A 72089-nucleotide genomic window follows, 5' to 3' on the forward strand; every position below is an offset into this window, starting at 1 on the left:
TCAAAATGGATTAAAGACTTGAATGGAAGATCTAAACTGTAAAATTTCTAGAAGAAAACATAGGTGATAAGCAACTTATTATTGGTCTTAGTGACTTTTATTTTTTGAACCTGACTCCATCAGCAAGTGTGAAAAAAGCAAAAATGAACTAAACTATTGGAACTAAAAGGCTTTTGCATAGCAAAGGAAGCCATCAACAAAATGAAAAGGCAACCTACTGAATGGGAGAAAATATTTTCACATGCTATATCTGATAAAGATCTAATATCCAAAATATATAAAGAACTCATACAACTCAATAGCAAAAGGAAAGAAAAACAGTCCAATTAAAAAATAGGCAGGATATCTGAAAAGATATTTTTACAAAGAAGACATAGAGATGGCCAAAAGACACATGAAAAGATGCTCGACATCACTAATCCTCAGGGAAATACAAAACAAAATCTCAATGAAACATCACTTCACACCTGTGAGAATGGCTAAAATAAAAAAGATAAAAAGTAAATGTTACCAAGAAATTGGAGAAAAAAGAACACTTATGCACTGTTGGTGGGAATGTAAATGGGTGCAGCCACTATGGAAAACAATATGAAGATTCCTCAAAAATTAAAAATGGAACTACCACAAGATCCAGTAATTCCACTCATGGGTATTCATCTCAAGAAAATGAAAACACTAACTCAAAAAATATACGCACCCCTATGTTCATTGAAGTATTATTTACAATAGCTAAAATATGGAAGCACCCTAAGTAGCCAGCGATAGACGAATGGATAAAGAAGATGTGGTATGTATGTACAATGAAATATTAGCCAGACATAAAAAAAGAATGAAATCTTGCCATTTGCAGTAATATGGATGGATCTTGAGGGTTTTATACTAGGGGAAATAACTCAGAGAAAAACAAATATAATTTCACTCATCTAATAAACAAAATAAACAAAACAAAGCCAGACTCATAGATACAGAGAACAGACTAATGGTTGCCAGAGGAGAAGAGGCTGGGCGGGGGGGCGGGGGGGGGGGAAGGGGGGAGAAATGGGTGAAAAGGTAAAAACTCCCAATTATAAAACAAATAAATCCTGGGGGTGTAGTGTACATCATGGAGAATATAGTCAACAATATTGTGCTAACTTTGTATGGTGACAACCAGTAACTAGATTTATTATGGTAATCATTTCATATTATATATAACCTTCAAATCACTGTGTACTACACATGAAACTTATGTGATACTGTATTCCAATTATACTTCCTTTAAAAAAGTTATTTATATTGTTCTTGCCATATATTCATACATTTGGAATTGTCACAAAATAAAATGTAACTTCGGCATTTAAAAAGGAGAAAATAGCTAAATATTTCTCAAGTTAATGCTGACAATATTGTACAGATGGCAGTTAAAATATAAGGCGGACATGAACTGAAAAAAACCTCCAAAAACAAGTATTTGTCCTGTAAAGTATTCATATAAAATAATATTAACAATAGTTTAGCTTTTAAATAGAATGTTACATTCTTGCTATTTTTTACTGTATGGTTAATAATGTGGCTTTATATTACATAGATTATTTTGTATGTACAAAATATCACATTGAAAAGTTCTCTGATATCTCCCCCTAAAGTATACACTGAATTATGTAAATATAAAAATGCAGAATCCCCAACAAAATTGATTAACAGAATCTTCCCAAAAAACACAATTGCTGAGGGAGGGGCCAAGATGGCAGAGCAGCATGGAAATTCTCTGCCTCTCTCACCTTTGAAATACAGCTAGATCAGCACCAAACCATTTTGCACACCTAGAAAATTGATCTGAGGATTAACACAACAATCTGCATAATCTGAGGCACAGAACTCAGCAGGTACACAATGCAGAGAGGTGAACTGGGGAAGAGAGAAGCCGTGGAGGGAAGGGAGCTGTCTTTGCAGAGAGAGGACAGAGAAATGGGGGAGAATACAGGAAAAGCACTCCCCCAAAAAATAGCTGGAGAGAAAGAGAAAGAGTGGAAACATCCACAAGTGACTGAACAAGAAAGGGAGAAAGGATAAAGGAGAGGGTTTCAATACCATTAGGACTCTATAAACAGGAGAGCACAGAGTCAGAAATTCTGGAATTTAATACCTGGCAGTGCTCTAGTGGGAAAGGCGAATTCCCAGGAGCAGACAGTGAGGTCCGAGGGATCTGTGCTCCACTGGAGGAGAAGCAGTTTCCCTGCTAGGAGGTCATTTGGTAGAGGCCTTACGGCCACCCCATAGGCAAAGGTCCCAGCGGACCCCAGAGAACAGCCACATTTGCTGGTGTTGGAACAAAGACACTAGGGTGCAGTGAAACCTGGTACCAGTTGTGTGTTGTGATTTACTATAATCCTGAACTGCTGCTGCTGTGTGATCACGCAAACTTTTTCTGGGGCAAGCAGGCACCTGGCCACAATCTCTGAGCCTCAACAGCAGGGCAATTGCCTGAATGTTCCCAGATGCAAGCCAGCACCTGCAAGACCCTCCCCCAGAGGGTCAGACTGGATCCAAGCTGCAGAGCCCTCAAAAGTAAGGGGCTTGGAAACACCATCTGAGATAAAATTTGGGATGGAGGTGCTGCCTGGAAGGCTGACGGCTTGGACACAGACAGTGTAGAAGCAGGGACTGGACAGAAGCCAGAGACAAAGGAGGGGTGCTTGATTGCCAGTCGGTGAGAGCGCAGAACTCTGGTGCTAGAGACTGGGAAGCTAGGTGAGGTCATTTTCACCTCTCCCACGCATGCACATGCTTGCGCACGTGAACCACACCTATCAGCCCCAGTAAGCTAAGCAGCGCTAACTAGTGGAGCACAGAGCCATTACACCAAGCCCCTTCCAACTGCACCAACCAAGCACTCCCCGCTTGCTTAGTGTACAGACTAGGAAGTGCTTCATAGTATGACTTCTAGGGGAAAATGGATGTAATTTCATTCAGATTTCATTCTGTTCACTGGTCCATCTATTTTCTTTTCTTTTTTTTTCCTTTTCTTTTCTTTTCTTATTCTTGGATACAGAAGGAGAAAACATTTATTTTTATTTTCTGTTTTTATAAAAATTTTAAAATTTTTATTACTATAATTTTTTAAATTTTTTATTATATTTTACTTTCTTCATTTCATTTTATTCTATTTTCTTATATATATTTTTAACTTTTAAATGTTTTCTTACTTTTTTCTTTTTTTTTTCTGTTCTTTTCTTTCTATTTTTTCTCTATTCTACCAAGCTTATTTCAACAACCAGACCAAAACACGCCTAAGATTGAGCCTCCTTTATTTGATTTTTGTGTTGTTTTAAATTTTTTAACTTTATTTATAATTTTATTAATTTTTTTCTTCCTCCAAATTTTACTTCCTTAATATATAATAAATATTTTATTATAATAATGAGAAGAAAGCATAGTATCCCTTTCTGCAGAGATAAAAGAAGTAAAATCTAGTCAGGATGAAATTAAAAATGCTATAATTGAGATGCAATCTCGAATGGATCCCATGGGGGCAAGAATAGATGAAGCAGAGCAGCAAAACAGCGATATAGAAGAAAAATTTATGGAGAACAATATAGCAGAACAAAAGAGGGAAACTAAGGTAAAAGATCACAATATAAGAATTAGAGAACTCAGTGACTCATTAAAAAGGGATGACATCCAAATTATGGAAGTCCCAGAAGATGAAGAGACAGAAAATGGGTAGAAGTTTTAAGTGAGCAAATCATAGTGGAAAACTTCCTAACGTGGGTAAAGACACAGACATCAAAATCCAGGAAGCACAGAGAACTCCCATTAGATTCAACAAAAACAACCATCAACAAGGCATATCATAGTCAAATTCACAAAATGCCCAGACAAGAAAAGAATTATGAAAGCAGCAAGAGAAAAAAAGTCCTTAACCTACAGGAGAATACAGATTAGGTTCACAGCACACCTATCCACAGAAACTTGGCAGGCCAGAAAGGAGTGGCAGGATATATTCAACGCGCTGAATTGGAAAAATATGCAGTCAAGAATTCTTTATCCAGCAAGGTTGTTACTCAAAATAGAAGGAGAGATAAAGAGTTTCCCAGAAAAACAAAAACTAAAAGAGTTTGTTACCACTAAACCAGCCCTGCAAGAAATTTTAAGGGGGACTCTCTGAGGGCAGAAAATATGAAACAAAACAAAAAAGACCAAAAACAAATACTAGAAAGGACCAGAGAGCACCACCAGAAACTCCAACTGTACAGACAACACAATAGCACTAAACTCAGATCTTTCAGAACTCACTCTAAATGTCAGTGGACTCAATGCTCCAATCAAAATACAGAGAATAACAGAATGGTTAAGAGAATAAGATCCATCTATGTGCTATTTACAAGAAACTCATTTCAGACCTAAAGTCACCTTCAGAATGAAAGTAAGGGGATGGAGAGCCATCTGTCATGCTAAAGGTTGCCAAAGTAAGTCAGAGTAGCCATACTTATATCAGACAATCTAGATTTTAAAATAAATATAACAAGAGATGAAGAAGGGCATGATATTATAATTAAGGGGTCTATCCACCAAGATCCAACAATTGTAAACATTTATGCCCCCAACATGTATACATCCAAATATATTAATCTGTTAATCACAAACATAAAGACACTCATTGATAATAATACCATAATAGTAGGGGACTTTAACACCCCACTTAAAGCAATGGACAGATCATCTAAGCAGAAAATCAACAAGGAAACAATGACTTTGAATGACACACTGGACCAGATGGACTTAACAGATCTATTCAGAACACTTCATTCTAAAGCAGCAGAATACACATTCTTCTCAAATGCACATGGAACATTCTCCAGAATAGATCATATACTGGGACACAAATCAGCCCTCAACAAGCACAAAAAGACTGAGATCATACCGTGCATATTTTTAGAACACAATGCTATGAAAATCAAAATCAACCACAAGAAAAAATTTAGAAAGACAATGAATACTTGGAGATTAATGAACATCTTACCAAAGAATGAATTGGTTAACCAAAAGTTAAAGAGGAAATTAAAAAGTACATGGAAGCCAATGGAAATGATAACACCATAGCCCAAAACTTCTGGGATGCAGCAAAGACGGCCATAAGAGAGAAGTAGATAGCAAACTAGACCTTCCTAAAGAAGGAAGAAAGGTCTCAGATATACCAGCTAACATTACACCTTAAACAGCTAGGAAAAGAACAGCAAATAAAACTAGCAGAAGATAGGAAATAATAAAGATTAGTGCAGTAATCAATGCTGTCGAAATAAAAAACAAAACAACACAGTAGAACAGACCAATGAAACCAGGAGCTTGTTCTTTGAAAGAATTAACAAAATTGATAAACCCCTAGCCAATCTGAGCAAAAAGGAAAAGGAAAGGACCCAAATAAATAAAATCACGAATGAGAAAGAATGAAATCTTGCCATTTGCAACAACGTGGATGGAACTGGAGGGTATTATGCTAAGTGAAATAAGTCAGTCAGAGAAAGACAGATAACATATGTTTTCACTCATATGTGGAATTTGAGAAACTTAACAGAAGATCATAGGGGAAGGGAAGGGGAAAAAATAGTTTCAAACAGGGAGGCAAACCATAAGAGACTCTTAAATACAGAAAACAAACTAAGTGTTGATGGGGGGTGTGGGGAGGGGAAAATAGGCATTGGGCATTGAGGATGGCACTTGTTGGGATGAGCACTGGGTATTGTATATAAGTGATGAATGATGGCAAACTACTCAAGAAGCCAAGAGCATACTTTATACACTGTATTTTAGCTAACTTGACAATAAATTATATTAAAAGAAGAAAAGAAAAGAAAAAGGAAAGGATCCAAATAAATAAAATCAAGAATGAAAGAAAAGAGATCACAACCAACACTGCAGGAATACAAACAATAATCAGAGAATATTATGAGCAATTATATGCCAATAAATTGGGCAATCTGGAAGAAATAAATAAATTCCCAGAAATATATAAACTACCAAAATTGAAACAGAATGAAATAGAAAATTTTAACAGACCCATAACCAGTAAAGAAATTGAATTAGTAATCAAAAATCTCCCAAAAAACAAGAGTCCAGGGCCTGATGGCTTTCTGGGGGAATTCTACCAAACATTTAAAGAAGAGTTAACACCTATTCTTTTGAAACTGTTCCAGAGAATAGAAATGGAAGGAAAGCTTCCAAACTCATTCATGAGGCCACCATTATCTTCATTCCAAAACCAGACAAAGACCCCACTAAAAAGGAGAACTACAGACCAATTTCCCTAATGTACATGGATGCAAAAATCAGCCAAACAGATCCAACAATACATTAAAGGAATTATTCACCACGATCAAGTGGGACTTATTCCTGGGATGCAGGGCTGGTTCAATATTCACAAATCAATCAATGTGATACAACAAATTAATAAAAGAAAGAATAGGAACCACATGATCCTCTCAATAGATACAGAGATAGAAATTGACAAAATACAGCATCCATTCTTGATAAAAACCCTCAATAAAATAGGGATAGAAGGATCATACCTCAAGATCATAAAAGCCATATACAAAGGACCCACCACTAATATCATCCTCAGTGGGGAAAAACTAAGAACTTTCCCCCTAAGGTCAGGAACACGACAAGGATGTCCACTCTCACCACTGTTATTCAACATAATGTTGGAAGTGCTAGCCTCAGCAATCAGACAACACAAAGAAATAAAATGTAACCAAACTGGCAAGGAGGAAGTCAAACTTTGACTCTTTGCAGATGACATGATACTCTATGTGGAAAATCCAAAAGATTCCACCAAAAAACTGATAGAACTGATTCATGAGTTAAGCAAAGTCACAGGATATAAAATCAATGCACAGAAATTTGTTGCATTTCTATACACCAATGATGAAGCAGCAGAAAGAGAATTCAAGGAATCAATGCCATTTACACTTGTACCAAACCCCTAAAATACCTAGGAATAAGTCTAACCAAAGAGGTAAAAAATCTATGCACTGAAAATTATAGAAAGCTTATGAAAGAAATTGAAGAAGATGCAAAAAAATGGAAAAATGATCCATGCTCATGGATTGGAGAAACAAATATTGTTAAAATGTCTATACTACCCAAATCTACATATTCAATGCAATCCTTATCAAAATAGCACCAGCATTCTTCACAGAGCTAGAACAAACAATCCTAAAATTTGTATGGAACCACAAAAGGCCCCAAATAGCCAAAGCAATCCTGAAAAAGAAAACCAAAGCTGGAGGCATCACAATTCCAGACTCCAAGATGTATTACAAAGCTGTAATCATCAAGACAGTATGGTACTGGCATGAAAACAGACACTTAGATCAATGGAACAGAATACATCACCCAGAAATAGACCACAAACGTATGGCGGACTAATATTTGACAAAGCAGGAAAGAATATCCAATGGAACAAAGACAGTCTTTTTCAGCAAATGGTATTGGGAAAATTGGACAGCGACGTGCAGAAGAATGAATCGGACCACTTTCCTCCACCATACACAAAAATAAACTCAAAATGGATGAAAGGCCTAAATGTAAGACAGGAGGCTATCAAAATCCTAGAAGACAAAGCAGGCAAAACCTCTTTGACCTCAGCTGCAGCAACTTCTTACTCAACATGTCTCTGGAGAGAACTATTAGGACCTCATCAAAACTAAAAGGCAACTGATGGAATGGGAGAAGATATTTTCAAGTGACATATCAGATAAAGGGTTCGTATCTAAAATCTTTAAGAACTTATCAAATTCAACACCCAGAAAACAATTAATCCAGTGAAGAAATGGGTGAAAGACATGAATGGACACTTTTCCAAAGAAGACATTCAGATGGCCAACAGACTCATGAAAAAATGTTCTACATCACTCATCCTCGGGGAACAAATCAAAACGACAATGAGATACCACCTCACACCTGACAGAATGGCTAAAATTAACAACTCAGGCAACAACGGACGTTGGCGAGGATGTGGGGAAAGAGGAACCCTTTTGCACTGCTAGTGGGAATGCACACTGGTGCATCCACTCTGGAAAACAATATGGAGGTTCCTCAAAAATAAAAATATAACTACCCTACTACCCAGCAATTGCACTAGTAGGTATTTACCCAAGGGTTACAAGAGTGACGTTTCAAAAGGGCACATGCATTACTGACAATAGCAGTGCTGCTGACAATAGCCAAAGTATGGAAAGAGCCCAAATGTCCGTTGACAGATGAATGGATAAGGACATTACACACACACACACACACACACACACACACACAATGGAGTATTACTCAGCAATCAAAACTCAGCAAATGAAATCTTGCCACTTACAACTATGTGGATGGAACTAGAGGTTATCACACTAAATGAAATTAGTCAGAGAGAGAAAAATATCATATGACTTCACTCATATGTGGAATTTAAGATACAAAACAGATGAACATAAGGGAAGGGAAGCAAAAATAATATAAAAACAGGTACGGTCACAAACATAAGAGACTCTTAAAAATAGAGAACAAAATGAGGGTTGGTAGAGGAGTTGTGGGTGGGGGCATGGACCACATGGGCAAGGTGCATTAAGGAAAACACGTGGGATGAGTTGAGCCGTGGGTGTTATATGTAGGGGATAAATCACTGAATTCTATTCCTGAAATCATTATTGCACTATATGCTAAGTAACTTGGGTATAAATAGAAAAACAAAACAAAACAAAACAAAACAAAAAACCCACAACTGATTATTTCGACTTTTAAAATCACTTCAAGTTTCTCTAGTTTTTTATATGGTCATTTTGGATCTTTTATAAAATGCAATTCCATCCAAAGGGAAAGACAAAAAGATTAGATGAAGAGTTTTTAATAACTACTTTAAAAATAACTAATTATCAATTATTTCTGAAAAATGACAAAACAGTCAGCAAATAATGGTAACAGTGTATAATAGGCAATATGAAATTTATTATATGCACAAAAAACACCATTTATAAGGAACTTTATATTTCCCAAAGGATCATAATAGGTTTCATCAAAAAATACAACTATGTTGAATTGCCCCATACTTGTTTTATGATATAGTATTGATTTTAATCACCAGAATACAAACATAATAAGAACAAGTAATATTATTTTACTGTTTGTCTCCAGCACCTAGAACAATACCTGAGCAGATGTTCAAAATCAGTTTTGAATGAATAAATGAATTGTATCTGGAGATGATGCACTATAATCTTTTTAATGTTTGGGATACCTAAATAGTTTTAAGTCAGCTCCAGTTACCAAAATACACCATGCTGTATTTCAAATATCAATCAAAAAGAATTTGAAAAGTTTCTCCTTTTCATTCACAAAATTAATGGAGTTATGTAGGCGAAAAATAATTCTGTTTTTCATGGCCACTGTTCAATAATATTTCCATCTTTGTTCTTTTTAAAATTAAGTATTAGCCCATATAGAAGCAGAAGCCAGAAAGACATAAATTTGATATGTTCATTCTTGTTATGGATCAGAGCATGAGTGCCTTTGAGGAAAAGAAATTAAGTTACAAGGTGCTGTAGTAGTGGATTGTGGGAAGAGTGGAGAAGGACAAAGAGGCAGATTTTTAATCATAGGCTTTAATTTAAATCAGAAATTTCTGCTGAGAATTCCTTTGATAATTGCTTCTAATTTCTCTATCATTTGTCTTCTATGTTTTTAGCTATGTTCATTATGGGGAAGATTTTAAATTTAAAATAATTGTGCATACTGAATTCTCTATTGCCTCAATTTCCATTTCATTACATTCCTTTAATATTATAACGAACAATGTATTCTCATGCATCCAGTTATTAAGAAACATTTGACTAGTCAAATACAACTTTAGAAACCTTACATTCTATTATTTTGGTATTCCATTTTAATGCATTCTTATAGCTTTTATTGCTTTTATTATACCAGTTTTCAGATCTAATTAATTCTGCCAGCGCAATACCTTGTTAAAATGCTTTGAGACAGTAAACAGTGGAGATGTATGCTCTGTGTGTGTGTGTGTGTGTGTGTGTGTGTGTATACACAAACGGTTTGATTATTTTAAGTGAAGTGATTGGATGTTGATACCTTAAAATGAGTAAATTCATTCAAAACAGTTAAATCTGCTGTGTGCATTAAAAAAAACTACAAGATCAAAATAAAAATATCAGGAGCTCCATACAACACTACTTTTTCCTAATAATATTCAAAAATAAGAAGTACATTTTATTTTGTACTCAGGAAGATTGTAATCCAGCTTCTAGTTACAAGGAAACACCCCTTATTTCTAGATAGTATGTTAATATTGGCTATCTATTGTATTAATATGTAAGTTCAGCCTAGATTAAAACTAGCTTACAAGGCAGACTTAAGTATCTAGGCTGATACATTAAGATCTTCTCTTTAAAGTGTCCAGCTGTCTAGGTTCCTTCTTTCTTGTGTTTACCACCCATCAAATATTATACTTTCCCTTTAAAGTGTAAACTGGAAGTTGCACACATGACTTCCACTCACATCCAAGTCAAAGACCTTTATCAATGACTATATCTAGCTGCAAAGGAGTCTGTTAAGCAGTGTTTATTCTAAGCAACTCTGGCCCATCGAAAACTTGAGAGAAGAAGCAGCAATCTCTGCCATAAGAGGTGAATACAATAAAAGCTCACAAATTCATAAAATTAGTTTACATTTAAAACTTCTGGGGGGGGGGGTGGTGTGCCTGGGTGGCTCAGTTAGTAAAGTGTACAACTCTTAATATCCACTCAGGTAGTGATCTCATGGTTGTGAGATCAAGCCCCATGTCAGACTCTGAGCTGAGCACAGAGCCTGCTTGGGATTCTCTCTCTCCCTCTGTCACTGTCCTTACCCTGACGACTCTGTCTCTCTCTCTCTCTCTCTCTCTCTCATTCTCGAAATAAATAAATAAATAAATAAATAAATAAATAAATAAATAAATATTTTAAAAAAGAATTCTAGGGGTGCCTAGGTGGCTCAGTTAAGCATCGAACTCTTGATTTCAGCTCAGGTCATGATTGATCCCAGGGTCATGGGATCAAGGCCCACAATGGCTTTATGCTGAGCGTGGAGCCTATTTAAGATTCTCTGTCCCTCTCTCTGCCCCTTCCCCACTTTCACACATGCTTATGTACTAAATAAATAAATAAATAAATATTCCAGTTTGCAGCTGTATAATTCAGAATCTAGAGTCTCCATGTTAAGTGATCATAACTGAATTTCAAAAAGGAAGCAAGAATTAGGAAACAGGAATTTTTTTCAACACGGTTTTAAATCTTGCTCGAAGTAATACTAATCTAGTGGAGTCAGACTTTATTAAAATGTGCTATCCAAAAATATTTATCATTATGTTACATTGCTTTCTGTGTTGGACATGGATGATCACCCAGCATCCTTTCTTCCTTTCTCCTCTTTCCTCAATTATCCCAGTTTAATTCACGTATTCACAGAGAAATCCTCTCTGTGTGTGTGTCACATACACACACACATGACAAGAACAAAACACATAGCAGTTACCTCACAATCATAAAGAAAATCAACCTGTGTGTAAAGCTGATGTTGTAGGCAGCAGAGTGGAGAAGCTCAACGAACATGGATCCTTGATGAGAAGACTGAGCTGTTGAAGCAATCCACCTCGATGCCATCCCTGACAAAAAATAAATTTTCTTATTTTAAACCAGCTTAAGCCAATTTTTCAATCACTCGCTCCACAATGCATCCTAACTGATTTATATTCCTAAACAATGCTCTTCACTACTTGCAAAAGCACTGAGCAATATGATTTCTAGAATAAACACAATTCAGAAAGACAAAATTTTAACCAAAAATTGTCAGACTTCCATGGAACAGTTTCATCTACATTCTGAATGAATTTGGATAAGACTAAAATGATACAACTTAAGTTTTAGATGATCAAATCAAAATATTGCAATTTTTCAGAATTTGATTTTAATAATAATACACTAGAATCTGTATAATTTCTCATCTAACCACGTATCATTGTGACCCTGTGAAATTCAGTTGAGTACAGAAACACAGCCGTTAAATCAAACACACATGCCTATTTGTCCAGCACCAAAAAATTGTTTTCCTGCAAAGATATGTCTACCAATGTATTTTTTAAGGCGTTTTTTGGTTTTTGTTTTTGTTTTTTCATGTGACTTATCTTTCCACAAAAAGAATCCTGGAAGCTTATCTATTTTCACAGGCTGGAAGTGCTACATTATTTAAACGGAACTACAAATGTTCTCACTTTGCAACAGGAATTGTTCTTAAAGGGTCTTATAATAGTTAGATTCTATTGCAAACAAGCATTTATTTCCCTGACTAAAGGAAGGAACTATTGCACACTATCTGACTGGGGTTTTTTCTCAGCCTTCTTTCTCTTCTGTGACTACTATCCGTGACTTATTTACAATTTATGCTTTGTATCACAAGATACATCATTATAATTGTCAGTCCCATTTAAGGTTTTGAAAGAGAGTGAAAGAGATAGATGTTTGAGACCTCTGAATAAGAAGTGAAGTAATATTAACATGTGATTGATTGAATGTCGGCTGCTTGACTAAAACAGATGATCGATGATTTCTAGAGGGAACACTCTCTGGGCTGAGATGATGTTAACATAACTAAATAAGGCCTCCTAAAGAATAAAAAGAGACATATATGGGCTACTTATAACTTCACAGAGAACATAGTTCTCGGTTCAGCAATTCATCAGAAATTGGTTCCCTACCTATTAAAAGCAAGAGATAAAAAAAAGCATTGATATATCCTAGCATCCTATATATGCTAGCAAATCATATAACCGAATGATGGTCTCATATTAAAACAAAAGAGAAAGTTGATAGTACATCTTCTTAGTTTTACAAAGGATAAAAAAACAGAAATTGTAAATGTGGATAAAGGAAAAAACGATGCACTTTTTTGAACACATGGAAAGGTCAATTTTATCCTTAGTAAACTTGTAAATAAATGATGTAATGCATTTCACATGATTTAGTAATTCTTTCAGAAATGATCATGACAAAAAACCAATATTACAGTTGGTTAAGAGCATAAAACCAGAATACTGGGGTTTAAATCTTGGCCCTACCACTTACTGATTGTGTGCCTTTACACAAATTAATGAACATCTCTGATCCTCAATTTCCTCACCTGCAAGATGGGGATAATGATAATAATTGTAAAGACCTTATAGGGTTGTTAAAAGGACTAAAGAGCAAATATAGGTAATTATTTAGAGCAGTACATGTATTAAAAATGTAAACTATTATTAGTAATTCATACACACAAAAGTTGTCAATTCATTCTATACATGTAAGACATGTTAACTAAAAGCATACTTTTCTGTTTTTCTATTTCAAATTTTAGTGGTCATACAAATACATGACACGTGATTCTATTAGATAGTCTTATTGACAGAAAAATTTAAACCTGCAGTCTGTTTTCTTATGTAAATATTGATTTCGTCCAGTATATATTTTTAAATAATGAATATACTGGTTGTATTCACAAAGTATAAACACCTCAGATATCTTAAACATTTTCTTTTAAATATATTCATTACATTTAACATATTCCAACCACTTATTTGGCACCTTATCAAAGATAAAAATAAATAATGTTATTTAACATATTTACATTTAACATATTCCAACCACTAGTTGAAAAATATTTTAAACTAGTATACTGAGTATTTTATTTTCCCTTAGTTTACATTATTTTAAAAAAACAACTATTTCTCTTTGACCTAAGTAAACAAAGAATTCATACATTTTAATCGCATTGCTCCCAAAATAATATGTATTGAAGACACCATGGTATTTCCATATAGCATGTGTTTCTCCACATACATAAGTCAAACATTGTTCATAAACATCAAATATTTATTACATACCAGCCAGATTGAGGGCATCACTTGGACTCCAGGTAATTAGCCAAAGAACTTTAGAACTGAAAGGACCTCAGAATATGTTGGACAGCACCCTCTTTTCACTGATGAAGAAACTCATTCCCATAAAATGACTCAAGAACAGAGAGAAGCCAAAGGCCACTGGCTTTGGCCAGGCAGAAATTTCAGATTCCTGTTCACTACATTCCACTGTTTAATATTTGCAGGGTCCCTGTCCTCAGGTTATGGCCAAGTTACTAAAAAACTTGCTTTTCTGTAGAACAGCAAATGGATTTGATTCGAAAGGCATTGTTATGGCCATTTATAAAGTTGTATTGAGACCTACAGAAGGTCCTGTCTTCAATTCTACTAAAGATACAATGCTATTAATAGACCAGAAAAAAAAATTGGTAATATCCATAGTCCTATCTAAAGTTTGTGATAGAATCATTATGTTATCCTGATTAAAGAAATTGCTCTCCTTTGGTCAATCTGCCCCAGCTATTATCTGAGAACATGTAATCAAAAAGTGCTGGATAACATGTTCTAACAAGAAAAGATGTAGTTGTGCGTTATTAGAAGATGGTGGCTGAAAAAAAAACAGTCGGAAAAAAATAAACTGCAATAAGATATTCTTGAATCCTCACGTATTTCTTGGAAGACTCACAATTTTAATCTTTTGGTCAATCAGGATATTTGTATTATCTATCTTCATTTTACTTCACATACAGTGACAATTAGAGAACAATCTTTTCTAAAGAGTAAAGAAAAGGGTTCAGCATCTACCTAATCAATCTTTTCTTTATAAAGACCAAACTGTAGAATTCGGTTGGAAATTTCACTTATTTTTCAACTGCTATTTTTAAGCTGAGCCTTCTGATTAATTGCCTTAATATCCAATTATCTTTGTTAATATAAATTCAACCACAGAAAGGCCAAAAATTAAAGAACACTTAAAATGGGGAGAATTTCCATACTTCCTTGACTCCAACTTGACAAAATGGTTTTTTGCTATTTTTAAGACCCATTTATATCTCTGTAATTATTGAAAGTAATATGCACACTTATATACAAATTTGGCAGAATAAGAATGTTTAAATAATTTTAATATGCACAACTCTTTTGTTACTCTCCTCCTTCTTTGCCATACTAGACATACTGCCCCTTTCTTCATGGAATGTTTTAAACATCATGCCTTTGGTTCAAGGAAAAATAGGTAATACAGTTGTTGGTAATGATTCAGATTCTAGTTTTAATGGTAATCAATGTCAAATATGAAAAAAGATAGGGAAAGTAGAGCTTACGCAAGGAAGTGGATTGGAGATTCCTCTAAATGTGAAATAGGAGAAGTCTGGGGATCCAGAGCAGGGAGGAGACTCACCTGTTAACCCTGGAAAAAAATCTTGAGAGGGAGAGTATGAGACCCAAGAGAGGAATGGCTATGTGGTCTATCTAAAAAGTTTGTGCCAAAGGCACAAATCAGTCAACTGAACTGATGCTAGATTGACCAATGTTCTGTGACCTAAGCAAAACATAGAAGTAGCAAATAGCTGATAGACCAGCTATTTGCCAGACTATCCATTCTTAATGGTAATCAGTACTAATGGATGAATAATAATTGTAATTCCCTTCCTACCTCCAAACCATAGCACAATCCTTATTGAAGCTTGAGATGGAAAACCTTTGTTTCAGCATCCACTGGGTGGACAGGCTGTGCTCGATAGAGTATAACACAAGTGCAGCCAAGCTTAAAAGGCAAATAAGTGACACCCAGGGAAGACACTAGTGCAATATTAAAGGTTGCTGAGAACAGATAATACACACACCAGTCCCAGTGGTACCGTATTTATTTGTAGCAAGAAAAGGAAGAAAGTGTACACAAATTCCAATCCTTTGCAATGCACTAGTTCCCCTCGGCCAACAAATCTATTCCATAGCTATCACAGGCAGCGTGACTGCACGCATCCCAATTTTTGCTGCAGTATAAGGACCCCAATCTTTCCCCCAGAGGATATGAAATACAGAAAATTCGAGGTGTGCCTGAGGGCCATTGAAGCGTGTCTTTCGGCAGAACAAAGGAGTGCACTGAGTTTGACACAGGGAAAGATATTCCCACACAAAGTAATAAGCCCAGCAAGGTAGTGTGGGTTCCCTATCTCTTGGTAAGGGATGTACTCCAGGCCAGAGGCCCCCCAGGGGCCAAGCTGGGACTGAAAGACTGCATGCAAGAGACTGTCTTTCTTAACAAGTTTCAACAAGTATAGCTAGATCATGACATCATCAATTTAAGTGCTTTTTAAATAAAACCTTCTGAACACACATTCAGAGACAGCTAACAACACCAACAACAAAATGGTTCCCTCCTCCATCTTCTGTATTTGCTCTTACTCCTTTTTCTCTATCACCACGGTTTCCCCAGTTACAATTGAAAAAGCCATCCTAGTCTCCTACGCTTCATCAACCTTCTATCCAGGGTTTGTTCAATGTACACGGCTAAACTCTATTACAATGTGATGACCACTGAGCTCAAGCCCTTCATTGGGTGAGCTTGAGCCCCCACTTCAGGTAGGCCCCGCTCTCTCTCTCTTTCCCTCTCTCTCTCTCTCTGCCCCTCATGGGATTCTCTCTCTCTCCCTTTCTCTCTGCCCCTCGCTCACTTGAGCTCCCTATCGCTCAAAATAAGTAATAATGATAAAAAATAAATAAAACACTGATTAGCTTTAAAAAAATAAATATAAATATACTGTGATGACCATCTACCTGTATCTTACTTTTCTCATCATCCTTAACATCCTCACTTCTCATTACTTCTACTTCTCACTACTTCTAGTCACTTCCTCTCACTAAATTCTCATTACTTCTTGACATCTTACAGTCTGCTTCAGTGGATAAGTGGATAGTGAAAAACAATAACCAAAAACTACATACAAGTTTCCCCCACTCTCTGAAAGTAGAGTGCTCCTATGAAACCTGTCATAAGCTGAAATGGCATAAAACGAAGAAGCAATCACCATTGCGTAAAAGTGAAAATTCTCTCTGGCTTTCTTTTGGGTTAGTGAAAGCAGATATTAATGTAGGTCTTTCATAGACGCGAACTCTAGGAAAGCAAGGGAAACCTGTACTTGCGTTTGTGCAAAAATTCCATTGATTATGTATGTCCCCATAGTCTAGTAATGTTTTACTTAATATCAGTGACTCTTTTGGATCGTCTCTGTTTCTTATTCTTTCTTCTTCATCCTGTTCTAATTTTCTAACTTTCCAAACGTACCCACGCACACAGAGCTGTGTACCTACACAAACATACGTGCACACAAACACATACATACACAAACACACAGAACTGGTTCATCCACTCTGACTTAGTGATTTACAATGACTATTTTTATGCACAAAAAAATAAGACTATTATAAATAATAATAGTGTCTTTAAATACATGATATAGGTTCACCATTTGACATAATTATATAGCCAGACAGGACAGATCGCTTAGTTGACTAAATTCAGAAAATAAATGGTTAAAATGCTGGTAGTTTAAAAATAGTTGTTTGCTATTTTATTGTAGGCTATTATAATTATTTGGAGAAACTACTCAAGCTGGTGGCAGTTACTAGTTATCAATAATTAATCCCCTCTGGGCTCTAAGGGATTAACCACTTCTTAACTTCCTCTTAACGGTTTATCTTGAGCTCTTTCGTTCTACATTTCCTTCACACACATGAGTCCTCTTTCTATCAAAGAGCAATATTAATCATACAAGAATAGAAAATATTCTCATTAAAGCCCTGAAGCTCATTAGGGAAGTTTAAGTTATTCTAACACTTCCCTGATATTGTTGGATCCATGTAGTGAAGAGTGCGGACTCTCCTGCCAGTTAATTGTCTTACATGAGCTGACCTAAAGACTGAAATGCATTTTCTGTGCTGAGTAGAAGATGGAGAGTTGTAGCTATTTTTACTAAAACAACTAATTAAAATTTTCTCTGCCAAAACACTATTTTTCCTTTAGTGCTATTATATTAGCACATGCTTGTAAGCATATTATAGATATGCTTCATTTTATACAACTGATGCATTTCTGAAAAGTCAAGGATATTTGGTACCTGTCTGAGGTGCAGAGAAGATTTCAGGCTAAAGGAAGCCTATGCAAAATAATTTGTTAAATAAAATATTCTGAGCTATACAGCTATCCTCAATGGATAAATTTTCTTCTAAAGTCATTGTGGGACACAAAAATAATATTCTGTAAAGCTGAAAGAGCCTTGGCAAGACAAAGACTGCATTGTAAAAAAAAGGTAAGGAAAAAGGCAAAGAGTCAAAAGAAATACGACAGATTTGGCAATGTATGAATGCGGGCAGTGAAAGGAGAAAGTCTCACCTTCAGAATCAACTCACCTAACACTGATTGTCAAGGAATTTCAGAAGTCATCTGAAGTAATAGTGAACAATTAGGGAAGCTGTTTAAGAAAAAGAAAAAAGACGCTTATGTAGTCTACCCAAGTGGAAAGTATACCCATAAAAGATTCCCTCTCTCACTGAGTCAATGCAGTAGAAAAGGCATTCATGAAATTAACTAAAGTGAATATCAATTTTAAAGTTCTAAGTCTTTCAAACTAAAGAATAAATAGCATGATAAATGTGAACTTTTTTTAACTTGCAGGGCAACCACTGGATTAAACAAGCTAAACAAGTATAATTTTCCTGCAAGACTTTACTCCTCAGAATATAAGTATTTTAGAATATATGGTAAATCTTCAACAGAAAGGGTTTTTTCCAAATTTAAGTCACAGAAATTTTTGCTGAAAGTTTTTCTGGGATTAAAGATTAGAGCACCATAAATTATCAAAAAGTTGTACTAAGATACAAATAAAAATTATATTAAAAATGACATTAGCAAAGTTCTGGTTGGTGTGCCAACCAAAAAAAAAAAAACAAACCAACAATTAGCTTTACTAATGCTAAAGCATTAAAAATTTAAAGCATTAAAAAATGTATGGATAATGTCTTCCTCCTGACTGGCCTTGGTGCATTCTGTCTCAGCTGCTGATGACAAGATATCTTCAGGAAAGGCCAAAATTGGTCATCCTGCCTCCAACTTCAAAGCCATGGCTGTTATGCCAGATGGCCAGTTTAAAGACATCAGGGGAGGCACCTCAGTGGTTCAGTCGGTTAAGCATCCGGTTCCTGATTTCGGCTCAGGTCATGATCTCACCGTTCCAGGTTCCAGAGATCGAGTACCGCTGACAGCACAGAGGCTGCTTGGGGTTTTCTCTCTGTCTCTCTCCCAGCCCCTTCCCTGCTCGCACTCTTTCTCTCTCAAAATAAATAAACTTAGAAAAAGACATCAACCTATCTGACTACAAAGGAAAATACGTTGTGTTCTTTTACACTCTTGGCTTCACCTTTGTGTGTCCTGCAGAGATCATTGCTTTCAGTTACAGGGCAGGAGAATTTAAGAAACTCAGCTGCTAAATGATTGGTGCATCTGTGGTTCTCATTTCTATTGCCTGGCGTGGATCATCACACCCAAGAAACAAAGAGAACTGGGACCCAGGAACATTCCCTTGGTATCAGAAGCCAAGCATGCCAGTGTCCAGGACAATGGAATCTTTTTTTTTTTTTGCTTTTCTTTTCATGTTTTTATTTAGATTCTAGTTTGTTAGCATACAAGGTAAGATTGGTTTAAGGTGAAGAATCTAGTTTAATTTAGTAAAAGTGGTTTCAGGTGAAGAATTTAGTGGATCATTACTTACATACAACACCCAGTGATCATCACAAGTGCCTTCCATTTAGCCCATCCCCTGCCAGTACTTGTTCTCTATAGTTAAGAGTCTCTATGGTTTGCTTCCCTCTCTTTTTTTTTCCCTTCCCTTATGTTCATCTGTTTTGCTTGTTAAACTCCACATATGAGTGAAATCATATGGTATTTGTCTTTCTATGACTCTTATTTCACTTAGCATAATACATTCTAGCTCCATCCACATCATTGCAAATGCCAAAGTTTCATTTTTTAATGACTTAGTAATATTCCATTGTGTGTATGTGTATATATACATATATACATATACATATACATATACATATACACATACACATGTACATATACATATACATACATATATATCCCCTCTTCTTCACCCATTCATTGCTCAATGGACATTTGGGATCTTTCTGTAGTTTGGCTATTCTTGATAATCCTGCTATAAACCCTGGGGTGCATATGCCCCTTCAAATCTGTAATTTGTATCCTTTAGGTAAATACCTAGTAATGGAATTGCTGGTTTGTAGGGCGGCTCTATTTTTAATGTTTTGAGGAACCTCCATACTGTTTTTCAGAATGGCTGCACAGTTTGCATTCCCACCAAATCATAAGAGGGTTCCTCTTTTCCCACATCCTTGTCAACATCTCATTTTGTTTGTTGTTAATTTTAGCCATTCTGACAGGTGTGAGGTGGAATCTCATTGCATTTTTGATTTGTTTTTCCCTGATGATGAGTAATATTGAGCATCTTTTCCTGTGTCTGTTGGCCATCTGAATGTCTTCTTTTGAAAAACGTCTATTCATGTCTTCTGCTCATTTCTTAACTGGATTGTTTGGCTGTTGCCTGTTGGGTTTGATAAGTCCTTTATAGACTTGAATACTAACTCTTTTTCAGATATGTCATTTGCAAATACCTTCTCCATTCTGTAGGCTGCTTTTTGGTTTTGTTGTTTCCTTAGCTGTGCTACATTTTCTTTATCCATTTATCCATCAGTGGATATTTAGGTTGATTCTATGTCTTGGCACTCATAAATAATGCTGCAAAGAACAGAAGGGTGCATATATCTTTTTGAATTAGTGTTTCATTTTCTTTGGACACATACCAGAAGGGTAATTGCTGGATGGTATGGAATTTCTATTTTCAATTTTTCGAGAAACTTCCATACTGTTGTCATAGTAGCTACATGAACTTACATTCCTACCAACAGTGCACAAGGGTTCTCTTTTTTCCACATCCTTGCCAAAACCTGCCATTATCTTTTTATTAATAGCCATTCTGACAAGTATGAGGTGATATCTCATTGTGCTTTTGTTTTGCATTTCTCTGATATTCATCAGATATCAGATGATGCTTAGTTCCTTTGCATCTGTCTGTTGGCCATTTGTATGTCTTCTTTGGAAAAATGTCTGTTCATGTCTTCTGTCCATTTCTTCTGTGCAGAAGCTTTTTATCTTGATGAAGTCCCAACAGTTCATTTTGCTTCTGTTTCCCTTGCCTCCGTGTGTCTAGTAAGAAGTTACTGCAGTTAAGGTCAAAGAGGTTGCTTCCTGTGTTCTTTCCTAGGATTTTGATGGTTTCCTGTCTCATAATTAGGTCTCTCATTCACTTTGAATTTATTTTTGTGTATGGTGTAAGAAAGTGGTCGACTTTCATTCTTCTGTATGTTGTCACCCAGTTTTCCCGACACCATTTGTTGAAGAGACTATCTTTTTTTTCTACTGGATATTCTTTCCTGCTTTGTTGAAGATTAGTTGACCATATAGTTGTGAGTCCATTTCTGGCTTTTCTATTCTGTTCTATTGACCTGTGTGTCTATTTTTGTGCCAGTACCATACTGTCTTGATGACTATAACTTTGTAATATAATTGAAGTCCAGAATCATGATGCCTCCAGCTTTGCCTTGCTTTTTCAGGATTACTTTGGCTATTCAGGGTCATTTGTGGCTCCATACAAATTTTAGGATGTGTAGCTCTTTGAAAACTGCTGGTGGTATTTTTATAGGGAATGCATTAAATGTGTAGGCTGCTTTGGGTAGTATAGACATTTTAACAATATTTTTCCATCCAATCCATGAGCATGGAATGTTTTTCCATTTCTTTGTGTTCTCTTCAGTTTCTTTCATAAGTGTTCCATAGTTTTCAGAGTACACATCTTTTACCTCTTTGGTAAGGTTTATTTTTAGGTATCTTATTATTTGTGATCCAATTGTAAATGGGATTGATTCCTTGACTTCTTTTTCTGTTGCTTCATTATTGGTGTATAGAAATGCAACAGATTTCTTTACATTGATTTTATATCCTGTGACTTTGCTGAATTCATGTATTAGTTCTAGCAGTTTTGTGGTAGAGACTTTTGAGTTTTCAACCTACAGTATCATGTCATCTGCAAATAGTGAAAGTTTGACTTCTTCCTTGCTGACTTGGATGTCTTTTATTTCTTTTTTGTTGTCTGATTGCTGAGGCTAGGACTTCCAGTACTATGTTATGTAACAATGTGAGACTGGACATTCCTATCTTGTTCCTGACCCTAGAGGCAAAGTTCTGTTTTTCCCCACCGAGGGTGATACTGGCTGTGGGTCTTTTGTATATGGCCTTTAGGACTATGGAATGTTAAAGCTGATGAATGTAACTTGTTCAGGGCCTCTCTATCATTGATGACAAAGGCATCCTTTGGCAGATCACTGTGAATGACTTCCTTCTGGAACACTCTATGGATAAGATTCTGAGACTAATTCAGGCCTTCAAGTTTACTGACACGCATGGGGAATTGTGCCCAAGGCTGCAAGACTGGCAGTGATATCATCAAGCCTGTTGTCCAGAAGAGCAAAGAATATTTCTCCAAGCAGAAGTGAGTGCTGGGCCATTTTATGGCCAGGCTGCAGTGGGTAACCATGAAGACAAGATTTCATTTGTACAATTGTCATGCTTAAAACATAAGACTTTAGGCTCAGTGCGTATGTGGTGTGGAACAGAACAGGCCTTTCCTGCAGGGGTTGGGAAGGCTGCCCCTTCTTCCTCTAGAGAGAGTGGCCTGAGCTGTGCTATGGGGCAGGACAACTGATGTGTATAGTAGTGGGGCATCACTTTAGGTTATTTGTTGTTTCTATTAAACTTGAACTGAGGGGAAAAAAGAAATATATAGACAAATGAATTCTATATGGCTATTTGACATCCTTCAGATTAAAATTTGGATGAATGTATATAGTCACAAGCTTCTGTAGGCTTGAGCATGAAAAAGAAACAATAGAAAAGGTCTACATCCCAAGTATCTTTGTAGCTTCCTTAGCATATCCAAAATATCAGATACTTTGGACAGTGTTCTTTACTATTTATATACATTGCTGCTTCATACAACATAGAAATTCCTATATCATAGTACGTGAACTACATTATAAAAGCTTCAAACTTTGCAATTACCACCTATAGCCAGGATCCTATTTTAATAAACATATATAACCAATATGAATTGTGGTCTTAGGCCAGATTTTTTCCTTAAAACCCATATTTTGATGTAAACACCTGAGTGGGTGATGAACAATGGAAATTTGAGGAGAGAGGATGAGGAGCTGATGAGTTCAGTTTTGCCACATGGTACATTTAGGTGAAGATTTTCAGTAAGCAACTGAACTTTCATGTCTGACGTTCAAAAATAAGTTGAACTAAAGGTAAAGATTTGGGATTAACAAATGATAGAAACTGAAGCCAACAAAGTAGTGAAGATCATTCAGATGGACAATATATAGTAATATGAGAAAACATCTAAGGGGAAAAAACACCTTAAAGAAAAAAAACTCACGGGGCGCCTGAATGGCTTAGTTGGTTGAGTGTCCGACTTCAGCTCAGGTCATGATCTCATGGCTTGTGAGTTCCAGCCCTGTGGCAGGCTCTGTACTGAGCTGGGAGCCTGGAACCTGCTTTGGATTCTGAGTCTCCCTCTCTCTCTCTCTCTTGTGCTCTCTACTTGTGCTCTCTCTCAAAAATAAATAAACTTTAAAATAATTTTTTTAAAAATTCATTATTTAATGCTTAGCCAGACAAAAACAAGAATTCCTTATAGAATGACAATTTAACAAAGACTATTTTGTATGAAAGTGCATCACATTGTTGCCTTTCATCTTGAGTTTATTTTCTCAGTACTTGCAAATCACACACACACACACACACACACACACACACAAATGCAGATTTCATAATTGTGGTTATGGTGCAATAATACCATAATAGAAAAAAATGTTTATGAAATATTTACTCTGTGCCAGACACTGTGCTAAGTGTTTTATATACATTAAATCACTTAATCTTCATAATAGCCTGTTCTAGTTATTTGTTGCCATTAATAAACTAAACCAAAACTTGGTGTTTTAAAACAGCCATTTATTATATTTCATGATGAATGAAATCTGTTTAAAAAATCACATACGGTAAGAATTGGTGATACTGTTACTCCACAATGAGTCAGCTGATGTCACTATATGTTATTCAGCTGGTGGATGGGCTGTTCAGAAGAGTCCCAGAGGTTTAACACACATGTCAGGTGCCTTGGCTGGAATGGCTGGAAAGCTGAGTTCAGCTAGCATTGGTAACCCAAGCACCTACATGTGGTGTCTCCAGCATGGTTGTCTAAGGGTAGTCAAATTTCTTATATGATTGGCTAAGGACTCTGAGAGACAGTTTTTCAAGAGCAAGAATTCAAAAAGGGATGAGCAAACACTGCAGAGCTTCAGATCTCACTCCAAAAGTCCCAGAATCCCACTCCCATTGCAATCGATTCATTAAGGGCATCACAAAGGCCAACTTAGACTCAAAGAGATGAAAATTGAACATCACCCTCAAAGAGAAGGGTAGCAAAGTATTTATAGACATCTTTAATCTATCACAGAGCTCTATACGATAAATATGATTATCATTCCCTTTCATAGATGACAAAACTGAGTCCTCTGTGGTTGATAAATTGCCAGGATCCCATTGTTGGTAAGTAGTTAAGCCAGTAATTAAAACATGGCAGTCCTAACTCCAGTGCCTTAGCCCTTAGCTGCTGTTCTAGAAATGGTTGATTATGTATCACATTTGAGGAGCTATTTTGGCTGTCAATCAGTAGATATAACATAAATAGTAACACTGTAAAATCTTTGGTAATCTGAAAGGTGCCAAGTAAATTTTTAAAATATTTTTACATACAGAGCATTCATAGATGTAGCAGAGGACACAAAATGTACCAACCTATAACCCATAAAAAGTTTACGTTTTAGTGGAGAGAATGAGGATAACAACCTTGGGACAAAGTTGTTACTACATATTGTGAAGTGATCCCTGTAGAATAGTTATAGCCATTCAGAGGTAGCAAATAGGCTGATTTGCACTGATTCTTTATATAGAATATGCTCTCTGCCATGACTGTCCTTCCAATCCGCTGTGCATGACCACCTTTAAGTTCAAACTTGAATGTCACATCCTCCTGAAGACAATCCTCAATCTTCAAACTCTGTGCAAGCTCTCTGCCCTTTGAACCTCTATTATACATTGTTTACATTTATCTCAGGATACTCAGCTCACCCTACTTTATATTAGTTATGTTTGCACTTGTCTAGGCTCTCCTCTGTTAACCAGACCATTTGTTCTACTCATCTTTGTCCCTTCTTTAGTACACTGAATTTTAAAAATGAATCAATAATTACTTGTAAATTATGTTAAATGTAAATCTAGTAAGGGTGTATTGAATAGCCATTTAATATTTTCAGATGTTTAGTATATGCCAGAAACTAGGTACAGAAAGGTTACTAAAACATGGCCAATGCCGAGGATGCAGAGAAAGGGGAACTCTTTTGCACTATTGGTGGGAATGCAAACTGGTACGGTCACTCTGGAAAACAGTATGGAGGTTCTTCAAAAAGTTAAAAATAGAATTACCCAATTACCCAACAACTGCACTACTGGGCATTTACTGAAGGATATAAACATACAGATTGAAAGGGGTACATGCAACCCAATATTTATGGCAGCATTATCAATAATAGCCTAATTGTGGAAAGAGTCCAAATGTCCATCAACTGATGAATGGATAAAGAAGTGGTACACACACACACACACACATACACACACACACACACACACACACACACACACATAATGGAATATTACTCAACCATCAAAAAATGAAATCCATGTTTGCAGTCACATGGATGGAGCTGGAGTGTATTATGCTAAGCAAAATAAGTCAGTCCGAGAAAGACAAATACCATATGATTTCATTCATATGTGGAATTAAACAAAACAGAGGAGAAAAAAAGAGAGAGAGAGAGAAAGACAGGGGGGAGGCAAACCATAAGAGACTCCTAACTATAGAAAACAAACAGGGTTGATAGAGGGAAGTGGGTGGGGCATGGGCTAAATGGGTGATGAGCATTAAGGAGGGCACTTGCTGTGATGAGCACTGGGTGTTATATGTAAGTGATGAATCACTAAATTCTTCACCTGACACCAATTTTACCATATACGCTAACTAGAATTTAAATAATAACTTGAAATTAAAAAAAAAGAATTGTAAAAACAAAGAATGAAACAGGGCCAATGCACTTACAAGAGTTGACAATGTAGTTATCTGTTAAATCTAAATCTAAAACTTAGACTTCAAGGATTCACACGAGTACAGTTATTGGCAACCACAACAATGTCTTGAATCCAATTTAAACTGAGAGATTTGCCTAACACAAATTTTAAACTTTTATTTTTTTACAATTTACAAAGGCCTAAACATTAAGATAATATTAAAACGGACAGTACATATTTTTTGTCCAGTTAGGGGAAAAGCTCTTCCTCATCACCAAGCCATGTTATCTGCAATTTTTTTTAAAGTTCGGAGCTGAAAATAAATGCTAACATTGTACTAATATCTTTATAATATCGGCAATAGATCAATACCTTTATTAACAAAAGTATGTTACTTAAATCCTATTTCACCAATCCTTTGGATTTATCACCAATATATTTTATCATTAAGGTACTATATAAATTTAAAAATCTCTTCATCAAAACTTTTAGCATGATTAATGAAAATGAAATCTTGGTGTTTTCAATTAACTATGATTTTGCAAATGAGGCTGTTTTTTTATTCTTTTTTCATTAAATCACCAATGGTAATTTTCTAACTTAAAAATGAATACCAAAAATTCAGGGAATGTTGCATACCTTTTGCACATAAAAAAATTCTTTCAGTGGACACGAACAACTCTAATTTATCCTCTTTAAATCAGTTAGAATTGAAAGCGACCCTCCATGAAGAACAGTTCCACAAATCAACCTCATCTTTCAAGCAAAAAAATATTTTTGTGTCCATTTCCCTCATCAGTGGACCTACTCACCGCTGCTTCAAGCAACTTGCTTGCTCCTATCAAAATGAAACCTCAAGAAACTCAAGAACAAATTCAACCAAATAGAATATAATGATTATAAAGTTTAAAGAGTCAGTTTCCAAGAGGTAGTTGAGTTTCAGAAAGGCAAACCCTTACACCAAAACCAATAATCTGTAATTGAGAAATTGAGGCATATGCTAGTAAGTAGGGATGATAAAATGTGATAAGGAACTTCTTGGGTCTTGTTACACACACAGAAATCATGTTACATCAACAATATATTCGGTCAGAATATAAAACTAGAGAATAATTACTACCCTACACAAATGGACACCATTCTCTTTTCTTTCTAACTGTAAGGTATCTAATATTCAATCCCAGTTGATGAATGAGTTATTAACCATAAAGAAAGCCTTTACAGTAAACCTCCCCTTAAAGGTTACCTGTACTCTAGATCATCTTAAAAGAGGACACATTAGAAAATATCTACTAAGCAATGCTTAAATTAAGCACTGATTCAGGAAGAAAGGAGATTAAAACGTTTTGATCTGCTAAGAACTATGTTTTTAATTGCAGCATTGGTAGTAGAAGCTGGTTTTTTCCCCTCTCAATAAAAGGAACTGGGAACAAATTCACAAGACATAGGCAAATCACAATTTTTAATATTGCTTCCTATCCTTCTGAGATCAAATCAGTTTTTTAAAAAGAGTAGGGAGGATCTTATTCAAAGAAAGATTATAATTTCTCACCATTATAGTCACAGTGTAATACAGCACACAGTCTGCAGAAAAATAAAAGTCATTATTATTTCTCCAGTTTAAGGGTCCATACAGAAATTATACCAATTCTTACCCTTTTCAGAAAAAAAAAAACTGTATATAATCAGGAAGCCTTACCATGATCAATAGAAATAGCACACACCATAAGGCAGTCTGTTAGTTTGTCTACCAAATGTATTTTCCCTTTATTCCTAGACACAAAACTAAATGGAATTTTCTAGCCTCCTTTTTATAATGAAGTCATGTGACTGTTTTTCTCCATAGAATATAATGTGATATATGCCTGTTATGGACCTGAGTCTTGGGACCATGACTATACACCCACCATGTTGTCTTTCTCCTTATTATCAGCTGGGATTTACAGAGACTTGGTCTCTGCCATGCAGAGGATGACAGCTCTAGGGGATGACAGGGCAACCAGTGGGGAAAGAAACTGTATCTCTGAATAACCTCATAGAGCAGAGTTGAACCACTCAGTTTGAACTTTTATGTAAAGGCGAAATCATCTCATCTCATTTAACTTACTGAAACATTGTTCTCTTTACTATAGCACCCTACTCTAACTCTAACTAATAGAGACCAATATTTCCTATCCACAGAAGCTATTCAAGAATTACCAGCATGAGTACTTTTCCTCGTTATTTTTTTAAAGTAATCTCAACACCCAAATTGGGGCTCAAACTCATGACCTCAAGATCTTCTTCTTTTTTCTTTTAAATATTTATTTATTTTTGAGAGAGAGAGAAAGAGAGAGAGAGAGAGAGCACAAGATGGGGAGGGGCAGAGAGAGAGAGAAGGAGACACAGAATCCAAGCAAGTTCCAAGGCTCTGAGCTGTCAGCACAGAGCCCGACACGGGGCTCGAATTCACAAACTATGAGATCATGACCTAAGCCAAAGTCAGACATTTAACCAACTGAGCCACCCACGTGCCCTCCGATTATTCTTGATCAATATAAACCTGACTAATTGAGAGTGGCAAGGCATTCATATATCTAAATACAAGCAAAAAGGCAACCCCACCAATATAATCCAAATATAGTAATAATACCTAAATTCAGCTGTGTATAACCATGTTTCATGATTTGACTTTATATAAAAACTTGGAATTTCTGCATTACTTTAGGGAACAGTCTGGAGACCAATAAAGAAAAGACATATAACAAAGTGATGTTTGATTTTTTTTTTATCATTTAAATAATTTTCAACAACTGCTTGAAAAGTTAATAACCAGTTTAGGCTTCTGTTTTATTTTAGGGTTTATTTGATATACAGGTAAATTATTTCCAACTTAATTTATTATATTTCAGGAAATCCTGAAAAGATCACTTCCCAACTTCCCAAAGTATGCCTTGCTTACTCAAAAATGCCCAGATTTCCTTTAATAGAGTGAAATGTCTAATAAAGGGAAGATAAGATTTGAGATAATCTTCTGAGGAGAAGATAAAACAAATTGAATTTACATCCAGGTATAAATGATTGACTTCAGATGTTCTTCTAAAAATAGTTTTTACTGAGGTGTCTGGCTGGCTGTTTGGTAAAATGAATGACTCTTGATCTCAGGCTTGTAAGTTCAAGCCCCATCTTGGGTGTAGAGATTACTTCAAAATAAAATCTTAAAAAAAAAATGAAAAGAAAAATGAAAAAAAGAAAAATAGTTTTTACTGAAAGATAGGGTACATGAAAAGTAGAAAGGAAAGAGGTATGTCTTCAGGTGAAAAGATATAAATCATCTACTTTTCAGTTCCATCTAGAATTGATTGACTCTACTGCAAATAAAGTGATAGTAAAAAGAAAAGAAATCAACAGATGGACCAAATAATCATCCATAGATGGCAGGGACACAGCATTGTTAACAGGACATGTGCTATATCCACAGGTATGAATCAGTTTTGTGTGTCAGCAGTTAATCACCTATTGTGTTTTTTTCTATGATTCATATAAGGAAATCAGTCTCCTCCCTGAAATTCACCCCACTTTCTCACTGATAAAAGAAATCATTTTGTTAAATTGACAGTGATCTACGATCCTTCACATCTCTAAGCCAGCTTCCTCATCTGTAAAATAACAAAATAATACTATGTTATAGACTCATTTTAAGGTTAAAGAAAATTATATCTGTGGAGTGCCAACACAATCCGTACCATTCAGCGGGGATTCAATAATTTTTTGTTTTCTGTTTTCACTCTTTCATTATTATATAAAATGTGAAGTTCCTCAGGTACTTCCTTTGCCTAAGCCAAATACCAGAATCCGGCAAAAAATATTACACAATTACTATGAATGTACTAACCTTACTTTGCCAACTTTTCATTATAATAACAGCTAACAGGGGAAGAATGCTTATGATTTTATGCCACAATCTTCAAAAGGTTTTATAGATGCAGAAACTAAAATTCAGATGGGTTAGGAAACTTCTGAAGGTTACACAGCTAATAATTTGAAAAGATGGCATTTTCACTTGGGAAACTGAGTTCTCAAGCCCATACCTTTAATCACTATGTTGTACTGCCTCTCACTTTTGTTTTCATAATACCTGCCTGGACATAACATCGCATAGTCTTATTTTCATATTTACTGCCTAACCGTTCTTGAAAATACCCACTCTGACCTGTCTCTTTATAAACGCTCTATTGTACATGGCCTTCTTATAATTTTCATTTCATTTATATTATTGACCTTAATATGTTTTACAAATATTGCCATAGTTAATCTGAGTCAAGTTTCTTTTAAGTATAATGAAAAAGAGATTTAGAAATTATTAAACATTAGAGCCCAAGGGAAATTTTATTTTTTTAAGTTTTTTTAAATTTATTTATTTTGAGAGAGAGACAGAGAGAACGGGTGGGGGAGGGGCAGAGAGAGGGAGAGGGAGAATCCCTTCATGGAAAGCAGGCTCCATGCTTTCAGCACAGAGCCCAATGTAGGGTTTAAACCCACAAACCATGAGATCATGACCTGAGCCAAAACCAAGAGTCAGATGCTAACCAACTGAGCCACCCAGGTGCCCCTGAAGGGAATTTTTTAAAAGCTAAGTCTTGCTTCTAGATTGTGTAGGACTTGTAACCATTCAGAACATATTAAATGGTGAGTGTTTAAATCTCTTAGTGGTTCTACCTCACCCATTATCTTCCAAAATTAATTATTTAAATTACGCTTTTTTATGGTGATCTCCAAATCTCCTGAATTTAAGTCAGTGTTTTTTTCCAGAAAAATATTGTCTTAATGAACAGTGGCGTTCCTTATCACATAACAAATCAAACAAAAGTAGAAATATACTAGGCTTTAATTATAACCTATGACTCATCTTATTTTATTTTAGCATTTTAAAGATTATCACTCCATTATCCTCTGGCGTCCACTGTATTTTTTTAGAAAAAGAATAGCTAATACCCTTATCTTGCCTTTATTAGCTCCTTGCAAAGTAATACATCTTTTTTTTTTCTAGCTGCTTTTTCTTTTTATCTGTAGTGTCCAGAAGTTTTATCCTCATTTGCCAGTTTTGTTTGGTTTTGCATTTATCCTATTTGGACTCTTAGCATTTCTTGCTTTGATATTTTAATCAATGTTGGAAATTTCTGCTGCACCATCTCTTTATTACTTCCTTCCCATCTTCACTCTGATCATTTCCCTTTAGATCAGATCTTCATTATCAATATGGACTCTTTCAACCGCTTTCTAAATTTGCTCCCTGCCTCTAGTCTTTAAATATACCTCCCTCACATAATCATACTACTTTCACAATTAAAACACTCAGTTCCCGTAAGATAATGTCTAAAGTCCTCAGTAAATGTATCTATAAGGTCCTCATGATATGATACCTAGCAATATTTCAGTCATGTGTCCTGCTGTTTAACACTTCAACCTTAAACAACCTGTGACTGTTTGTAGTTTCCTATAAACTCATACTAGGTCTCAGTGATACATCTCTATTTTTCAACTCCCCTGAGACTCTTCTAAAATAAAAACAAAAATCCATAAAAATAGAATATGTAACCAAGAAGAAGGTAAGAGAACTATGAGCAAATGAGAGAGAGCAACAAATTGCTAGAGGCTGGAAAGTGCAGAATAGAAATTTAACTGAGTGCAATTAAAAGGTAAGGCCTAGAAAACAAAGTCTTTAAAACAGAAAAGGCAATTGCTAACTGAAAGCATAGGAGGCTTACCTTTTTTTAAAACAAGAAAGAAAAGTCCATTTCTAACCAAAAGTACAGTAGGGCAGAGGGAAGTAAAGTTGTGTAAAAAGTCGTGATTCCAATGTGGAAAATATACATCTTTGGCATGATTTTAAGTAAGTGATAGTTAAGAAAAGAGAATCCATTTCATCATAGCACAGTACATGACCCAGCATAGTCATAAAAACATAAATGTATACAATTAATGCAGAAAAAGTGAAAAATTTGTTTGCTGTTTCCTATCAAGTCACAATGATAACAATCTTAACAAAATAAAAATAATAGGGTAGCTGATAAGTGGTGGAGAATGACAAAGGTAAAAAGATGGAGGAAACAGCAGAAGTGATAATATCATCTCTTAACAATGTGTTGGGTCATTATTTATGAACACAAAAGTAACCTGTAGAAGTAATAAAATGATAAGTAACTCTAAAAGACACCAAGGAGGTCTAATCATATAATTTAGTGATACGGAGAAATCACCAAAAGAAATGCAAGCAAAAATATTTAAAAGAGCTTACCCCTAGGAAACCAATTAGCCACTGAATAGAAATGGTTCTGTTTCTTTGATTACAAGATCTTCTAAATCATTTTGTTATTGTTACATGTTCTTGTGTTCCATTTATAATTTTTTTCTAAATGTTTTGAAGAGAGAGCTTAGGTGGCATTAGGCTTTCCAGAAAGCCTTCCCTCAGTCTGAAGATCCAAGTGGCTTTCCTGTGTGTTTCCATAGTACCCAACACATACCTCCAATGTGGCACTAATGTTAACATACACCTATGACTGTGTGTTCATCTTTTCCACTAGAATCTGAGTTCTTTTGGAGGCGGAATTAAATTTTATTCATCACTCTACCCTCATCACCTCATACATTATCTGGTACAGGGTAAGTCATAATTATATGTTCACTCAGTGAATAAACTATCAACTGTGTTGGGTAATCAATTTTTTTAAGGAGGCTCTATACCCAACATGGGACTTGAACACACGAACCCAAGTTCAAGACTCCCATGCTCTACTGACTGAGCCAGCTAGGTGCCCCATATTGGGTAATCTATATTAAAGTCAATATTTCAATTCATTTATGGGAATTAATATAGACACTCATGAGATATTTAATCCTTTCCTTACCTCACTGCATATTTTAACTTTGTAATGACAATGAATGTAATAGAGATGTAAAGCCACATGTTTCCAAACCATCAGTATTTATCAGACACTGCAAGAAAACTTTAATCACAATATAATATTCAAAATTCTCACACCTACAATTTAAAACAAATCAAAAGTTGATTCTAAGTCTAACTGGTTTTAAATCAACTTACCAAGTTAAAAAATGTTAATATCTCTCACTAACTCACAGCATGCTACTATCAGCCTTAATTTTGTATTATTTCATAGAAATGTTGCAATTACAATTTAGTCCACATTGATCAGCAAAAGTTAAAGGGCAAAATTAATTAACGGAAATAGTAAAGGGCAAAAGATTAATATGATGACACATCTAAAATGCTTACAGTAAGAAAGGCACTGTTATTTTGAGATTATCCACATTGATCTGCAAAAGAACAGAAGGAGAAATCTGTGAATAAAGCTGAATTTCAACAAACTAAATTGTATGGTAGCATTTTAAAAATAATTACTAAAAATGACAACCACATTATAGATTTGAAACTTCTGACTAATAGACCCAACAATGACTAATGTATTACAAATAAGCTATGAAGAAAACTCCAAGTTGATGTGTGGATCTATATCAGAACTTCATATAAAACATATGACTAATTTTTTACTACAATGCGTGAAAAGTTTTAGACACCATATAAAGCGTGTAATCTATTTTAAGTTGTCAGGATTTTCTGGTGATATTTATTTTGAAAACTTAAGGAGCAATATAATGTCCAAACAATTAATTCAGCATACTTGTAGAATATATGAGGACTTTAGATCAATCAGAGGTAAGTAGTTGATAACAATGAATATTCTTATCTTTTGAGGGGTTTGTGTGACTTAACATAAATCAAATCCAGAAATAAAATCAGAGCACTGAATTTGCTATTCATATACTTCCATCACTTACATCTCCCTTGCTCTGGGGAATAAATTTCTGAGTTAGACCCAGCAGGTGTTTTGAACTCCATTTCAGATAAAAGGAACATGAAAGAGATTAGAATGAGAAGCCCTACCTCACACAATTATTAAGTAACAGAATGGATGCTAGGATTTGAATCTTCTGGTATTCAATGGTCTTTCCACTAAATGCTGGTTTCCAGTCCTTGTTCGCTACTAAAACATATGTATCCTATCAGGATTCAATTAAGAGCCATTTTGGAAAATACTGAAACCTGTGATGAGCCATTTTCAACCTAAGTAATTTATTTATTTATTTGTGTGTGTGTGTGTGTGTGTGTGTGTGTGTGTGCAAAAACGTGATTTTATTAAAGCACAGGGATAGGACCAGTGGGCAGAAAGAGCTGCCCTAAGTAATTTTTAAAGCCTCTCCCACTCCCCTAGCCCAAGAAATGGCTGTGAGTAAATGGGAGAAATGATAGAAGCCTCATATAACACCTACGGCAATAATCTACACCTGCCGAATAAAGCAGTTAGGAGGGATGGTGAGTTCTAATAGGTTATGAAAGGAGTTTAAGAAACACATTTTTATAAGCTTTATTTAGAAGGCTACCTACAATATCTTTATGTTTAAAATGATCTTTTTGATCAATTTGAAGAAACACAAATGAAACTCTGTGTGTTATTTTAAAATTTAGCAAGTGTGTGTATGTGTATCTTTTGGTTGTATTTACTTGACTTGACTTGGTTACAGTTATATCTCCTTGAAATAATATATTTTACTTTTACCTAGAACATTTTTTCTAACTGCATTCTAGGAATATTAGAAAACAAAATTAGTATTTTGAACTAACTGTAACCTATCTAGCGTCTTTGATTCAAGCCATTTAGGTACCTTAAGATCCACATAACCCATGCCACCAAGCAGGCAAACTATGTTTTCTCACCACTGTGGACTTTAATATTAATACCTCACATCCATCAAGGCATTCCAAAATCATAAACACGTAACCCTCATATGGTGAACAGTAACACCAGACGCTCTTCTGCATTCGGAGAATGGTTGATAATAGAAAAATAGGAACCAGTACAGGGAAAGAGTGTTCTTGTTTCCCAGAGTAAAGGTAGCAATTTGATTAAAAAAAAAAAAAAAAAAAAAAAAGACTTCTGACCCCAAACAATGAAATTTCCTATTGGAAATAAATAGCCCCTTCATTCATGTCAGAAGACAGTTTCAAAAGAACAAGCTATGTAATAATTAAAAAGCAGACAACATGACTCCCTCAGTAGTCAGTACAGACACTACAGCGTCAGTGACAGCGTGAGTTCCACGGTGGAAGAGAAGCAACTATGGAAAGTCAGTGGTTGCTCAAGGTTTAGAGGACGAAGCAGAGCAGGAGAGCAAATGTGATGGAAAGGCAGCCCGCACACAAAGAAAATCAACACAAAGAAAATTAAAAAAACTACATTGTAAATATGGAGTTCACAGAGAAGTGGGGGGAATACAGTGAGCATCAAGATTTAATAGTAATCAAATCTTATCCCAGTCCTACAGTACAGCGACCTGGATTTAACACCTATCTCCACCACCCATGCACGCTCTCAAATTAGTTACACAGCCTCAGTTTTCTCACCTGTAGTCCAAGGTGAAAAATAATCAAAGAAATAATAAAAACATTTACTTTATGGGTGCCATAAGTTTAAAAAGAGATAACAGCACAAAGGCAGCTATTAGCATTATTAATATAGCCAGAAATCATTGAGTCCCTTGTAGCATAATGCGAAATATGATACAAGAAACCCAAAGCGGACAAAACATTGACTTAGCCACCCCTAAGTAGTGGTCGTAGCCATATGGTAGTGGTTGAGAGCATGGACTTAGGAACCAAACTGCCTGACACTCTTACTTACCAGGGAACCTATGGCAAATTCCTTAATCTCTGTGCCTGTTTCCTCATCTGTAGACTAAGAACTATAAAACAACAACAACAACAACAACAACAAAATGGAATTATCATGGGGGTAGAGTAAATCGGTCTTTTAGAATAGTGACTGGCATTTATTGTCTTGAACAAATAAGTAAAGCATATCAATGCCTTCAAGAAGAGAAATTGGTGATCAAAATTTATGAGTATGTTCTTAGTTGTTATCCTTATTTAGCATACTCCATGAATTTATTTTTAAAGATTCGACACAGTGTGATTTATTTATTTTTAGTATCTTTGCCATTATTTCTGGTAGAACTAAGACCATAATCTATTTCTCCTAAGTATACCAGTATATTTCACTAGCATATAACATAAAATCTTTTTTAAAAAAAATTAAATAAGTAATTTAAGCAATCTCTACACTCAGCATGGGGCCTGAACTCACAACCCTGAGATCAAGAATTGCATGTTCTTCCAGTGGACCCAGCCAGACACCCTGATCTCTTTTTTATTTTTTATTTTTTGAATTACTATAAATAATTTAAGACAAACCAATAGGTCTTTCATTTTCAAACTGTGCTCTGCTGGAACCTGCCTTAAATCTCCTCCATGATTATAACTGGCCTGCATTATAAGTATCAAAATTCCTCTTACTGTCAAACTGCAGTCTGTCAACCCATTGGTGGTTGGTACATCACTTAGAGGGTGCCAACCAGTAAGTTTTTAAATTGAACACAATAACAGAAAACATCAGAGCGCATCACAAGTAGTAGGGGCATGAGTTCATAAATCTTTTCAGCTGCATAGGTTTGTTTATGTAGATACATGTATTTGTGATCAGGTTCATGATGTAAACTGTGTTTTTTACTATACTGGCCTCATAGAATGAATTTGGAAGTTTTCCTTCCTCTTCTATTTTTTTTTTTTTTTTTGGAAAAGTTTGAGAATAGGAATTAATCTTTCCTTAAGTATTTGGTATAATTCATCTGTGAAGCCATCTAGTCCTGGACTTTTCTTTATTGGGGAGTTTTTTGATCACTGATTCTATTTCATTGCTGGTAATCAGTCCACTTAAATCTTCTATTTCTTCTAAAACTGATAAGTTATATGTTTCCAGGCATATATACATTTTTTCCAGGTTGTAGTATATATGTGGTTCTTACTATGGGAATAGCATTCTTTCTAAGAGAGAGAATAATATTAAAAACTTAACCAAACTGGAATTAGTTAACCAAAGTGGTTAATGTATGACTCAGTAGGAATGAACCCTTCACGTGCAGTTTTTAACAAAGGAAACCTGAGAGAAGAGGAAATTATGAAGCATGGGTGTTCCCCGTGAAATTGGGAGGGAGACTGATTGGGCAACATGGAACAACCATATGGCAGCACGGGGTGCTGAGCTGAATTGAGGAAGCCAATGGTCCCAAAGAGAAATACTGACTGGAGTGAATAATAAATTTCAACTTTGTTTTACAACTTTGTCCAGGGATCCTTTCTCCATGCCTACCTGTGTACATCTAGATATAAAGCAAAGATATTAATTCTTGCCCTTTCCTCCCTCATTGGTGTGCCAGTAGATACAGCAACTACGGATATACTCTGAAATCAAAATAAATCACTGTGATGAGTTACCTTTGGTCCACCAGCAGCCAGAGATTATGACCACTTGACCTCCCCCTAACACTTTATATGATACAACATTGAGATCATCGCCAAGCCGGTTTTAAAGAAAGACTAGTCATCTACTAATCTATTCTAAGAATTTACCACAGTACATAGCAGGTCATCAATGTGTGCTTTTCACTTTTCTCTCCTCCATCATATACTCTTTTCCCTTCTTACCAGCTTAAATTCCATGACCCATCATTACAATCACTTTTTCTTTATTCTATATACACTTTTCTGGAACCTCTGCAACTAACATGACTGGAAAAAAGCACACAGAATATAAACTAGTCTTATTATATTAAGTCATGAACATGAATCTCAAGTAGGTTCATAGTGCTGCCTAACAATCACGTTACATGTGCCTAGTCAGTTTGCTCTCCGGCTCACATGCAGAAGGATTTCATACCTTATCCTTCCTCCTCACACTTCACGCACTTCCATTATCGTCCTCAGTCTTAGCTGACCTTGCTTCTTAGTTCATTGAGAGAACTGAAGCAATCAAAGGAGAACATCCACAACTTTCTGTACCCATGCGACCCCTCCCATCTTGGGCTCTTGGTCCCATCTCATTTCCCCATTCAAAACCATGCCTTGAGCAAAGCCTTTCCTTTTTCTCCTGTATCATCAAATTCTCTCTCTCTACTGGACCACTTCTATAAACAATTAAACATACTTTTTCTCCCTTTAGAAAAACAAACAAACCAAAAACTCTCTCTTGGATCCATGTTCTCCTAACTAATGCCTCTTCTGTTTCTCTTTTAGCAAAACTGTTCAATAAATTGTATACAGTCTCTCAAATTCTTCTCCTTCCATTCATATTTTTAATGTTTATTTATTTATTTTTGAGAGAGAGAGAGAGCAAGAAGGGGAATGACAGAGAGAGAGAGAGAGAGAGAGAAGACAGAAAATCCCAAGCAGGCCCCACAATGTCAGTGCAGAGCCCAATGCAGGGCTCGAAGTCACAAACCACAAGATCATGATGACCTGAGCCAAAATCAAGAGTCAGAGGTTTAAGTAACTGAAACACCCAGGCATCCCTTCATTTATTTTTAATCATCACTCAGGAGACTTTCATCTCCACCATTGTAATGAATCTGTTCCCCTCATGGCCACCAATGACCTCCATTTTGCTAAGTCAAACTAATTTTCTGTCTTCATCTTACTGGGCCCACCAGCAGTGTTAATACAGTTGACCACACACACTCCTTTCCTTGGCTTTCAAGTCACTATGTACTCTTGATTTTTGTCTAACCTCAGCTACTGCCTTTTCTCACTCTCTTGTTCATTCCTTTTCTTCTTCCCAACCTCTTAATATTAGAGTCTGCTGAACTCAGTCCTTGGTCTTCTCTATATACTAATTTTTTATATTAAATATAATTTATTGTCAAATTGGTTTCCACAAAACACCCAGTGCTCATCCCAACAGGTGCCCTCCTCAATGCCCATCACCCACTTTCCCCTCTCCCACACCCCCCATCAACCCTCAGCTTGTTCTCAGTATTTAAGAGTCTCTTATGGTTTGCTTCCCTCCCTCTCTGTAACTTTATTTCCCCCTTCCCCTAACCCATGGTCTTCTGTTAAGTTTCTCAGGATCCACATAAGAGTGAAAACATATGGTATCTGTCTTTCTCTGTATGACTTCTTTCACTTAGCATAATACCCTCCAGTTCTATCCATGTTGCTACAAATGGCCAGATTTCATTCTTTCTCATTGCCAAGTAGTATTCCATTGTATATATAAACCACATCTTCTTTATCCATTTGTCAGTTGATGGACATTTAGGCTCTTTCCATCATTTGGCTATTGTTGAAAGTGCTGCTATAAACATTGGGGTACAGGTTCCCCTATGCATCAGCACTCCTGCATCCTTTGGGTAAATTCATAGCAGTGCTATTGCTGGGTCATAGGGTAGAACTATTTTTAATTTTTTGAGGAGCCTCCACACTGTTTTCCAGAGTGGCTGCACCAGTTTGCATTCCCACCAACAGTGCAAGAGGGTTCCCGTTTCTCCACATCCTTTCCAGCATCTAGTCTCCTGATTTGTTCATTTTAGCCAATCTGACCGGCATGAGATGATATCTCAGTGTGGTTTTGATTTGTATTTCCCTGATGAGGAGTGACATTAAGCATCTTTTCATGTGTCTGTTGGCCATCTGAATGTCTTCTTTAGAAAATTGTCTCTCATCCAGACTTACTGGCTTTAAATATCTCCTATTCATGCTACAAACTCACAATTTGTATCTCCATTCCAGACCTAATTCTGAACACTAATTCTGAAGACTCACATATTCAACTTTCATTTGACATTTCCATTTGGATGTCAATTACACATCTTAAACTTAACATAACCAAAAGCAATAATCTGATGTCATGTCCAAACCTGACGTCCCAAAGCTTCCCCATTCTCAGTAAACAGAAACCTAGCTTTCCCATTGTTCAAGCCAAAAGTTTTCTAATCGATGTTGGTGCCTATCTTTCTTTCACATCTCACGTTTATCCCATCAGGCAAATCTATAGGCTCTACCTGCAAAATATCTACAAAATTCAATCTTTTTTTTATCACCTTCACTGCTACTGACTTAGTCCAAAAACCCCATGACTCTCACCTGAATTTTTTCAATATCTTCTAACTTGTCTACTGTTTACCACACTGACCCTCCATAGTTTATTCTCAGTAGGGTAGCAGGAGGAATTACTTTAAAGTGTTAGACTATATTATTCATCTGCTGAAAACCCTCCACCATGGTCTAGCCATGCCTCAATTTTACTCATATTAAAGTTGAAGTCCTTACAATAACCTACAACAGTCTACATAATACCATGACTTCCATTGTCTCCCATCCATTCAGTGTTTTTTTTCAGCTACACAGACCCTCCCTCCAATCTTGCTGTTATTTAAACATACCACATGCTTTAATTTCATGGTCTTGCAAGGGGTATTCTTTCTGCCTGGAATATACTTTTCCCAGTTACCCACATGGCTCACTCTCTAGATCCCTTGATGTTTGTCCAAACATCACTTTTTATATGATAGGCAAGATTCTAAGAAGTCCCCAAGACTTCTGCCCCCTGGAATATACACACTATATAACTCAGTGTAACTTTAGAGCTTGAGTTTTTCAGCCACCATGCATTTAAACTTTGAGGTTTAAACCTCATTACGTTTTGAGCATCTGAATATACATAACATTTATATTTTTCTGTGGCCAAAAGCATAAATAAATTGAAAAGACCAATTAAAAATTGCAAAACATATTTGAGCCAGATGACAAAGGGTTAATAGACTTTCATAGAAAAACCTTATAAGTTAATAACAAAGGCACTATACTGCAATAAAAAAGACAAAACAGCATAAAAACAGACAAAAGACATAAAGATAACCCATAGAAGAAGCAAAAAAAAAAATGTGAATAATACTTGAAAAAATTTATTCAACCTTGATGGGAGATTTAAAAAAACACATGAAAACAAGTTTTAAATATTATTCTTTTTCCTCTTAAACTGGCAAAAGTTCACATTTAAAAATGGTTCAATAAGATAGATACTTTCATAGATTGCCAGTGTGAGATACATTAGTGGAACCCTAATGAAGTATAATTGAATAATATGTGGCACTGTCTTTTAAAAACTCATACTGTGAGGGTTGATGGAGGGTGAGGGAGAGGGGAAAGTGGATGACGGGCATTGATGAGGGCACTTGTTCGGATGAGCACTGGGTGTTGCATGGAAACCATACATAAATGTGACAATAAATTATATTTTTTAAAAAATTCATACTGTGAGATCCAAAAAAATTATCCCCTAAAAAAACTCTATTAAAAGGAAATAATCAGAGTTGTAGAGACATCTCAAGTCACTTTAATGATGAAAAATTAGAAACAACCTAAATGTGAATCAATGGTTATACTATTCATTGTCAAACCATAAATTATATAAACATGTTAGTCTATAAGTTAATAGTGGTTTTCAAAAATCAAATAGTGATGAGGAAATGCCCATGGTAAAACCCTGAATGAAAAAAGTCAGAACACAAAGTATCCTCACAGGATGTTCCAAATTATTTAAATTGTACCATATAGTATTGTACCTTTATACACAGGAAAAGTCCTGGTTTTTAAAAATTATGTAAAATGAGGGGCGCCTGGGTGGCTCAGTCGGTTGAGCGTCCGACTTCGGCTCAGGTCATGATCTCACAGTCCGTGAGTTCAGGCCCCGTGTCGGGCTTTGCGCTGACTGCTCAGAGCCTGGAGCCTGTTTTGGATTCTGTGTCTCCCTCTCTCTCTGACCCTCCCCCATTCATGCTCTGTCTCTCTCTGTCTCAAAAATAAATAAACATTAAAAAAAATTATGTAAAATGATAACTGAAGTCACCACTGGGTTTGATTCCATAGGTAATTTATACTGATTTTCTTCTTTATAATACACTGGGAAATTTTGTATAGCGAGTCTGTGTTAAGCTAAAATCAGAAGGAAGCAAAACTTGTAAATTTTATAAAATAATTTATTTAAAAATATACATTTCTAACTCACATACAAGGACAGAAGAGACTTTAGATTCTTATAAGCTGCCCGAGTCCACAAATTGCAGATAATGGCATGTCTGCCTAGTAGAAGACCATACCATAAGACTACACCATAATAACAAGACTAGAAAGTTCAACTCAGAAAAATCCTCCAAGGGAAGGATAAAACTTCTTGCACAACAACCCAGAATCAGTTTTATATTATGAAGCTTTTTTCCAAAACATGGACTATTTTTTTTTCTTTTCATACAAACATATTACTTAGAAACCCTGAGATTTCTCACAATTCCTATTAAGAATTAAAGATTTTGGGGGCACCTGGGTGGCTCAGTGGGTTAAGCGCCCGACTCTTGATTTCGACTCAGGTCATGATCTTACAGCTTGTGGGATCGGCCCCCGTCAAGCTCCGTGCTCACAGCTTGGGATTCTCTCTCCCTCTCTCTCTACCCCTCACCCAGCTCATGCTCACTCTTTCCCTCTCTCAAAATAAGTAAGTTTTTAAAAAAGAAGAATTCAAGATTTTCCAGCAATTATTTTTTAGATGTCTGAGAACATGCTGAAATTTATAATTGTCATATTACAAAGATTTTTTGATATCATAGTTTTTGGTTCTTTACAATGCTGTAGTCAGTATGCATTTTTACTAGATGTACCTTCCCAAGAAGCTATACCGTCACTATACCTGAATCCATCTCAAAGCAGATAAAGAAGTACCACACTGCATGCAATTATGAGATGTAAACATTTTTTTTTTACGTTTATTTATTTTTGAGACAGAGAGAGACAGAGTATGAACGGGGGAGGGTCAGAGAGAGGGAGACACAGAATCTGAAACAGGCTCCAGGCTCTGAGCTGTCAGCACAGAGCCTGACGCGGGGCTCGAACTCACGGACCGCGAGATCATGACCTGAGCGAAGTCGGCCGCTCAACCGACTGAGCCACCCAGGCGCCCCGAGATGTAAACATTTTAATATCAATGAAGTATGGATGCATCTCACAATTTATGGCATGTCACAGATAATTTGCAGCACTTGTTTTTCTGTCTTTATGATCTATGAAATAATGGTGCACATTACAATGGACAATGTATTCAATTCAATTAAACAAACTAACCCTTCACTTCTTCCATTCAATCACTTCAAATTAATAATGTAAAGCCCTGATTATCTAAACACCAAACTGTCTAAAATTTAAGAACATCTTCTAAGTTCAGAGCTCTTCTCACAAAGATAATAAACTACTTAACTTGACCAAAAAGAATCGGTTTCTAGTGCAAAGAACAAGAAGGACACATACCAGTGTGTTGTTTCATAGAGTCTGGGCAAGGAAAGTACTTATGCAGCTATATAGACATGTTACTTGACCTTTACAAGTTGGCCATGAATGATATAGAAAGGCTATTGATGCCTATGGCCAAAATATTTTGCATGTGTCAGGGCCAGCTCTGGCTTAGACTGCAAATGAACAGCTAAGCTCCATAAGAAATATAAGAGTATGAAACCAACTAAACTTCATATTCAATTAAGAGAGCTACAAGGTGCTTTCCTGACAACGAGTTTATACATCTCTGGCAGACGGCTCAGAACCCGGATGAGGGCTACGGCATTATTCCTGAGGAAGGACAGGCAACTTGTCGTAACCCTGGGTTCCTGATAACACACTCAGAAGCACTCTTCAACCAACACAGCTTTCTTAAAAATTATATTTGTAATTAGGGGTGCCTGGGTGGCTCAGTTGGTTCAGTGTCCAACTTTGGCTCAGGTCATGACCTCGCAGTTCACAAGTTCAAGCCCTGCCTCAGGACCTCTGCTGTCAGAATGGAGCCCACTTCAGATCCTCTGTCCCCTGTCTCTCTGCCCCTCCCCTACTTGTGCTCTCTCTCTGTCTCAAAGATAAATATTTAAAAAATTCTATGTGTAATTAATGTCAATCCTACTTTTTTATTTTGTTTTTGTTTTGTTTTGGTTCCAAACAAACTGTGTTTCACCTGGGACAAACACTTACTTCAAACAGACCGGTAGAGAAGAGAAGACCAGGGGATTGTACTTGCTTCATTGTGATTGATAGTTCTGCCCTATAAGAAAGGACAAACGTATTCCATTTGGCCAGTTGTATCTATTAGAGCTAATCTGTGGGAAAAAAGTAAAAGACATAGAAAGAAAACGTAATAAAAACAAAGGGAAAAAGAAAGACTGTAACAGAGCCCATCATCAAGGCCAGCAATAGCAGGGACTTCCGTGACAGCTATTACAGGGGGTGACAAGGTGGCAATCACCAGACATTTTAACAGGAGAGAAGACTGTAATGGAATCAAAAGATGAAACATCTTTGCAGCTGAGAGATCCAGTCATCTGCATCAATTATTTTTATAGGCCCATACTATACTCATAGTAAATTTATGAATGAATAAGTGAAAGAAAAACACTGAATATTTGTAGCCTACACAGACCCTATCTAACCTCTGATTATGCCTCTCTTAATGCCAGCATTCTTAAATACATGAGATCATTACAGTGTGTTTATGGTAGGAAAGAGATATGGTAATACTATATTTCCTTAAAAAGCATTTTGCTTATTAATTTGTTTTAATGTTTAACTTTCCCAACTAAGAAGTGAGCTCAAGAAAGGCAGAGCATCGTTTTGTGATTTTCAGAGGTTTTTTTGTCTCCTTTTTTCAATGCTGTATTCTCAGCACCAACAATAATGCCTGGCATATATCATAATATACATAGTGGCTGATAGATGTTTGTGGAATAAATGAACAGGGTACATATTATTTGGGAGCTTCATAAAATTAATCGTATCATGATAACATTAAAAATAAAATATTTCATTTTCCATAAGACTGAGTAATACAGCAAGTTCAGAAATTTACAGCCTAGTCTTCTGCCAGCTGAAGGGTATTTCAGCTTGACAATTAAAGAGAAGGTTTATACTTTCAAGAAGCCCTTCCAAATATGCCAGCACAAATACTTAAATAAAGTCAGATATACTCCTTCACAGCCCATCAGCACACTCGTAGGACGTGAGGGCATGGACTATAAGTAGACACGGAGGGTCTTGGGTTCTATTTCTCAGGGCTACAAAAGCCGTCTATAGGGTGGTTAATAAAGTTCCCATACCTCCTTTGAAGCCAGGGATGGGATGCACTGAGCACCGACGCAGAAGGCTAGCTAGCTCTTGTGGCTGAGTGCCAGTGGAGGGCAGCAGAGAGCTACTTGAGTGAAAATACCTTCAAGAGGAAGATTTAACAGCTCCCAGCTGAGAATAAGGTCCTTGGCCAGATCTACACCGCACTATTGACCAGGCAGCCCGCTTGGAAAACCTGACCACAGGGTAGCTAGCAAAAATGGAGTTCCCAAATACGTTAACATATGAAGCCAAGAAGCAAAGGAGATGGGCAGGAAACAACGCCAGGACACTGAGGATAATCTGGACTCCAGCTAAGCACAACTCATTGGAGCCATTGATTCAGATAGCAATCTCTCTCCAGAGCTGTTGAAACAGATGATGTCTCGCATTCATTCCGACTCCAAAATCTTACATCCCCAAGATCGTTAACAAGCATGTTTTAGGTACAATATTTTTGCAAAGAAGACCTCTCCTGTAGGAAATAGAAATAATATATTAAGAATATAACATTGTTAGCATTAAGAGGATAAGATCATACGTGAAGGAAGATTAGCAAGCACAGAGTCTCTCTTGTTACAAGCGGTCCCTAGAATCCTCCAAAAGTTGAAACTTCTCACATATGTGTGGCGGAAATTTTGTGAGGCCTAACAAACAGTAGCAGGTTCAATCAGTTACCCGGGTCTCACCATGAGGGCCCCCACCCTAAGGACAACCAGGAGTAACATGCACCCCCTCCAAGGCCAGGATTCATGCTCCTTTTCTGTGTATTCCTAGTGATGTGAGTTTAGGTCACCTAGGTAACCTCTCTAGGTCAGTTTCCTCACTTCTATTTTATTTGTTTTTTAGTTTGAGAGAGAGAGAACACGCAAACGAGGTGGGGGAAGAGAGGCAAGGGAAGAGAGAGAGAGAGAGAGAGAGAGAGAGAGAGAGAGAGAATTAAAACAGGCTCCATGCTTAGCAGGAGCCTGACACGGAGCTCGATCCTCGACCCTGGGATCATGACCTGACCTGAAACCAAGAGTTGGCCGCTTAACCGACTGAGCCACCCAGGAGCCCCAGTTTCCTCACCTCTAAAATAAAAAAGAATATCTATCTCTATTGGGTCTAAAGGAATTCACAGAAGAAAGCAAGCCTTGTTAATTTTATACAAATACGCAGTATTTTTATCGTCAGTCTGAGTAGTAGGAAAAGCAGGAAGATAACCTAGAGAACAGAAAAGCATCTAAAAACTAAACCTTTGGCAGATTCAGAATTTTCTTTGTAATGAACCTTGTTCTTTCTATTAATCCAGGTCAGGAGAGTTCCTCCTCACTGGAACTCATGTTAAATGATGAGTGTATTTGCATTATGGCGTAATATTTTCCTCCTGTTCACAGTCTTCTCCTTGCTAAATGTGTATAATGATGTTCCAAGCCAGATACAAGTGGGAGATATTTTACTGCCGCCTCCTGAAGGAATTTATTCATAGGGTCACAGAAGCCGGGAGGAAATGTGGGCTGTTTGCCGCCAGAATACTTTGGCTCTGGTCCCCCTTCCCCCCAAAATTAATAGCAATAATAATCATTAAGGATATGGGAACGTGTTAGAGAAACTCAAATACAGCTGCCTCAGCTTTGTGTTAGTTTAGTCCCATTCCTATGCTGTGATGTTTCTGGATGGACAGCAAGAGACAGCTGAGTGCATACCAACGCCTGAATGAACATTAACTGGAAAATCTATGAGTTTTGTCGTTTATTTTAATTTTTTTAAGTTTATTTATTTGGAAAGAGAGAGAGAGAGAGAGAGCAGGGGAGGAACACAGAGAGGGAGAGAGAGAATCCCAAGCAGGATCCGTGCCGTCAGCACAGAGCCTGCTGAGAGGCTCGAACTCACGAACCATGAGATCATGCCCTGAGCTGAAGCCAAGAGTCGGACGCTTAACCGACTCACCCACCCAGGTGCCCCAATTTGTGTCATACTTTTAAATCAAACAAAGGAGAAGATGGGAGGGACATGACGAAGAAGATTTCATCAGTTCTTTTAATTCTTACTTCTGATGAGATGCCTAACTGGAAAATTCAGAACTGACACTGAAAGGTCACAAATGACAACAGGGGCAAAAACAGAAAGTCTTCCTGAATGAGGGTTCCTGGTTTATTGACTTATAGCTCTTTGCAGCTATAAGGGACAACGGAGAGTTCAACCTACTCATTTCTATAGGAGGAAACTAAGGCCAAGAGAAGTTGGGTGACCAGTTCAGATTCTCCCAAGTATTAACAAGTCCAGTTATCTTATTAGTTTAAAATACTACATAGCTAAATAGCTAGCATGCCACTCGATGACCAAACCCCATAGTAAAGGCACAGAAATTGTTGTTCAAAAATAAAATGGAATAAAAAATTGGCCCCCGTTAAAGTTACAAAACATGGATCTCTATATTCCAGTAGTCATCAGCTGCTTTGCTAATATGAAATTAAACACACTTATGCTTCAGTGAGTACGTGCACAAACTACACCCACACACATGGCCAATTTATAAAGTCATAGGGAATGAGATGAATTCTTCTGTTACCTCTGTTTAAATTGTTAAATGCCAAGAAAATGCTAAAATTGTTATTCTGAAAAGTCCTGGGCCATTGCTAAGTCTCTGCCATTGTTAAGACCTCACCAGTGCCCAGATATTCCATTTAAGGAGATGGTGTCCATCTGGGAATGGGAATCCCATTTCTTCGAACTTCAAAACATCTTGAGCAAATATGATATAGGCAGAGAATATATGTGGTAACTTAAAGGAGGGGTTATCTTTAATATGTTTCCTGATATTGACTAAATAGCAATCTCGAATCAACTAAATGGTTGGTCCAGACCAAAGGAAATCTCAAGAATTTCTTGATTTTCCAATTTTACTAAGTATTTATGTATTAATACATTTGATTATAATTTGGAAAATTGGTTAAATAAAGTACACTGCCCAAAAGTATTTTTTAGAACGTCTCCTGACATGGAATTTAAAACATTTTGAAGAATCTTCTTGCAATTGCCCTGTGTGCAGACACCCGAGGTAAACGTCTTTTCCTCTCTATATATTACTACCATAATATAAACTCAGTAAAACATCCTTTGATATCAAGAGAGTACTGTTTTCCAGACAATCAAGATTAATTAGAAAAACCACAGGTCTCTCTCCTGTGAAAATCCATTCCTCAGTAAACTATCCCACACCTTCATCACTACTATTGAGCGTTATGGTCACTAGATGTCGCTGCTGTCGTTTGAATCAGATTTTCTTCCAGCTTTCCAGAAAAAAAAAAAAAAAAACTTATGGTTTTGGGAATTGTTTTTATTGTTGTTGATATTTTGGTAAGTGGATGCTATTTTATATATTAATGAATGCAGATCACTTATGTCTTAGATGAAGAGAGAAAGAACCGGAAAGCTGAAGTAACTTGCCTAAGGATCCATAGGAAGAGACTGGTAGAACCAGAGGTGTAAAACTCTGCTCTCATGTCTATATAGGTTTTTAAAAAGCAAAAATGTTCCCGATGGGAGCCATGAAGACAATAATCTTTTTAAACCAAAACCCAATGAGTAATACTTACTACATATAAAGTTAGTTTTGTTTTATTTTCTCCCCGATGGCCTTCTCCTTGGAAACTTGATACATGTGAATCATGAGAACACATGATTTTCTCAGGCCAGACTTTAAAAGAGTAAGAGAATATGACAAAAGCCATCATCTAGGTTCAGGTGATTCCTTCCTTCAGACAGTCTCCTCCATAAAGTTATTAAAACTAGACAAACGTCCATGACACATAAACAATCCTATACAGAGAGCATCTCCAACCCAGCTTTCCAGCCATCAGAAAAGAAAACCAGTAGAGTTTTCTTCAGAAGGCTAGGGCTAAGAAGGATACAGAGGCAGCTGTGAATGCAGTCCTGAGCTGCTTTCACAGACTGAAGTGAGGAGGCAGAAAGGAAAGATGAAGGCAAGTTAACTGATGGAGGCAACCCAGTGCCGTGGCTGAAGCATCCATTTATTCCTGTTCCTGAGGGAAAACCAAAAATGTACAACCCCTTGGGTGGGTTGACAGGCAGGAGATAGAGGAGAGGGCTCTCACACTCTCGCTGAAACTTGTTGGACCCCCTTGTTGAGCCCCCAGAGGGGGAGGGAGGAATGGACGTGCCCTGAAAAGAAAAGAAAAAGGAGCCAGCATCGCGACCAGCCTTGGGAAAATCTCCACAGATGAGCATTTTTGTGCGTTAAGTGGCCCGCATTAGCAGCCTAAACACGTAGGGGAAGGCTAACATCGCCTGTTAATATGATGCGGGAGAGCAACGCTAGACCTGGCATTTGAGAGTGGAAGCGCCACTTTTCACCAAAACCCAAAAGAAACATTTCTGAGGGTTTCAGTTCTTGGGGATTGGGTGGAGTGAGTTTTAGGGCGAGTCTCGTTCCCTGGGGCCAGGCATGTACTGGGTGACCAGTTTTAGAGGCTGGTTGTTTTATATAGTGTACACACGCACATACTTATTTCAACTATCTTTAAAAAATAATAACAATGATGATAAAGCGTCTTAGTCCGAGGTTCTGAGGTCGCCTCTGGAAGAGGGGAAAGGAAGAGTCATCCCTGGGATGTCTCCTTTAAGCTCCAGCGTTGGGACTGAGAACAGACGAGGCGGTTCTGAAACTCTGCATAAAAATGGTCACCTCCACCCCTTTCGAGCCGCCTCTTTTCTCTGACACCCAGAGAGACCGGGATAGGGATAACGACAGGAATAGGGATAGGGAGAAGAGATGGGGTGGGGGGCGGGGAGAAGGCGGAAGGCAAAGGTGAGAGAAATCGAGGAAGAAAAAAAAAAAGGAGAAGAAAAGGAGGGAAGGGGAAACAGATGAAATTAAACCCAATTGAATTGCAATTATTTATGAGTTTTCTTTCTCTCCCCAAACGAATTAACCTTGCTTGTCCCTTCCCTGCCTTTCTAGCAAACTTTCAGCTTGAACAGTGTTCTGGATACCTTAAAACAAAGCAAAACAAAACTTTGGACGGGTTGGGGGTTAGAAATGCCTGCAAGCCGGCGCGCGGATGTCCACAGTTTGCTTGCTCGGGAATCAACCAGCCGTGGAGCTCACGGATCACCCTCGTTACTTTTCTTTCCCTAACCCCTTCGCTCTCCCTTAGCATCTCCTTTCTCCAAGACAGGAGTCGGAAGCAGCCAGGCAAAGACCGGGAGTGAGGTTGGCTTTTTCTGCGCAAGAAGCCGATAGGATCCACCGAGACTAAAATGCGGAAAGGCCCCTAGTCCCTGCGGGCCCAGCCTCAAATTTCCCCGTACACTGTGGAAGTTTCTCGAAACTCCGGGACTGGGTGTCAAGGCCTGGGGTTTCTCCCGGGCTGCTCCCCCCAGGCCACAGGGGTCACCCATCCAAACCTAGTCTCCCCTCTAATGCCTTTACCTCAGCACCTCAAGCAACCCGTTTGGAAAATCAAAGGACCCGTTGGGCTCGAAGAACTGATTAAAGAGAACCAGGATCTCAGATCTTCGTGTTTGGGGGTGCAGGGGAGCGTGGACTGAGGAAAAGTCGGGGAAAACCCCGCGGTAAGCAACTGGCCGAGAGAGGAATCCGGGCTGGTCTCTCCGAGAAAGCCCTAAAAAAGCATTGGCATGTGGTGGTGCCGGCATCAGGCGTTGCTTTAGGAGCCCCGAATTCAGGCTGCTCTAGACGAATTTTGGATAAAAAATGGATTATCGCTCCAGACCCAAATATTCCCTGACCTGTTTCCCAACGCGCTCTGGCGCTTTGCTGGGAGAGCACCGCGCCGCCGGAGACTTGGCGCTTCTGTCAATTGCACGGAGCAATTACTAAGAAAATATTGTGACGATGTTGTAGGGCGGAAGGGGATGTGAGGGGGTGTGGGAGGGGGAGGTAGTTTGGAGAGCGATTTGCAAAGGAATATTAAGTTTGATTCCCGAGGTCACCACGGGAAAACGGGTTGGCGTTGGGTGAGCTGCAGACCTCTTCCTCTAGGTGGCGGATGTTGGTACGCAACCACAGGCGGGTGCTGACTCCAAACACGGGATTAAGCTTCTTGCTGGCTTTAAAAAATAATAATAGTAATAATATAGAGGTGTGGGGCTGTTTTTCCCCCTTTTGGGTATTTATTTATTGTAGGGAAAAGTCATTGATTTTCCTAGGCAAACTGTGTTTCTCCTTCACTTGGTGGAAAATAAAAACTGTTTGAATAAATAAGTTATTTCTGAACATTTTGTTGTCAAAGTGTTAAATGTTCCCGTCATTTTTATTCAAACACTAACATGATTACAGCCAATTATATATTCACCAGTGTTCTTTATTTTAGAGTAATTGTACTTGTCACTAATAAAACAGAGGCATAATGGATCGCTACTGTTCTGGATTTTCAAGCAATTTTGTGTAATTTGATTGAATTATACATCTTATCTGCTACTTTTTTATTTTTATATTTGGGGATCCTATTTTCTTGAAAATTGCAGCTCTATGCTTGTTTTGTTGTTTCTCCAGTAACGTACACTTCGGTAACACTGATAAATAGAAAGAGTCCCTTTGAAATGTCAAAAATCAGCTGTTTCTTTCCCCACCCCTATCCCCACCCCCTCCCTGCACTTCAGCGCAGGGAAGACCTGAACTCTGGCTGCCAGGCAGTCTGAGCCAGTGGGTTCGCTTACCCGAAAAGTCCAACGCCAAGGCAAATTCCCCATTCACCCCAAAGGCAGCCGTCTCCCTGCCTGGAGTCTTTGGGGTTTTGTCTCTTTCCTGTAATGATACTGTTGGGTGTCTGGAGCTTTAAACATGCCAAGACAAGCCGACCATGGGTTCAGTTTATGTGGAATATGTATCAAGGGAAAGAGGAGGCACAGCACAGCCAAAAGATAAACTGTATACATTACTCCAATTACACAACACCCAAATGTCCAATCTACCCAACCGCCACCCCCCGGCAACCCCGACCCAGCCGTAATTGCAATTATCTGTCTACTGGCCTACGTTCTCCTTCCTTTCAGATACACCTAGAGAACTGGGATCGATAGTTTCTTCCTCCTTTTTTTAAAGACAATTTCAATTTAAAAAAAAATACATTTAAAAGACACAAGCATCCACCCAGTGTTGACATATCTGAACAAACCAAGAAACAAACGTGACAGCAGGCAGACAGGACATAGGATTTTAAGAGACCATCTCTGCAAGTGAAGGAGCAGAGAATGTGCAGTTCTTCTCCCAATAAATCCCTCCAGTTCCTAGGACACGACTCAAACGCCCTGCTAGGAGCTGCAGCTGCGAGAATGAGCCAAAGGCTCTGACAAGTGCCTTGTGTATGACCCAATATTTATCAATAACAACAACAACAACAAAATCAAGTGAAACCAAGGCTGGGGATTTTGAACTGCTTCTAAAGCCCTGGCGTGGATACGCACGTGGGCGAAAAACATCGCGGGAGATGAGTTGGCTCCATTTGTCCGCCCTGGGGAGCAATCTTGGGGCAAAATCCAGTGCTAATTGATCCCAACCAGCCACACTATCAGCTGAAAATGTTCAAGGAGACAAAGAATAGAGAGTGTGTGCTAAAGATACCTAAGCATTCTTCGAGTAAATCGCGGTGTGTGATCAATTGCGTGCGCGTGCATATAAACAGGCAAAGGGAACTACTTCTAATTAATGAGAAAAATAATGTTTCGTGTGTGACTCCGGACTTGTTTAAAATCTAGTGTCTCCCATCCTTTGCTTTGTGGTCGGGCTTGCAACTTCCTCCGGGAAAACCCGCGGGCCCAGTTTAGTGTTCCAAGGTGGAGAGCAGACGCTCAGCCCAATTAGGGGCCGTTTCTCTCATCTCCTGGGCTGTTTACTCCAAGGCCAAAGGGTAGGCCGCTTGGGCAGCGATCCCAGCGCAGCGTTGGGTGTCGCCGGCGGCCGCCGCGGCAGGAGTTGGGACAGCTTCGGAGCGAGTGCGGCGTCGCTCAGCTCCTAGACAGCGCGCAGCCGCCGCCTGCCAGCTTCACAGGCTGCTCTCCAAAGGAGCTGGGGCTTTTGCAGCGTTTCCGCTGCTTCGTGGCCTCCTCTGTCTTATCGAACAAGTTCGTGCCCCAAGGAGAAAAGAAAAGAGTGAGAGGAAAAAAAAGAAAGAAAAAAGAAAAGAAAGAAAGAAACCTCTTCGCCGTGGCGATTCATAGTTCACACGCTCACGAGGCAAACTTGCCGGCTGGGCTTTTTTCATGAACAGTACTTGATCTCCTTCGTGCCTTAGGACAAACCCAGGAGGAAGATACTGAAATTGGTAAACAAGAATCTAGGATTGTTTTTAAAAGAAAAGTGACCCCCCACCCCGCACTACTTTTGTTGTAGATTCTGAAACGGGGGGGTCTGGTGGGTTTGTTCCCCCTGCTAACGGGAACTTGCTCCTGACGCCATTCTGCGTCTAGCTTACCCTGGCCGCTCCTTTCCTCCCTGCGCGCGGCTTCTTCCAAAGGGCAGGAGACAAATAGGGGTACAACTGCCCTCCCCGACTGGGTTCAACATCCCGTACACGTAACTGAATATGCGAATTAACTTCGCCTAGACGAACCCTAGTCTTTTAACTCGGATCTGTGCTTTATACAAATAATAGGCTTAAAACCATCAACTGGTCTCTCGCTCTCTTTTTTTTTTTTTTCCGCGTTCACCGTAGCAGATGACCTCTTAGCCCAAAAATACTGATCTGTGTGTGTGCTTCCGGTATGATGTGCAAACACGAGACATCTCGTCTGGAAAGGTAACTGTAAGGGGGGAAAATCCGGAAATGAAACCTAAAAGCAGGTCCTCTAAGCTTGACTGCGCTCGGCAGGCTCCAGCGACAAAGGAGCGCGGGGCAGGCGCGCGGGTGTGCGCTGGGAGGAGCGGTGCGGTGCGCGGGCCCGGGAGCCGGGACTCGGCGACCATCCTCTCCGGGAACTGCCAGGGTAGTACAGCCTCTAGGGGCGTGAGCGGGGGAGGGGGAAGATCCGGACCTTTTGGGAAACGCAGCTCCAATAGATTCTCCACCGCTGTTAGGAGGGGGGAGGAGGAAGATCTTCGGGAACCGCAGTTCGAGAGCGAGGAGGCAGGTGGGTATGAGGTAGGCAGGAAGTCAAAATGGGCTCATTGGTTTGTCCATTTGGGGTTTTAGAAAGGGAGGTGATGTATTGGATTAGCAAATAGTTTGCTTTCTCCCATTTGACTTTCCCCAGGAGAAGAGGGACTTTGTGATGGGAGGGCTCTCTGCGTGCCTCCTGGCCTGCCCACCCCAGCGCTTGAAGTTTTTTCTCTTCCCTCATTCCTTCACAGACTACTAGTAGGTACGAGTGTGTTTTCTCAAACACACTCATCACTCTCCAATACGGACTTTGGGCTGTTCAGTGCTCTTCCTGTACCTTTGAGAGTTGCCCATCTAAAACCCGAGACTGAGTAACACCCATCCGTCTTCCCTCACAACGACTGGAGTATGGAGGGCTTTTAGAAGGGTGCTTCAAAATAGAGCAGAGTGGATGCACCACATTCTCGGAAGACTCTAGAATACTTCCCAAAGTAGATTATTCAGGCTTCTATGGGAAATCAAACTGAAGCTCCAACTAATTAAGGAGAACAGTGACAGGATAGTTAGGAACTCAGCATTTTGAGGCCTGTAAGTTCTTCTTTCAGCCTGATATATATTTATGAAATCTTTGTTTTTCTCCCTCTTTTGGTGTCCCATTGATGGAAAATCCATTATCTTGTGTGCTGACTTTTGCCCAATCTCAATTCCTCCCTTTTCAGATAGACTCCAGAGTGAAAGCTAAAGACCTCCATCATACTCGTTTACCATCCCCCCTCCAACTCTTTGTCTTTCTCTTTAGCATTTCCTGACCCCTTTGAAGGATGAGCTGTGCCATTTCCTAGGGCAACTAGAGGAGAAAAGGGACCTCTCAGCGGGTTTGCCCAAAAGGTGTGGGATCATTTCTCCCAATTGGATCAGGTCAAGAAATGGAACATGCTTGCCCTCACCTCACACTACCAGGGACTCAACTCCTGAAAAGTGTCTACCCTCGAAGTCTTGACCAGGCTGGCAAATAATGGGAAACAAGTAAGGGGTAGTGGGCATTTCATATTTACGAAAAATGTGTAGAATATTTGAAAGGTTCAGAGAGACTTTCCAAAAGTCCTTCGACCCTAGGGTGAGACTATTGCATTGTCGATCTCTGTGTCTCGCTCTCCACAGGGTAATATTAGGAAGAAGCTACTCCCGAAGTGTATTTTGTCGCAGATCTCCTGCAGTTCCTTTGGATGAATATGCACTTGCCTTCAGAGAGCCTGAAACCTCTGACGAGTCAAAACAAAAACAAAAACAAAAACAAAACCTGCCTGGGGAGTCCCAGGGGTCTCTGTTCAGGCCTTCTTCTTCTTCCTTTACCTTGGACTTTCTCACTTCCAAAGCTTCGATAGCTTATGCCAGTTTAACATTTCGACTCTCAAATATGAGGCTCTCCCATAGTTTTTTTTTTTTTTTTCTCGAGGTTCTCAAGCAAAATTGCCTGTGCCACAATGTTATGATGGAAGGATGCTGAAATGACAGGCCTAGTAGACGCTTGTCTTAATCATCGGCTTCTTAATTTAGTTTTAGTGCAGTGTGTGTGCGCGCGCGTGTGTGCGCGCGCACGCACACACACAGGCTCGCACACATGTGCGCGCCCCCGGAGGTATTGGGGGTGCGCGCGTGCGTGCTGACAGCAGCCGCTTGACAACCTGCAGCTCCCTAATGAGTGACGAGGCAGGGCTGCTGCAGAAAAGTAACACTTCCCTGGTGTGAAGACCTCTTACTGAGAAGTTTAGTTCACTACTGTTCTCGCAAACCTAATCGTGTAACCTGTAACCAAAACCCACAGAACAAGGATACAAGACGCTAAAGAGTAACTTATAATCACTAAATGTTAGCACCATTACCTGCTGTTAGGAAGCGATTGCAGACCTCGCTCGTCAGTCTCTGGAAATACCTGGATGCCTCTGCACGAGTTCCACTTGTTCCCAAACGTCACGGGGTCAGGGACTCCCTATGCATCTGCAGGAAGAGAGCTTTAGCCAGAGCTTGGTGCCACTCCAAGGACACTCTGTCCAGGGAGCCAAAAGCAAAGTGGATTTTAGGTAAAAATGGCCCTCCCTCCTTTAGCCAGCAGATACTAAGGGGAAAAAAAGAAGTGAAAAAACCGACAGAAAGCGGGGGGGGGGGGGGGGGGGAAGCCCTTAAAGAAGACTTAATGTAACACCACCAAATGGAAAAACTAAATGTGCTGCTCCCTACTCAGATACAATAGGCTGTGGTGCCTTGGTTATTAATTAAAAGTAGAGATGAAATCATCTAGTTCATACCCCGAGCAAGTCTTCTGTTGGGACTGCTCACTCTTTATGAGGCCTGTCCTCTTTTCCGGGGACGTGGTGGGGTAGGGACTGCAGACAGAGAAAGAAAGATATTTACCCCTGTATATACCAGAAAATTACATTTGCTCTGACTTCTCTTTGATTCATCAACAGTGCACATTTATAGATGTTTGTGTGTGAGAGATCAAGATTAAGCTAATGATGAGAAACTAGTAGAATGATACAGAATTTGTTTTAGATCTCAGACCACTGGATGCCCTCTGTCTTCTGAAAGTAATCACAGAGACTGAGGTGGAAATACAGAATTGGGGCTTCATGTGTTTAGGACCGAGGTCCCGAGGTGGACTTGGGCAGCCCTTCAAATCCAATTTGCACCCAAATTGACCAGTAGGATTTACAAAGCTCCATCCAGGGACTTTCAACTTGCACAATGCTCTGCCCAAGAACCCCCTCCCCCTCCATTTCATCTAGTAGCAGTTCTAAAAAGAAGCCATTGCTGAGACAAATGTGGGCTGCTGAGTAAATACTGCATGTTTTGTTGAACAAGCCTACCCCCACACCTATATATTATACAGTACTCTATCTCACCATAAAGTCCAATTAAAATTATTAAAAGAATCATAAAATCACTTCCCCCCAAATTGCAAATGACCTCTGTCATTAGGGAGACTAGATCTTTAGAGTGATTATATTAAACTGTATTCTATTCCTACACAAATATCCTATTTTGAAACTTGCATCCATGCAACCCTTAAAAAAATATAACACATTCTTAATTTGCATGCACAATATTTTCCCAGTCAATATCAGCTCATGGCACATAAGACCAGATTACTACAGCTCTCATTAGCAGACCCTTTTTTGCTTTTTGAAAGTAAACAAAAGAAAAACTTATTTTCACCTGCTAAATTTTTATGCAAGATTACAAAACAATGCACACTCAGCTTTGACCTAAGAAACACCTTAAAACATTAAAAATTCATCAGTCAGTGCTGGTGTTGTATTCAAGGAATGCCCCTCCAGTTTGCTGCTGAGCTCAGATTTGAATAAAATGTCCAATGTTAACAAACAATACCCACGTTTGGCACTTTGTGTATTAAATTGATCAAACAGATTTTAGGAGGCACAATGCACAATTTGTACAGACCTGATTGAGTTAATATAATATCAGCAAATTTTACATCGAAATGATTCTGTTTCTTTTCTTTGTGTTTAAAACCAGCACAGATTACAAATTTTAATGATCTGAAAATGTTTGGTATACAAAATCATGCTTATTTCAGTATTAGCAAAAACACAAGAAATTTTTCAACACAAACACCCAGCTGTGTCTATTTTAAAAGCAGTTCAATGACAGCTTGCACTTATGAGCATGCAATCAGCTAATTTCGCTTTTTTTTCTTCTGTGTTAATCAACACTTTCCTTCCTGCATATCAGAGTACAAATAGTATAGTTACTCCACATCAGTAAATGTTTACGTAACCTGTCCTTTCCCAAGAATCCGGTTACACCGAATCATTTCACGCTAGACCGACTACGAAAACGTACCGGGCCGTCCACCTCAGAGGGAGCCCTTGTGTGCCATTATAAGTGGTGATGGGAAGGGGGGTTGTGGGGGGAGAAACGGGGAGGAGTAGGTGGAGGAATGGAGTGAGGGAGAGGAATAGATGGGGGGGGGGGGTGCGAGCAGCAGGAGGGAGGAAGAGGGGAGGAGGGAGGAAAGTGAGTTGAGGAAAAGTAGGAATAACAGGCCTGAGGAGGGGAGTGAAAGGAGAAAAGCAGGCAGAAGGAGGAAGGCTCACAGAGCTCTCCAAACGGTCCACAAAGCCCATTAGCTCACCCGGCTCTAAGAAATTGGAGCTTAGAAGTCAATGTTTGGGGCCATGCCACTACCAACGTTGATAGCTGGGACCCTTGAACTTTCCCACATGTAAATAGAGCTTAAGTAAGGAAATATGTAGAAATAGGGGTGGGATACATATAGTAGAAGGGTAGATGAGGTTAATCCAATGTTCCAGGTTTCTTTTTGGTATTCGTAATAGATATTTTAAAAATCACTAGCTATTTGTCATGGTCTGTTCTTCTCTTCAGAGTTTATTCTCTCTCTCTCTCTTCCTCGGGATTTCAAGGTAGGGAGTGGGGTGGGGAGAGTGGAATAACTCCACATTAACCTGAGCATTCTTGTTTTCATCATTTGCATTCTTCGTTTTAGAACTGAACTTTAACAACACACGTAGGCATCGTTTTTTCTTCCTTCCTTTTCTTAAATACTAAATCTGCCAGTTTGAGAGTTTATCAAAGTGAGTAAATGTTTATATTTTATGATTATTTATTTTACAGAGGAGGGGGAAAAGTGCGTCTCATTTATGCTTCTCCTCCACCTCCCTCTTCTGTAGGGCTACATCCTCCGTAAAATGTGGTATGTTTCGTACCCATGTGGGATGAAACAGCCTTTGATCAGTGTGCTCCGCACCAAATTCCAATCCCTGGGAAATGCTGGGCCTTAGCCCTGCCCCTGGCCACGGGATCCTTTTAAAGCCCCCGAATCACAATCTCCCCACTCACTTCAGCCCTCAACCGAACCTTCCCAGTTCTAAAGCCCAAGAAGCTGGGAGTGTGGGACCCACGCACCCAAGGCTTCTAGTTGCCTTCCATCTGCATTCAGGGTGGGAAAGGGCTGGCTTCAGCATGCGGTTATTTCAGCATTAAGGCCCGCACAAATCAAAAGCATTTGAGAAACGGAAAGCAAAAAAGAAAAGAGGGGAGTGAAAACAGGAAGGCTTAAAAAAAAAAAAAACGGAAAGAAATAGCCGCCCACCCTTATTTTCCCTCCAATGTCAACAAGCAAAATGAAACATTTCCAGGGTGATCGCTCGCGGCTACTCGCTTCCAATTCGGATTAGAAGCTGAGGAGACGCTGGAGCGGCGGCAAGGAGAAAACGACACCGAGTCACCCAGCGTGTGAGCGACGATCTGGAGCAGGAGAGAAGGGGAAGGAAGAGGCACATAGACATAGCATGTGTTACCTGGTTTATTTCGAGATTGTTTGGTATTGTTTTCTCTCTGAGCACCCCTCATTTCGGAAGGCTATCATAGGCGCCCACCACTGAGCCGCCCCCGCCCGCCGCCGCCGCCGCCGCCGCGCCAGGAGCCCCAGGCCCGGCTTCCCGGCGGCGCCCGAGCTCCGAGCTCGCCGCCGCCCGGCCGCAGGAACCGAGTAAGTAACCCCTGTTTGGCCCCGCGCTCGCCAGCGCACTTCCTCCTCCTCAGCCCTCCGTTCCCAAACCTCCTCCAGACCCTCCTCCCCCAAGGTGTAGGGCACCCCCCCTCCCCACGCCAGGGGTGGGCCTTCCCTCCCCAGCCATCCCAAGCCTCGCTGCAGTGTTACCTACAAGGGGCACAGTTTTCCTACGGACTCAGAAATGCCGGAGCCGGGCCTGCAGGGCCGACTCGGGAAAGTGGCGCCTCGCCTCCTCCTCCTCCTCCTCCATTTCCTGCCCTCTCCTCGCATCCTCTCCCTGCACTCCCACTCTTCCCTCCACCACCGCTGCCGCCGCCGCCCCCCGCTTTTAAAAATAACATTGAATACAAACTTTAATCAATAACGACCCATATTGACGCTCAAACGAAAACGACCCAATACAGTGAGAAGGCAGCCGGAAACGGGAGCTATTTGCCCTAAGACGGGGGGGATTTCGGCTGAGCCGACCCGCGGGGTGGAGCGGGTGGAGGGGGCGCCGCCAAGGGCCGCGGCGCAGCGTGCTCCCGGCGGCGTATCCCTACGCGGCTTCGCGCGGCCGCGAGGCCCAGGCCCGCGGCGAGGGGGAGGCGAGCGCCGAGGGGGCGGGAGCCTGCGGGCGGGGCGGGGGTGGGTGGGCCCGGGTCCGCCGATTGGTCGACGGCAGGAGAGACGCTCCCGCACGCCGCCGGCTCTGATTGGCCCAGCGGTAGGAAAGGTTAAACCAAAAATTTTTTTACAGCCCTAGTGTGCGCCTGTAGCTCGGAAAATTAATTGTGGCTATAGCCGCCTCGATCGCTGTCTCCCCAGCCTCGCCGCGGCCGCTCCGGGACGCGCCCGCCCGCCGCCCGGCTCTCCCCCCCTTTGGGCTGCTGCTGCTGCTGCTGTGACTGCTGCTGCGAGAGGAGGAGGAGGAGGAAGCAGCAGAAGGGGGGGGGAGCGGGGGGTGGGGGGGAGACCAAGAAGTAGAGTTGGGAGCGAGGGAGCTTCACCCCCGGGGCGGTGGTTGTTTCTTTTTTTTTTTTTTTTTTCCTCTTTCTTTCTTTTTTTCTTTTCCTTTTTTTTTTTTTTTTTTTTTTTCTTCTAATTCCTGAGGGGTGGTTGCTGCTTTTGCTACATGACTTGCCAGCGCCGGAGCCTGCGGTCCAACTGCGCTGCTGCCGGAGCGCTCAGTGCCACCGCCGCCGCCCGCGCCGCCCGCGCCCCGCTCGGCACCCACCGGTCGCAGCCGCCCGCCGCGCCGCTGTCCCGCTCCCGCGCCGCCGCCGCCGCCGTTTCCCCCCCGACGACTGGGTGATGCTGGACATGGGAGATAGGAAAGAGGTGAAAATGATCCCCAAGTCCTCGTTCAGCATCAACAGCCTGGTGCCAGAGGCGGTCCAGAACGACAACCACCACGCGAGCCACGGCCACCACAACAGCCACCACCCCCAGCACCACCACCATCACCACCATCACCACCACCACCCGCCGCCGCCCGCCCCGCAACCGCCGCCGCCGCAGCAGCAGCAGCCGCCACCGCCGCCGCCGCCCCAGGCACCGCAGCCCCCCCAGGCGCGGGGCGCCCCGGCAGCCGACGACGACAAGGGCCCCCAGCAGCTGCTGCTCCCGCCGCCGCCGCCGCCGCCGCCGCCGGCCGCCGCCCTGGACGGGGCCAAAGCGGACGGGCTGGGCGGCAAGGGCGAGCCGGGCGGCGGGCCCGGGGAGCTGGCGCCCGTCGGGCCGGACGAGAAGGAGAAGGGCGCCGGCGCCGGGGGGGAGGAGAAGAAGGGGGCGGGCGAGGGCGGCAAGGACGGGGAGGGGGGCAAGGAGGGCGAGAAGAAGAACGGCAAGTACGAGAAGCCGCCGTTCAGCTACAACGCGCTCATCATGATGGCCATCCGGCAGAGCCCGGAGAAGCGGCTCACGCTCAACGGCATCTACGAGTTCATCATGAAGAACTTCCCCTACTACCGCGAGAACAAGCAGGGCTGGCAGAACTCCATCCGCCACAACCTGTCCCTCAACAAGTGCTTCGTGAAGGTGCCCCGCCACTACGACGACCCGGGCAAGGGCAACTACTGGATGCTGGACCCGTCGAGCGACGACGTGTTCATCGGCGGCACCACGGGCAAGCTGCGGCGCCGCTCCACCACGTCGCGGGCCAAGCTGGCCTTCAAGCGCGGGGCGCGCCTCACCTCCACCGGCCTCACCTTCATGGACCGCGCCGGCTCCCTCTACTGGCCCATGTCGCCCTTCCTGTCCCTGCACCACCCCCGCGCCAGCAGCACTTTGAGTTACAATGGCACCACGTCGGCCTACCCCAGCCACCCCATGCCCTACAGCTCCGTGTTGACTCAGAACTCGCTTGGCAACAACCACTCGTTCTCCACGGCCAACGGCCTGAGCGTGGACCGGCTGGTCAACGGGGAGATCCCGTACGCCACGCACCACCTCACGGCCGCCGCCCTCGCTGCCTCGGTGCCCTGCGGCCTGTCGGTGCCCTGCTCCGGGACCTACTCCCTCAACCCTTGCTCCGTCAACCTGCTCGCGGGCCAGACCAGTTACTTTTTCCCCCACGTCCCGCACCCGTCAATGACTTCGCAGAGCAGCACGTCCATGAGCGCCCGGGCCGCGTCGTCCTCCACATCTCCGCAGGCCCCCTCGACCCTGCCCTGTGAGTCTTTAAGACCCTCTTTGCCAAGTTTCACGACGGGACTGTCCGGGGGACTGTCTGATTATTTCACACATCAAAATCAGGGGTCTTCTTCCAACCCTTTAATACATTAACATCCCTGGGACCAGACTGTAAGTGAACGTTTTACACACATTTGCATTGTAAATGATAATTAAAAAATAAGTCCAGGTATTTTTTATTAAGCCCCCACCCCCCCCCCCATTTCTGTACGTTTGTTCAGTCTTTAGGATTGTTTATTATTCTAACAAGGTGTGGAGTGTCAGCGAGGTGCAATGTGGGGAGAATACATTGTAGAATATAAGGTTTGGAAGTCAAAATTATAGTAGAACGTGTATCTAAATAGTGACTGCTTTGCCATTTCATTCAAACCTGACAAGTCTATCTCTAAGAGCCGCCAGATTTCCATGTGTGCAGTATTATAAGTTATCATGGATCTTTATGGTGGACGCAGACCTTGAGAACAACCTAAATTATGGGGAGAGTTTTAAAATGTTAAACTGTAATTTGTATTTAAGAAGCATTCGTAGTAAAGGTGCCCAAGAAATTATTTTGGCCATTTATTGTTTTGTCCTTTTCTTTAAAAAACTGTTTTTTTTTTTCTTTTGTTTACTTTTAGACCAAAGATTGGGTTCTAAAATGCACTTGGTATGCTAAGTATTAAAAAACAAAACAAAAAAAAAAAACAAAAAAAAAAAGGAAAGTTGTTTCAGTTGGCAGCACTGCCCATTCAAATGAATCGGAAGGGGACAAAATTAATGATTGCCTTCAGTTTGTGTTGTGTATATTTTGATGTATGTGGTCACTAACAGGTCACTTTTATTTTTTCTAAATGTAGTGAAATGTTAATACCTATTGTACTTATAGGTAAAACCTTGCAAATATGTAACCTGTGTTGCGCAAATGCCGCATCAATTTGAGTGATTGTTAATGTTGTCTTAAAATTTCTTGATTGTGATACTGTGGTCATATGCCCGTGTTTGTCACTTACAAAAATGTTTACTATGAACACACAGAAATAAAAAATAGGCTAAATTCATATATATCTTGATACTTTTGTCTCTTTTATTAAGTAGAGCTAATTTTTAAAAGACCTTTAAAGTTCTAGGGAATTCAAAAGGCTTTTTCAGCCAACTAAAATTTAACTGCTCCTTTCATTTGAACCGAGACTTTAAAAATGAAAATAGTATTTTTTTCCATTGTGGAATCAAATTTTACAAGGAGCAGGCCTATTTAATAAACACTAGCTTTAAAGAAAGTATAGGCTTTGCAGCTGATAATCTTCAAGTTTCTGTAGATATACAGCAAAAAAAGAAAAAACAACCAATAATTTACTTTTATGTGCATAGCTATTTACCTTGTGTTTATTTTCAAATCAGTTGATAGAATGCTTTTTATATATTTTGTTTCAGGTATCTTGTTTATAGCATTTGGCAAATTATAAATAAATATATGTATATGGCTAGATAGAAGTAAATATAATGCACACATATGTAATATATATATAGACACACAGAGCCCTTCAGTTCAGGTACAATTTGCGCTATGAATGCTGCAAATATTTTTGTTTAAATATTTGTATTTATACTTTCTAAGTCAGCATTTATTTTTGTGGCTGTTTACCCACAATGAAAGAGTTCTAATAAAGATGTGCTGAAGTTGCAATATAGATTTGCTGAAGTGATCACCTGTTGTAATGACTTGCAGATCAATGTTTATATTTTATTTTTAATTATAACAACTTAAAATTCTAGATGTTCAGAAGACGTAAAATGCCTCTCTCTCCTTTTCTTTCATTTTTACAACATAGAGGTATTTATTTGATTCCCTTTTAAATATGTCTGTATAATTTAATCTAGAGATTTGTTCCTTTTGCTTACAGTCATAATTTTGTTTTAACTTACAATATACATATGCATGCATATATGCATATATATCAATCTGAAACAAAAATGAAAACATTTTTTGAATTGTTTCAGTATCCCAATTGCTATGACTCCAGAAAATAATTAGAAAACCTAAGTAAAAGATTTAGTAACTAATTGGATCCTGTGGAGAGTCTGTGGAGGACAAGTTGTTCATTTGTTACAATTGTATAGTCTGAAATGTGTTCTGCAGTAATGCAATAAGCTGGCTACTTCTTACAATGGGCCCAATGAAAAATAATCTGTCCCCAAGATGTTATCGGCAAACACTTAGAGAGTTGCTCAGGGAAAAAGAAGAAGAAGGGAAAAAAAAAAAAAAAAGCCTAGGAGAGAAGCAAGCTGACTCAAATAGATTGAAATAGGAATGCAGAATAGTTAATATTAGGGCATAGGGATGGGTGGGTTGTGGAAGGGAGAGACAGAGGAAGAGAAAAAGAGAAGAAAGGGAAAGAGGATCTTTAGTGGGGGCGGGAGCATCTCCCACTACCAAAAAGAAAGGAGAAAGAGAGAAATGCTATTTAAGAAAGAAAGTTAAAGTCCAGGAAAATTAAAAGAGCTGGAACCAAATATACACAAATGGGAAATCGACTAAAATAGACCAAGACAGCTAGTTTAATTATCTCCTTAAAGCAGACTGGACATGATTTTATTTTCTTAGTCATGAGAACAGTTTCACCAGAGGTCCAACTTTCTTGAAATGTAACACTTCTTCAGAATGAAGCATGAAAGAAAATTCCACAAATAAGTTGTTTTAGAAACCAAATTTGTGGCTGATATTAAAAATAGTAGAGTCCAAGTGAATGAGGTTAGGCAAGGGAAATCCCCCTTACATATTTGTGAATCAAAACAGCTCGAAGAAAAGCATGTGTTTAGACTGAAAAAGGTGATGATGTACTGTTTGCTTTTACCATGGATTTTATTTGTGGAAGTGAGAATGTACTGGCACAGAAGAAATAGTCTTTGGCCTATCAAAAGTTAAAAAGAAAGTTGAATTCTTCTATTGAGGCAAAGGGACATAGACATAGAAAAGTTCCTCCATGAGTTTTTTTTTTTTTTCTGGCCATATTAAATAAGTATACTTATTTGTGATAAATAAATGTTCATTTGCATGATTGAGAAATAGAATTTCAATGGCAAACTTTTCATTTTGAGGTCAAGCATAAAATTGACTTCTTTGAACTCATAGGAGCTAAGGACTGGAGTGGAAGTTCTATTCGGATACATCTCCAAGTTACATATATAATGGATGTGACTAGAAGAATAGCTTGTTGAATACGCTTACAAGATAGGGAGGGGGATATACAGAGAGAGAAATTTGTGAAGGCCTCCTGAAGCCCAGTATGAACATTTCATTTATCTCCGTCTGTCCTATCATCTCTCAATTTATCTTTTTCAAAAGCATACGGTATTCTAGCATGTCATTTAATAGATTTTTTTTGCAAAAAGTTGGTTGTAATATTGTGTTGATATTTGTTGTCACCAACCTTTGCCAGTTAAAATTGGCTTATGCCAGAAAAACACTTCAAAACTTTTTGAAGATTTTCTTCTTTCAGACTTATAATTATTTTTAATGAGATGAAGGTTGCTCCTTTTGAGATTTTGGAACTGAAAATGATCATAACTTAAAACTCGAAACCCCAAATTGCAGTTTATCTCCAAGTTTCAGATATTTTGCTTGAATTTGTCTGGTATAGAGTTAATACAAGTCATTAATATATAAAGCATTGAGAAAAGGATTTAAACTAGAGCAGGGAGAGAATTCTTCCAAATATGTTTCTTCAGCTTGTTACAAAATTGGGAATCAAGTGAACATGAAGTCCAGAACTAGCAAGATTGAGCACAAGTATCTTTATGGCCATGGAAGATTTCGTGTGGTTTATATGACTTGCATAAAATCAAGTGTAGAGAGACAAAAAGAAAATGAGTCATGTAGCATATTGGTATAGTTGTATATATTTAAGTTGGTGGATATTTCACCCAAATAGGTGGATAAATCAAATATATTTAGAGCTCTAAATATATAAATGTGGTTTTTAAAAACTGTGTTTCCTCCAACATTGTTGAGGAATTTGTGTTGAAATAATTTTGCTTTTGAGAAACTAATTTTATAAAGAGCTGAAGTGGCTAGTTGTGTTTGGAAGTAAATGCCTGTTGGAGAAATAGGCTAACAAAGGGTGAAGGTGAAGATCATTAGAGGTTTTAGAGCTGGCTGAGACGGGTTGCTGGGGTTGTATAACTGTGCCTGGAGGGCGGGGTTCCTGTACATTCCTACTTCACCAGATAACCTGCCCCCAACACCACTGCAGCTTCTGCCAGACAGATGGAACTCTCCAGCGTGAAAATCTGCGCAGCCATTCCACCAAGCAGGGTAGGTGAAACTTGAATTAAGATTTTCCCCTCTTTCTTTTTTTCCCCTACTTGAAGCCAATTGAGGCCAGATCCTGGAGATATGGAAAGAATAGGGGTCATCTAGATTTTCCTTTCGCGCGTACACACGTCTGCACTCTTCCTAAGAACTACCTACCTGTAAGAGTTCAAAGGCGCTTTCATTCTAGATTTTCTGTTCCGTGTTTTTCTTTTGCGTGTTCTCATTCCAATCATCCCCCTTTCCCTTCCCTCCCTCTAGGGCCTCCCCTCCCCCCAACCACCAGCAGTTGAAATAATCCACCTCTTAGTTTTTGGCCCCCAAACCGACCTTTTCCCCACTCCAGCGGTCAGTTCGCCCAGACCTTGTCCTGAGGATGTAGGCCAAGGTGGCTCCGGGGAATATATGATGTATTGCTATGTTTGAGTCTCTTTTCTCCCTTCCGATTTCTATTTTTTTTTTTTTTTTCCCCTTAACCTAAGACTGCCTGGTGTTGGCCGAAGGATGCTGAAGAAAAAGATTTAAGGACTGGGACGCTCTTACCCCAAGATTGGTAAGTGCAAGTGCTTTTCGGAGGGAGGAGAGCTATGCCAGATTGCTTTTGACTAACGCTTAAACCGCGACTTTGAGGTCGGGGGCTAAAGTGCTCCTCCTCTTTTCTTGGAAAAAATTTCCTTAGCGGGCGCGCTATCAACAGAAGTAGCTGAGAGAATGCATGGTTTTTCCACGTCGGCAGAAAGTCACCAAGGATCCCTAAGTAACGAGGATGAAGACGTGGCAAAGAGGGATGAAGAGAAAACGAGACGAATTTATAGGGAGGGGAGGGGTAGTGGGAGCCTGAAATCTGTCCCAAAGTGCAGAGTAGTTCAAATCGTGGAGATAGGATTTCTGAGTCTTGCCGCAGCTTCGAGAATACCCTAACGGACCTTTCTTAACGTTCAAACTCCTAGGTTATTTGTTCTCCCTATTTGAGACAAAGCTCTTTGCTCCAAAGCCAAGGACTTGCCTAATTCTAAAGTTCTTTTTTCTTTTCTTCTTCTTCTCCACCCCCTTCCCCTTGTTTTTTTGGTAGATCGCCCCTCCTCCCCCTATTTTCACACTAACTTTGCCAAGCTCTCCCAGATCTGGCCCTCCGCCCCCAGCTCCTTGGCCTGGGTCAGGCGAGGGTCCCCGCGGGATTTAGCGGAGCTGCTTCAGGTACTGAGCGGCGGGCCGGGGGTGGGAGGCTTCCCCTCCGCCCGTTCGAAGGACGAAGGAAAAGAGCACCGTTCTGGGCTTGACTTGGTCCCTGCTGGGAATATCCCAGTTCCCGGCTTTGGGAATCTCAGGCAAATAATTGATTCTTAATGCACACTTAGGAGACGGCCGCGTAAGCTCGAGAGCCCGGCTGTCCCGAGAGTGCCTGCGAGCGCGCCAGACACAGGTTGGCTTCCTTCGCCGCGAATCCGGGGCCCTGGCCGCGGCTTCCTACTTGCCTTCCCCGCGCCTCCGGGACCCCCGGCTGAAGTCGGAGAAGGGCGCGGTGGCGGGAGTAGAAGCAGTCGCGGCAGGGACCCAGCGGCGTGGTCGTCTCGGGCTTTGGAATCGAGAAGCAAAGCGCTCTAGGCTGCTGAGTCCGGGCGGCGCTGGCGGCCGGTAGCCGGGGAGGAGAGGCGCTTCGGGGAGTGGCGGCGGCCGCGATTCCGGCGGAGGGGAAGCCCGACGCTGAGCGGGGAGCAACAAGGTGAGGGCGCTCTTGCCCAGGACAAGGAGAGCTGGGAGTCTGGTAGCTCACACAGGCTGGTGCCAGGGAAATCGACTCCACAGCCTTGGCTGGCGCGCTTCCCCACCTTTTCTCTCTTTATTCTTGTCCCTCCCTCCCCACCCCCTTTCCCCCTCAAAGTTGTTTCTTTTTGTTTACCTGGTGCGGCTTCAGATCTCAGCACGTATCTGCTAGTTGATAAAACTGTTTTCTTTGTAATAGACATCTTTTCTCTTCTCCATTCCCTACTCCTCTTCTATTTCGCTTTCTACCCCATTTTCCCTTCTGTCCAAGCCTGCGGTCCAAGGTGAAGGGTTCTTAAAGGAAAAGAGCTAGCCTGGGGATAGGAGTTCCCGTAACACTAAGGGTGGTCCTGGGTTGGAGAGAGGGAGGCAGGCGTTTGGGTGGACAGAGGGCATCCCAAGTGTGCGGAAGATTCTCTGGCGGTGATCTTCAGCCTTGGAAAGAGGACGGGAAGAAAAGGACAGGCAGAATAGAGCTCGTCCACTTGCGACTGCCCCCCAAACCCCATAAGACTCAATTTCGGTGCTTTAACGCCATCCTCACCTGGCCCTCTGTCAAAACTTGAGGTAGGCAGAAATCTCGAAACTGTTGTGATCAGAAAAGGCATTTAAAATAATATCAAATAACTCTCAAAATTATGGCTGTGGGGGTGGGAGGGGAGCTAAAACGTCCCACGACCTTTGGGGGGTCTGCTGCTTAACACCTACAGTCCTCTCCCCGGTCTTTGGCCTCGCAGAAAAGCTGCACGGGAGGAAAGCACTTTGCACAGTGCGAGATTTGGAGATTTGTATCCGAATGAAAGAAAGTGTTCCGTTGCCAGACGTGTTTGGGTATTCATTTTCGCCTTAGGTTGAATTTTCCTACACGGCTAGCACTCCCTGAATTGGGGTTGTCTTCTTCAGTTTTATTTCCTCCCGCCCCCCCCCCCCCGCCCCCCGTTCTGCTCCCCGTAGTGTCTCATTCTTTGAATCAGAATAGGTTTAAGGTGCAAACCTATCTTACTCCACGTCCGGTCAGTCCGTCAGTCCGTATGGCAAGACGTTGTTGATTTCATTGATTGGGCAGAAGGACCAAAAACTGTAGTGGAGTTAGAGAGAGTTGTTTCTCAGCCCTTTCATTTTCTCACTGCTCTGAAATTTAATGACCTGATCATTGTTGTTTGAAGTTAAATTATCTGTTAAATTAGCCCTAAACAATAACTGATGATATTTTCCATTTGGGTCTGGTTGCCCCTGGATGGGAAGGAGAGGAGTCAGAGAATCCTTGATCACATAGTAATATAATCAACACCCATATTTTGGTGCTATTATGTAAGAAAAATCACTTTCAAAGAAGCTGAATTTCATAACTAAGAAATTCTTTTAAAGGCCTGTGCTCTAGAAGGGCAACACTAATTCAAGAATGAATGTAAATAAGCATCTTTGTTGATTAAGAGAAAAATATGAACGCCGTATTTTCATTACTCTATAGAACCTAAATACTCAAAATCATCATACACTGGTTCTTGCTAATCTAAATGAATTCTGCCCTCCAAGGATAAATAGTCTCAAAAAGGAAATTTAGCGTTAAGCAAAATCTGAGCCATTCTAGATGTGAATTTCTAGAAATCCAAGGCATATTTATTTCTTTGAGTCAGACACTGTTTTGCAATCATTGTATAAAACAATTTTGGAATAACGCAGATGCTTTTTCCCCTTTCTTGTTTCAGATTGCTTATATATACAGGCATAGGTGTGAGAGCCTCAGAGTATATTGAGGAAATTAAATTTTTCTTATTTGTTTTAACAAAAGGCCCAAAGAATCTTTAAACCCAAAAGTATCACAGTAGTTGGAAAAATAAGCACTTTTAAAATAATAAGCACTAATGTGTTTTGCCTACTAAAATGTGCTGAATGAATAACAAGAGGCTATTATAAAGGTTGAAAAATGCAGAGCAAGAACAAGGAAGTAATTTTATTATTCGATACTTTTATCATTAATAATGTAGTTTTAAAGTGTGACCGAGCCTTCTTAGAAAAAGTGGAGTACTTCTTCCACACCTTCAGAAATACTCGTACTCTAGATGGAATAAAGTAGAATCTGATAGAACTGGCAGCAGGACTTGTTTATTTATTTATTTATTTTTTCCAGGAGTAGTAATAGTAGTAGCAATAGTAAGAGTAGTAGAGTTGAGAATTTTACTTTTAATTTTACGTTGCAAGCTCTGGTTGCAGGTTGGAAGGCTAAAATCGATCATTCCTACATCGATAGTGTTGTCTATGACTGCATTGATTTGTGTTTATTTATGCAGAGATTTTCAGTTATTTACCTACATATTTCAGCATCTGCCTCTTGATTACTTTTGCAGGTTGGTTTTAATGAAACAGCTTACCTAGGAAACACATTTGACAGATCGATTTTAAGCAAACTTCATAGTGAATTATGGCAACCCAAAGAGTTTACAAAATTTCTTATGTGTACTTGCTTTTTAGCGATGAGAAACCTGTTTCTGATTAAAACCTCACGCTACCAGAACACGTCCATTCTCCTCCCCTCTTCACATATTGTATTGATATCTTTCAGTAAAATGGAAAAACAGATGATTTTATGATGTCAGATATGATAGAGTGAAACCGATGAATGAGCCTCGTCTTTCTTCTGTTGGCACGACTCGGTTTTTCTCATAACAATAAGGTGGCCGCTGGGTTTACTAAGGATGTAGATGAAAAATCAAGGAGCAGCGGGATTTGAATAAAGAAATGGTATTGTTTAAAAATATCTATTAACTTTAAGTTATTGGAGGGGCTTACTCATGATATTCCAGAGTTCTTCGGTATATATTAAATGCATATATACACTCATATATTCTATCATTTAGTGTATATGTGTGATTATACCTTAGGAATATAGGCATTTCTCTTGAACTAATAGCTCACATGTGATTGTTATATATCACGTCTCATTTGAGCAAATGCAACAACTAAAGATCACGGGTGGGGTGTGTCTTTTGTAGGTACAAGACAATTGTGGGAGATTGAGATGCATTCGTGTTTGTTCTTATTCTCATCAACACAAAATGTTGAAAGATGACTTGGAAACTGGGGGGGGGGGAGTAGCCTTATTTATCCAGGGCTATTTACTCCTCACTTTATAGGATTTTGCTTGCAATTTGGACAACCAATCTTCTTTTCCGAGTAATTTGGAATACACCTACCAAATATGGTTAACAGTCATATTATTCGTTTCTTGCACCCCCCCCCCAACTCCTGCCACCCCCTCCAGTATTTGAGAGGAATATAGAGAGTAAAAGTAACCGAGTTCTTTCTTGAGAACGAAAGGGCCTTGGGAGATGGAAAGGGATTTAATCTCTTCACCCTGGCGAATTTTCCTGAAACTACTTATCTGTAGCTTCCGCGATGTGAGAGGTGGAGCCTGGCAGTCCAGCGGCTGCAGGCAGAAGGT

At 39.5% G+C, this 72089-nt stretch overlaps 1 protein-coding gene and 1 pseudogene across 2 annotated transcripts in view; both read left to right on the plus strand.

Moving 5' to 3' along the window:
• Positions 1 to 3496: 3496 nt before the first annotated feature.
• On the plus strand, positions 3497 to 22531 carry LOC102961086 (annotated as a pseudogene).
• A 38520-nt stretch (positions 22532 to 61051) lies between these two features.
• The window catches only part of FOXG1 (forkhead box G1), a 14133-nt gene continuing 3095 nt past the window's right edge, over positions 61052 to 72089 (plus strand). The window contains exons 1-3 of one of the 2 annotated variants that reach the window (XM_042989493.1): positions 61052 to 62575; positions 66825 to 66886; positions 67366 to 67436. In XM_042989493.1, coding sequence (XP_042845427.1) covers positions 61216 to 62575; positions 66825 to 66886; positions 67366 to 67436 — 1493 coding nt within the window. In that variant the 5' untranslated portion in view covers positions 61052 to 61215. The remainder of the gene's footprint in view (positions 62576 to 66824; positions 66887 to 67365; positions 67437 to 72089) is intronic. The other variant, XM_015544663.2, reaches the window with a different exon arrangement.

The sequence above is a fragment of the Panthera tigris genome, chromosome B3 (genome assembly GCF_018350195.1).
Source record: "Panthera tigris isolate Pti1 chromosome B3, P.tigris_Pti1_mat1.1, whole genome shotgun sequence".
NCBI lineage: Eukaryota > Metazoa > Chordata > Mammalia > Carnivora > Felidae > Panthera > Panthera tigris.